The following is a 71,732-nucleotide window of genomic DNA, read 5'->3' as shown; positions in this document are numbered from 1 at the left end:
TACAGATTAATTTCATTTTCAGAGCAAAAGTTTATAAGGGAACTTGACTTTATTTTCCTGAGTGAGTGAGGTAAGTATCTGTCATAGTCATTCTAGACACTATGTTTACTAAGTTACAAAAATGAGGTTGTTCCAGAATAACCCTATTAAAAAATACTTAGATTTGTTACATGAGATACTGGTCTTTGGTTATAGACATGATACAATACCAATGAGCCCCAGAGAGGCATTCTATGTGACTTCATAGTCACAAAACCTGTGATTCAAGAAAATCAGTGGGAACTCAAGATTATTGACAAAGAGTTGAGTCAGTAAGGTCAATGGAAAGTCCACTGAGCAACTGCTTATAGGATCAGACATTGCCTTTCAATAACAGATTGATTTCTAAACTCTTCTGGATTTACAAAGAGCTACATGGTAAAGCAAAAACAAAACAAAACACAAACCAAAACAAACCAGAACAACCCCCCACCTCAAGATTCTTTTCATGAAACCACAGAAAAAGATACATCTGTGAAGAGTGAATCTGATGATATACACTGTGATTTGAAAAATATTTCCTATGGGCCATAGATTTTCCTATCCTGTTTCAACTAAGTACTTAAAACATATGCTGATATCTCACTAGTTTAGCTTTCAGGCTCTTAAGAGGGTTCTCAATTTGAAGCATGTTCGTTCCCAATTTTCATTCTGTGCCAATAAGGAAGAATTAATATATGTATGAGACAATACAGTAGCTGTGTTATATACTAGAATTTCACTTGGAGTAGTAAAGGGTCATTTGCAATTATTTCAGACAGGATTATCTTATTCTATGCATTGGTTATGGGCAGTGGGAATACACAGTCTTCCTCTCCTACTGTAAAAATGAATATTACTTTGTTTTCTTCAGAGTATCTACTGTAATTTAAATAGCTCCATGGATTTAGAAAATTAAAGGATAAAACAATGGATATATTTAAAGGTCACAAACGTCTCTGGCGTGTTTTGTGAGAAGAGGAATGCCCTATGTCTTTTTAAGATATTTTCCTATAAGGCATTTGCATTGAAACATGTTTCTTAAGTAGTGTTTTATTTATTTATAGGCAAACTCTCGTCCCCGTGTACCTGTAAGTGCCCCTATTTAAGTAAATAGCAGGACAGTTATAATTCAGCTACCACAGATCACAGGTGTCTTCCCCAGTGTTACTGTGGGACTGAATAGGCTGCCATTATCTAAGACAGCTGGTAATTAAAAAACAAGGTCTTATTCAAGAATGATTTCCTCTTGCACAAAGACACCTATCAATGTGGCAAATATGGTTGAAGAAGAATATTTAGGCTCTTAATTCAAAGTGCTAAATTCACAGGCAGCTATTAAATCATAGATAAAGACCTCCCCAAGAAGGAGCTTGTGAGAAGCAGATCAAATAGACCACACTAATCAAATAAGACCACACTAAATATTTAATGGCATCTAAGATTACTAACTTTGACAAGGCAATGCTCATACCTTGTTTGTTCATTTGGCTACTTGAATCTGACTTCAGTTACTCGGTATTTTTTATTTTAAGTGACTTTTTTTCCTATTACTGCTTTCAATGTTTTTGTTTTCTCTGTAGCTAGAAGAGCAATCTGAGTTCCACAGACCACCACCCAATCACTCCCAAAACTGCTTTTGTTATTTAGCCCTGGCATTCCGGCAGCTCCTGAGCCATTATGACTGGGTAGGAAAATCAAGTTAGAAAATCCAATGTATGTGTTCTGTTTAATTAAATTAACTGTACAGTTGAATAAAACCCCATAAAATAAAATTTATAGATAAATACAATTAAAAGAAAATCACAATGACTTATTTGTCAAAATACATTATCTCCAGAATAACATGATATCATGCATACAAATCTATCTACTTGATAGTTATATTTCACCCATGTGACTGATATGAAGAAATCATCCTTGAAACAACATAATGCTCTGATGCCAAAGAAGAAAACCCTTGACAAGCTGTAGATGACAAGGTATTCTTTCTCTATCACACAGTTGTACCAAGCTGGTGTATCTCATTCAGCATAATATTTTTTATTATATTAAATATGTTTAAGTGAAAACACTGTCTTTGCTTTTAAAGAAAAAATTCCACACTTCTAAAATATGTGAGTGGATAATAAAGTTATTGAGCCTTGTGTTATTTTAGATAATTCAGAAACTAAAGTGCAGTTGTCAATCTCTGTTGAACTCTGCTATGCCTATATAGTTACATAAAAGAGCAGTTGTTTGGAAAGAGTTAACTCAAACAGTCCAAAACAGAGGAAAACAGCAAATAATTCACCACAAAAGGTATCTACACTTTGCTCCCTAGTCCTTTATACTGTTTACCACTTCCTATATTCCCTTGGAGTTCTGCAAAGACACACAAAAAAATACACAATCCCCTAGAGATTTAAGAGAAAATCAACAAATGCAGGAGTGCTGAGACCACAGCTCAAGAATAAAGAAAAGCAACATCATAAGATCTGATACCTGCACATGGTGGTTGTCATGACACTGTTTCAAAGACCACACGTACTTGAAAAGATTAGATGGTGGGGCATTCCCAAATCATATATCAGGCATTGAATGTCAGTGCTTTTGGTGGGTGGCAAGCAACATCCGCTACTGGAGGTGCAATACCACAGGACTCCTACCTTTCATCAATTAAAAGGGAAGATGGAAGATGAAGGGACCTCGTTTATCAAGCAAAGAAGAATCCTCAGGAATGGTTGTTTCTTCTGTTCCAGCCCTTGAAGATAACAGTCTGGAGGAGTTATGCCTCCCCAGAGGTGCTATCAGCAACTGCTCGATCTTCTTCTGCTTTTGGGAAGTTCTCAAAATATGGGAAGGAGAGCAATTCTGATACAAGGCATTTGAAATAGATATGACTGTCTCTCTGAGGCATGAAACTGGAGAGATCAGTTTCCCACGAATGAAGATAAAGACTCTGGTTTGAGCTGATTTAGATGTAAATGCAGTGAAATCTAGAAGTGTTGCCCATGTCAGGTTTAGCAGTGTTATTTTTTTTTAAAGGCTACATGCTTGAGCCATGCTCTCACCCAAGCAACACTGACCTACAAAACCAGCTGAGTCAGAAAATTGAGGCTCCTGTCAGAAAATTAATAGAAGGTTTTGTAAATCTGGAGCATCATCTTTCCATCTAATCCAAATTTGAACCTAAGTATTTCCATTTGACTTAGACCCTGCATATTCTCCATAAATTTTCACCACATGCAAAATTTGCATTCATTGAATAGGTTTCTTTGCAGCATAAGCACTGACTGTGACCAACCGAAGCAGTGACTGCATTCCTATCAGACATGAGAAGATAATTGCATGCCATTCATGTACAGAGAAATGCTTAGGAAATGATTATAAAAGTGAGATATCAGTCTTTTTTTTTTTTTTTTTTTTCTTTCCCCAATTTCTTATCCTGGCATCACTGTTGAGAAAAGTTTTGTGTGCATCCTATGACAAAGCAATGAAATGCACTCTAGTGAGACAGCCCCTGCTTCACAGCTATCTCTATAGCTGTTGCTTGGCAGCATTTTCAGAGGGTGAGAGGTTACCACACTTATCACCTGCTGTATCCAGCCTTCTCTTTCCCTTTGTTTCCTCAAATAACCCTGCTGTCATTAAAAACTCCATCTCTGTGACAAGCTTGACAAGGGAACTTTGTCTTGTCTTCCGTCACACAGGGTCAAGGCCAACCAGTTGCCCTTGCTTGTTTCATTCAAAGAATTCATGTCCTTTTAGTAGAAACACTGTTAGGACCTTTTAAAGCTTTGTTAGTCTTTGTTGAATTAGTTATTGTCTTGCCTCTCGAGTCTTTTGTTCCAAAGATGGCTGAAGAATTATTGTGATGTCTAGCTTGTTGCCTGTCACATCCATCACCCATTGATCAAGTCTTTGCCAGAAGAATGCGGTAAATAGCTAAGATTCCTTCATGATAGCTCAATGAAGAATGGATGTTCAAACTTCAAACTGGTTTATAGAAGACAAACATTTAAATGACCTGTCTGTCTTGATCTTTAACTGGATCATCTGTTTCTCGTTCCAATTAAATTCTAATACACTACTTAACCTTCCCACAAAAGAAGTCCATAGAAGGATTTATGAGAGGGGACAGTCTGGTTCTTTGGTAAGTCACAGAGTTGCCAGACCGTATCAGTCATCTCCAGGCAAGGCCCACTCACGATACCTACAGACATTTCTATCTGCACCCTCAGATCCCTACTTCCCATTTCTATCTCTTTCCTACCCTGCTAACTCAGTGAAACAGGGCAAAGACTAGTTTAGCTGGAGAAGTAAAGAAGGATCAGTTTGGTTGGATTATCTGAGAAAGAGAGGCTCGGTACAAGTAAGATATCATATGAGCACTAGGGAAGATGGAAAGAGCAAGAAGAAATACATCTTGAACACTTCCCAATAGCTTTTTTTAACATATTAATTATTTTTCTGCTCCAATCACAATGTCACTGGGGAAAAATATATCTGTATATAGCCTAACACACAGCGGTCCTCCTCTGACCCTGCTGCCACAACATAATCAATAGGAAGGAATTATTCTCTTTGCTATATGTTTCTTGAACATATCTCCTAGTTTGCCTCCTTCAGCATCTGCAAAACCAGTTTCAATTGGAGTGGCTCTGGTCATGCTAAGGAACACAAGGAGCCAGTCAGGACCATTTCAGCATACACCAGCTACCCCTGCAATGACACTCTCCAAGGACTGAGTACTACACCACCATCACTACTATGAGTGCACACCACTAGCTGCCTGTTCCAACAACTGCTGTTATTGCTGCACGCACTGTCGGAAAGGAAAAGGCTTTACTGGTAACAAGTAGCTCTCTGAAGTGGAGCAACCAAAATATTCAGGATGATTATTACCCAGGAGTGGCAGGAGCCCTTTTCATTATCTCTCTCTCAGTGGTCAGTAAAGAAGTGGGAGAATTCAGATTCCGTGTTGTTCTTGTTTATTTGCCAGTTTTAACAGGAAAGACTGATGCTGGTAAACAGGAATTCTTTCTCCTCAGCTAGCCTGACCTTCTACCTCTACTCGCTTCCCACCTACCCTTCCACTGCCCTTGTAATCCAGCCCTGTCAGTCTGTAGGCAACCAGACACATTTCAAGGGGGGGTGGGAGGGGGTGGGGGTGGGAAGGAAGGGAGAGGAAGAAGTGGCTATCCAGCCTCTCCTATGACTTTCAAGATAAGCTTTAAAAAGCATTTCCCCTATACCCACTGTGAACAGTCAAATCATACACTCCTTAGAGCTGTGGCTATTTGCAGGGACAAAGGGAGTTCATTTACATCCTCCCAGGAATTTTCAGTCAATTAACGTCATCTACCATAGCGGCTGACCGACTATGTGGGATCTAAATACGAGAGAAAAAATATCGTTCTAAAACAGTGGCTGCATAGAAGTTGTGAAAAGACCTGTCACCAGCCCACTGGGCACAGGATAGCTGCTGCTGGAACATCTGGATTCAAAAAGGCTGCAGGAAGCCCTTTGGCAACTTTCAGAACTGGATGCTTGAGGTGTCCCTGGAGTAGACACTGCTTGCGGTGGGTTAACAAGTTTTAAGAAAATTTGAGATGGCTCACCAATAATACTAAAGGATGTAAGACAAAAAAAAAAAAATAACTAAACCTTTATCTACTCATGATCTTAAAGCAACCTGAAAAGTCTCAGGAAAGGTACCTGGGTAAGATTTCAGTCAGGTCAGAAAAAACACTGAGACGTAGGTGCAGGTGGGCGTGTATGCTGAACTGGGTTTGCAGCTTAACAAGACCTTTGCAATAGTCTGCAAAGCCAAATTACACTTTCCAGGTTAAGCCACTCATTAAGTTCACCAAGCTCGCAAGTCAACTTAGTCTGTGCTCAAAGGAACATGGAGATCTACGCCTGCGCCCTGAAATCAGGCAGAACACATGCCTTTGGCCCAAGGTGGGAAAAATATGGAGGTCCTAGGTTTTTCTCTGAGACCTCCAGGTCAGGCAGGAGGGAAAGGAAGCTAGGTTACCTGAAATGAAAGGAAATATTTCTGTGAACTCTGGTGAACTGAAACAGCTGAGTCTTACAGGCCTGTAATCCGAGCATCAGCTCAAACTGAAAGGGATCATCAGAATGGAAAGGATTGAGGTAGCCGATTTTTTTATTTTTTTTTTCCCTAAAATCTTTATTAAGAAAAAGCACCTTCTGAAAACTGTGGTAGTTACAGAAGTGCACTGGCCAAAATAACAGATCGAATCGTTGCCAGAGCTGGCAGCAAGCAAAGGTCACTGCTTTTCTGAGTCAAACCACAGTCATCAAGGACTTCATGGAGGATCTTTTACACATCCACTGGAGCTAAGCATATACAACAGGAACATCCAGAAGAATTTGCTGCAGTGGAAGTGAACTGCAATCTATCATCCGTAATTTTTCCTGCATAAAGAGAAATCCAATTGTCTGAAAACATGAGGCAGCTGAAACTGAGTTGATATTTCAATTTAATTCACTTCAGTTCCCCTTATTGACTTCAACAGTATGCAGAACACTATCTTTTATCACTCAAGTGTCACTGTTCTTCATTTTTTTGCATAGTGAATATGGTTATGGCTATTGATGTGCTTATGAAATATGCACTTAGGTTCCTCCACAGTGTGTCTGGCTGTGTGCCTGTGGATATCAAGGATTGTTCTGTGGTGGATGGGTGGGGTTGGGGGAGAGGGGGGGTGTGTAAGGGAGGGGCCAGAGGTGGAAAGACGTAGGCTAATCTTGCAAAAGCAACCTCCACAAGGTCATAGGCCTATTTCCTTGCAGAGTTCACTGCTGTTGCAGAGCCTATAATGTCATTATACTTTTCAAGAAGGGCTCTATTTGTTCCATCTCTTTGGCATATCTTTGCAGAAGTGATTATGAGACATTACAACTCTAAACCATGTGAGAGAAAAGATTATCTAGAGCTCCTGACAAGATGATTGTAGCCTGGAAAATGTCATCCTCCTCACCCTCCATGACAGATGCATTTTTTCCTGAGAAATGAAATCTGAAAATATGAATTGTTATGTGGAGACCAGGCTTTGATTTCTGCCGTGCCCGAGGCCGTGGGGCAGGCCCACAGCTCACGCAGTACATCCCAGTACCTCTGCAGAATGTCTTGCCTGGCTTTAAGTAAAAGACAACACCCACCCCAGTGAACTGTATTTCCTTCTTGCCTGAGCGACACTGCTTGTCCCAAACCTCGGAGATGTTGTGGGTTGCCTGGCTTTTTTTCTCCTTTCATTTCCTTGCTCTTCTCCTCAGTCAGCTCCGATTTGGAACAAGGAGAAGGGCACTCACAAGGATGCCAGCCATCCTCACTCCCATCATCTGTTCCTTTTGCACCTTTCAGTTTTACCACTAGATGGAAGCCTTGACCTCCGGAGTCACTCCGCTCGCTCTCTGATCATTCCATCGCACAGCCCATCTTCTTGGTGAGCTGTTTATCTATACCGAGTCAGATATTTAAGTAAGAATTCGATGGGCCCAAGCATTTCTGTAGCTCGCGGATTCATATACGTGGAAAGCATAAAGCCGCAGAAATGTCCCGGGTGTGGTGGCATTCTCAGAGAAAACTGTAGAGGCGAGTGGGGCTATGTAAACCTTTACTACCGATACGGGACTAGACTGGATAGGCCATGGACAAGCAAAGGGGAGAGAACAGGATCACTGCTTCCCACCAGCCTCAGGACAGGGTGTAGTCAGGGGTGGTGTATAGAGCTGGGGTTGCAAAGCCTGCTGAAGGCTATTCCCTTCAGCAGCACCGAGCTCCCCGGCGCAGTACTGAGGTCCTAGGACAACACAAACAGTGGCTATATATACCTGGAGTTTCCTACCGGTTGGTTGCGAGTACCACATGAATGAAGAGTGAGCTTTCAGTTGTTACTATAAGAAATTACTCACTAAATACTTCCTATGAAAGAATATTTTTTTCTCTCTTATTCCTGAGCAGCTCAGTGTGAATTTTTATGTTCAGAATTCAAGGGGTTTAGGATGTACAGCTCTCATGAGACCATTCTTTGACTGAGGAAGTAGCTCTCAGTAATGGGATATGAATTGCTGAATACTCATGATTATGAACTGAGAATTTGCTTTTGAAGAAAGCTCATGTTGCCTGTTAGCCAACATCAATAAGATCAATGGGAGATATTTCTGCTCCCGAGTGCCAAGTCAGATGCTGAGAACTCTACTGTTTTAACAGACAGCAAATTCATTTCAGTACTTACACAAAGCAAACAGGAAATACAGTTTGCAGAAATTTGCTTGGAAACTTGGAAGGCTATTTCTGAAACGAGTTTCTATTTCTCATGCATCATTAGTCATTACTTTTATAAGCCTATAGAAAGCTCCAGGGGCAAAGGGGTGAAGTTACCTGTTTCTTTCTCTTCAATTATTTTTATAATAGAAGTGCAAACATCTGATGCAATCTTGCTGTTTATCCCTGCGATTGTTCGCACACACAGTATAATCATAACACCTGTTATTTCTGTAGTGCTACTAAACTACAGAACAGTTCAGTTTAGATGGTGTGCATGTCAACCAGTGGCATGTGAGGCTACATCTGTGCAGGTACATCAGGTAGCGAAAGGTCACAGCTCTGGCTCTGAGGGCAACAGACATAGCATGGATTACGTCTACCTAAATAAATTCTCTTTTTCCCCCAGAATATCTGGCTTTATCCTTAAGGCCGGCTGGAAAGATTGTGCAGCTGCCCAAATTGTGGTGGGCAGTCTGATGGAGCAGGGCTACAAGCCAAAACTGCTGAAAAACCTGTAGCCAGTGTGGACAAAAGCAGGCTAGTCATGGACCTGTTTCACCTGCCAGTATAGACATAGGTCTTGAAGTCTAGGCCCTGAGCTGGTATAGATAATTCAGAGGATTTACACACATTCACTCTAGTCAAGGACTAGCACAGATTAGTATGGGTGAGGAAAAGAAACTTATATGGATTTGTTTTCATCATAACATACCCGGGAATTTCACATTTCCATTTGCAAATTAATTTTGTGTAACAGAGACAACAAAATCAACCCTCTCATGGACTTCACAGGCAGCTCTTTTCTCTTGGGCTCTGCTTGGGGTTAGGATTGTGCTGTCATTACTCTAGACATCATTAATCCCTTCTGTTCATATGAGCCAATCTGTTTTCTAGTCCTGTTTGGTTTCATTGGATGTCTTCTTTGTGGATTGGGGCAGTAAGGGGAAGATGTACCATCTTTGTGAAGCAATTGCATTTTAACAAGCAGTACTGTGGCTTAGTACAAGAAGGATAATGCCTTATGTGTATGAGCTAGTCCACACCACATACATGTTCTCTCAGTGGGCCAAACTACTTAAAGTCTAAATGTAGTATGTCTGAACTTCAAAAGGACACAGTCAAAAAATTACTTTCCCTAGAAAATTGCTTGTTGGCTGTAGCCACAAATAACACTGGGGATTATTGTAATTGAAAGGGATGGAAAATCTTGGGCTCGGGCACGGTTTCTTTGTGTACACATTCCTCTTCATTCCTTGTGGAGTGTACAGCATGGCATGGTCCTCCACCAGCTGGAGTTTCTGGCTGAGTCCACCTCAACTTCAGCGTTACAGGACGATAGCCTGAACTAATAACATTCAGCTTGTATACATATTTATATGGTGACAAGGAAGGGAAGAAGTTATAACTGGATGCCAAACAAAAACAAAAACAAAAACAAAAACAAAAACAAAAACAAAACAAAAACAAAAACAAAAACAAAAACAAAAACAAAAACAAAAACAAAAACAAAAACCAACCCACAAAAAAACAAACCAAAGCATCAACTGGCAGGAATCATGAGTGGCTGCACTATTTGAAAATACTTTTAATTAATTTCTGAAACCAAATACACTTTGGGTTGCCAGCATTCCTTTAAAAAGTGTCATTTACTGTGAAAGTCATTCGGAGAAAAGAACCAAAACTCTCGCTGATAGTGGTATCAGCACGGAATGAAGGACGATGTCACTGTATTCCATCACTGCCTTCTGTGGTAGGGCTTGTGTTTATTGAATGGAAAACTGTAAATAATAAATGTGTGATAAGCTTCTATAAATAGCACCTTTTTGTTATACTAATAATTTTCAGTTTTCTGTGATTTGCAGATGCCTCAGATTTTGCAAGCAGAAAATGCACATACACAGAGTGGACTCTGCTGCATGGGAAGAGGTGAAAATGCCAGTCTGATGACTAAAACTTGAATTAATAATTAATTTCAGTTTTATTTTAATCTATAGTTATAACACAGTCATGTGAACATTAATTTTATGGGCCGAACTGCTTAAATTTTTTCTTCCATTAATAAGCCAGCTGCCGCCTAGACATGCACCAAATTCAGTAGATCCACAATCTGTTCCTTAATCTAATTACTAATAAAGGTGTCCACAAAGAACTTTCTTGGATTGCTCAGCTTTACAAAGCTCAACGTAGCTCCACCGTTCAGAAATAGAAGTCAAAGGCTGAACTGGTTCCAGTGCCTGATACAATTAGGTTGATGGCATGAAGCCACTGGAGCGTGGGGATGCAGGCAGACTGCTCTGTGCCCAGGAGTCAGAGCCGTGGTCATATTTGCCCTCGCTGCCAAAGAGAAGAGAACGGCGGTGACAACAGTGGCTAGAAGGATCTTTCTAGAGATAAAAACTGTCAGGCTCTCCTTGCATTCCCACACCCGCAGGCAGCTGTCCTACAAAGTACTCCCACTTCGTAGAAATCTCACGTCAGTTTTTTCAGGCACGGACAGAGAACTTTTCACAAAAAAACCCTGAACAGCTTGGTCTAATGAAAGACGTGAACTGCTGTGCTCCTCAGGTCGGAGTCTTTCCTTACGTAGGCATGAGAACATAAGGAGAGATCAGAAGGAGGTCTCTGTGCAAGTGAGAACCCATCTCAAATGATTTGCACACCACTGGAAAAGTCCCTAACTGGTTAAACTTTTTGCAGCAGGTTCCTAAGTATAGAAGGTTTCTCCCCGTTTCCTTTCTGCTCCTCACATCCATTTTTGTGGAGTTTTTTCTTAGCTTCTATCAGCCTGCTTCCAAGCTATGTTTTAATTCAGCTGTAACAAAGTCAGTACTGGAAAGAGCAGCATATTGTCCTCCTTGACCATTGTTCTAGCTATAAAAAGCCTTACCTCACTCACCCTTCAAGTTGTGATCAAGATCAAAGATGCCAAGTTTGATGTCACATCTATGCACTTCTCCCACAACTGTTTCTCTTCTACAGAGATGTAGATACAGGCAATTTCCACCTTGAACTATACCCTCTGTCATGTGGACTTGCCTATGGATTATATAGAAATTATTACTAAGTATTACTGAGAAAGACCTCAGTTTATATAGACATGAAGCCTACTTCCATTATGGCAGTCACATTTCAGATATTTATAGACTGGTTCTAGCTTTTTATTTTCTCAAAAAAAAAAAAAAAAAAAAGATTGCTCTCAGTCATAATCATGTTCTTGTTTAATGTGGAAAAGGAGGTGACCAGGAAGGACTGGAGAACACAGAGCAGATCAGGTAGAACACTCTCATTAGTGAGATGAATGATCACCGTGCAACCACTCATGCCAGGGTCAGACTCTGGTTTCTCCCCGGCCCTGAGGGCCACCTTAGCCAGGATGCTAGGGATGTGTTATGCTTCCATAAGCCTGATAAAATCTCAGTCAGAGCCTTAAAGGAGCTAGAGATGCCTGGAGAGAACCCCTTAAAATGAACCAGAAGTGCTGTGGAGGTGAAAGGAAGGTATCTGGGTGTGACACCGCTCAGGTCCCAAAGCCGTCTGTGTTCCCTTGGCACTGCAACCCCATTTGAAGACCCTTGCCTCAGATGCACCGTTATGTGAATTCAGTCAGCCTGATTTGGGACTTGAACTGGTAAGCCTGCATGGCTTGGGAGTGTCCCCACCAGCTGGGGTGTCTCAGCACGGTGCTCCGTTCCCAGATAGAGACATCCCTTTTGACATCTTCCCTCCGCAGAGATGGACGGGGAGACGTCAGGCAGGGACCTCTGCCAGCACCACAGGAGTGGAGGTCGCAGTAATTGCGGAGTGGGAAAGGAAGAGCTAGATAGTTTTTTAGCACACAGGCCCAAGCTTCCACCAAGTGATAAAAGCTAGAGTGGATTTCTAATCCTCTACAATCAGTCCCTTTCTTCTCTTGCCTATGTGTAGCTTCAAAGCAGTGGAAAAAGAAGTCTGTCATTTAAAGAGAGATATTCTTACAAAAGAGCTCTTGAGCTGCTGAAGACTCTTACTGTAACTTGAGTGCCTCCAGGAGTCCTGAGGCATACAACTTCTAGAGATTTTATTGTAAAATGGAATTCGGATAAACACCAGTAGCACCTCATCACTCAACATCTGCCTCCCTTGCGGCTGCTTTCTATCTGCCCTGGCCAGCTGGAAATGATCGGTGACCCATAAAAATCAATAAAAGATCACACAATAAAAGTATACATACAACTCCCCATCCCAACAAGCTGCTTGTATGGTCATTGTCGCCTAGATCTTAATTATGTGAATTTTCTGGTTCAGGGCACAAAATCCGCCTCGCAGGTATGTACACGGGCTATCGCTTTCACTAACTCTAAGCAGTGAAATTAGGTGTTTAAGATACCGTCTACTTGCAAAAAAGTGTGCTGTCTAGTACTTGGAAGGGAACAAATTCCTCTAGAGGTAACTCAGAGGACCTATTTCTGTTCACTGACTTTGAAGGGAGTCCAGAAAGATAAGTTTCCCAGCCTGGCTGTCTAAACTTCAGCAGTTGGACCGCTCGCCCGTGAGTCTTCTCCAAGAACCTCTGCTGCGTGGGAGCGAAGGACATCTCCCAGAGCACAGTCCCAGGCCTTCAACACTGCGTTCCCAGTGCTGTGCAGGGCAGCAGACAGGCAGCCCGGGGTCAAGGACCTTATTGCGACAGCCGTGGTGATACCCCACCCCCTGTCCCCTAGGCAGGGCACTCAAAATCAGGGCAACTTCTTTCCGTGCAAGGGCTTTTTGCTACCCTTTGATGCAGAGGAGTGAGGAGCGGTCCTCATACGTTTCTTAACTTAATGGAAAATGAAATGAAAGCCAAGTTGTAATTGAGGAACGCCCTAAAATTAGTTCAGAAAACAGTGTGATGAGTATCATGGAAAGGTTTCCTCTTATAACCAGATCTGTACAAAGAGTCAGAAAAGCAAATAGCAATGTCTCTCTGTTACAGACTAATTAAATATTCCGCTACTGAGGATGCTGTTGAAGTTAAGCTTGCACTTGGCAAATAAAGGGATCAAATCAGCAGTAGGATTCGTAGCCTTTTAGATATACTCACACACGCAAAACAACAAAGACAACGCTCTTACAGCACTTCATATCTCCGTAGCACTGTGTAAACGTTACCTAGCCATAAACCTCAGCAAACCCCGATATCTTCCCAATGTCCCAGCAAGACCAAGCTTTAACCAGGCACCTGCTCTGTGGGAAGGTTGGCTTCCCTATGTGTCCAGCCTTTTGCCTCCCCTACAAGGTGGCTAGATACGGCTGTGGTCTTCTGTCACTCACCCTAGAAGAGAAACTTACAGCAGATAAATCACTATATAGTTACTGGACTGTAAACCACTGCTATTTTTGCTGGCTGTTGAAATGATCCAGAGCCCGCACTCAGTTCTCTGAGCCATCTAATCCCCTTTCCACAGGCATTGCAAAATCAGTCACAAGCTATACCATAAGCTTCCACTATTATCACCCATTAAAATTCTTCCTTACTTACAGAATGTTTAAACATGTGTTATTATATCACGGCTGATATAATCATGGCTGACAATGTGGGTGGGGAGGTGAATGAGGCTTTTTTGGTCCATTTACTTCTTCCAGTGTCCAAAAGCTTTGCCAAAAATACAAGAAAGGAAGCAATCACTCAAACAATCCAATAAACATTTTCTTCATGTGGGTGATCTCACAATACAGCAACCACAGTAACTATAATAGTTGCTAAAAGAAACTTTTCTACCCCAGATAAATGATCTTATCCCACAAGAAATATTTGTCTAGCAGAAATAGTATGCTAAGACAGTTACATTAACTGTAGTTTATTGGTTAATATTATAAAGCTCCTTCAAGAATGAGGAATTTGGAGGCATCTGTCTATATAGGAGAATACTATCACAAACCTGGACACGGTTTCCCTGCCGCCCATGTGTAGGCTTCTTCTTTAACAATGAAGAGAGATGCCACGCAATGTGAATCACCCTGAGGGTGCCTGCCCTTCTCCATTGACTACGGAAGGCAGATGACTAGGTCGGCTAAGCTCCTCACCTAACAGTGCTCAGAAGAGTGCCCAAGATTAGGCAAAATTCATTCTGTCCGATACCTGTTGGGTATGGCCACTGGTCCCCTGGGATCTGAAATGGAGCTGCACACAGGGCTTCACTCAACGAACTGCTCCCTGCTTTCATGCATCGACAATCTCCGTTCTCTTTCAAGTCTTCTTTCAGACAAATAATTTCCTTTAAACTCGTTCCCAAGTGGAGACTTTTCCTCTATCCTGTGCTTGAACTCCGGGCTGGTGACTAATGCTTCTGGCTTTTTTTACTTAGCACTACTAAGTTCTCTGGGCAAAAAAATCTGTTTCTCTCACATGTTCAGCACAGACCTGTGTAGAGTGAGAGTGGAAGGAAGAGATGACATAGCCCTTGCTTATAACAGTACAGATTTGCCTGTACTCCTGCACTGTCTTATACTAAATATTCTCCAAATGTCAGCTGACTGTCTGAGGACAACAGGCAGGTGATGGAACTCGTAGTAAGAGGCATTTTCACTGTGGTTTCCTGAGAGCACCAGGATTTTTGAGGAAGATGAAAAATGCAGTAGGGATAAGCTAAAAGAGGTCATGCTGTTGCAGTTAAAAAAAAAAAAAAAAAAAAAAAAAAAAGAAACTTCTAAAAAAGTAATCTCCTTAGGCCCACAAACCAAAAAGAAAGGGCAGAACATGATAATTTATATGAAAACTGGAACAAAATAGAGAGATGGTGTAACCTTGGATGGGATAAGAGGATCCTCTGCTTTTCTGTTAATCTTTCCAACCCTTTCTTACATGCTTGAGAGCTTCCTTATCCTCTGCAACTAACATTTGAACTAATGGCTTGTATTCAGAGCAATAAAAGAGATGTAAATTTTGAAGAATGATGAACATCTGCATTGCCCATAGACAGCACGCGCTGAACATCTCGTCAGTTTTATGTGGGAACCTAAATACAGATGTAGGTACTTTAAATGGATAGGCTTGCAAGTATTGCCTAAATGTGGGATGAGATTTTGTTTGATAAATCCCAGGTGAATAAACTTGGCATTTTTATCATTGTCCATGAACAGAAATTCAGGAGTAGCTATGGGACCAACCTCTGGGCAAGCAGAAGTAACTCGTTAAATTTTTCACGCTCTTTGAGCAAAGACAAGTGCTTAAAATCATGTATTTTGCTTCTTCCATTGACAGCCTCGGAATAAAATTTTTACAAGTTTTTTGACCTTTTTTGGTTTTCTCTTAAGTTTTTCTTAAGGATTTTTGTGCCTCGTATCTATAGCATTATTGTGGAAAATAGCTGAAAAGGCACTATTTGTGAGATCAGTCCTGCAAACACAGAATATTGTCCATCGTGCATATTCCAAAAAAACTATGTGGTTCCATGAAATAATAGGGCATACTAAGTAGTCCCAGAAATGCCAATAAGGGTGTAAAGGATGTTTACAATCCAAATGTAATTCAACATTTTTACATAGTAGTGCTATTGGCTGAACAGATAAAAATAATGAATAGGGTTGCCTTAGAGTTAAGATTGACACTGTATTTCCAGACAATGAACATCACTGTTTCATTGGTTTCATGCATTTCTGGTTTGCCCAGAATCCATAGCTAAACCATTTCATGAAAGTCACACACCATTTCTTTGAGCATAAACAACATTCCTTACTCACAGACAAGAACATGCTGATCAGCTTCCTTGAATAACTACTTAAGGGAGAGATGATGAATTTATTCCCTATTCTCTGTGGAGTGGCATTTTTTTTACACGCTGACGTGCTGTGATGAGCACTTTATGATGCATAGTTGACTGGCTCTAATACCACTCGATCCTTTATAAATTAAGAGGCAAGAGGCTACAGCCTATCATGTAACTCCATTACTGGGATTTGGATTAAGAGTATCTTGCACATGTTATTGTCTTTCTTTTAGCTGCTACATGTTAGGTGCCTTGGGAATAGCTTTTGGAAATCTTTTTCTCTAGTCATCCTTTTACTGCCCATCTGGGCTCTCTGAAACAATCTCTTTGCCAGTGAGCTGCATAAGCCCAAGTCTGGGGGAAAATCCTGCAATCAGCAGAGAAAAAGAGTAAGTTTAGAAAGAACTGTTTCTATTTTATTCCATCTGCACTGCAAAATCTGATCCTGACTACTAGAGTAAATGTTTTTATTTGCATAATTACTTCTAGGTTCCTCTTACAAAGAATTTGCCTGCAATACTATGGCAGTGATTGTTTTCCCAAGAGATCTACTACAAAAAGTATAACAGTGGGTACAACAACAGTTAGGCCTTTTCCTTCCATCTTGAGAGCTGGTGGTTTTTTTAAAGTTTGAACATAGCTTGCTTGCTCCTGCATTCCCCAGGGGTAAGGGGCTTCTGACTGCAGCGCACCCCTCCCGCCCCACGTCACACAGCCCCTGTACACCCAGCAGATTGGCCTTGTGGAATTACATGGGAAGGGTTAAAATTAACGGGGAAGAGGGAAACGAGATTTTAGGCCTCCTCCTCCCCTCTGCCACGACGGGCAAGCCAGGCTGATACCGTCATTCCAGCTGTGGCCCAAGGGAAAAAAGGCAAAGGGCCGGAGAGGATTAGGCCAAATCCGTAGCATGATGGAGAGAAGATACATTTCAATCTTATCATCATGAACAGGACCTTCTTCCTGAAAGGCAAAATGCTTAAATCCAGCTGGGTTTCTTCTTTGTGCTTGTGGGCAGCTAGACTCTGGATTGTGCATCAAATAGATTGGAGCTAGGAGGTGCAATTAGCAGCTTTGAGAGTTGGATGTTGTCTCTTGATATCTTTTCCGTGGTGACTGATATTGTAACCTTTATTCTTCCAGACAGTCTTTATCCCCCCCCATCAAATCAAACCAACATAATCAGAGAGGATATAACCACCCATCTGTGTGCAGGATGATTCCTATAAGTCACTAGAGGCCAGCTACAGGCAGTGGCACTGACAGCCACTAGTGTGGAGGTCTTGGCAGGTTCATCAAGAAGCTTTTGCTACATCAGAAAACTCTGAATGAGACATATCAGAGCTGAGGACAACAACCATTAGACGCTCTGTCACCTACACAGGACAGCTTTCCAGGGGGAATGAAATCAGAATGAAACTGCTGCCAAGACAGTCTTCCTGTTTCATTAAGATTTTTTTTTCCCCATCGCTAGCTACGTGATGCTACTAGAATGCTACTAGAATGTGTAGCATTCACAAAATCAGCCATATATTCTCACAGTCAAACTGTTACCACAAACAGAGGTGGGCTAAGCGTGCCTGTGCTCTGATCCACTTTGCACACTCTAATCATTAGAAGTTTGCCTTGTCCTTACACTTTTCTTAAACATCTGCTTTTGGCTACTGAATGAGACAGAAACTGGGCTAGATGGATCTTGGATATGACCTAGTACAGCTATTCTTATAGTCTCTAATAAAAGAAGATTGCAGAGCAGCCAGGGAATCCAGGAGGCAAAGCTCTTCCCAGGGAAGGTACTCACAACGCTCCAGTGGTGGGCAGCCATCCAAAACACTGAGGTAGATGGGTGGCAATAAACTGCGGAGATAAGCTAAAAAATGAGTTTACAGCAACAAACACTAATGGTCTTAAGCTATTTTATGAACTTCTTGCAAAACGCCAGAGGCAGCTCTTAAACGTCTGAGCTTCTTAAACATCAAAGCTATTTTTTAAAAGTTGATTTATACAAGTCAAAAGAAGTTATGTAATTCTCAGTGAAAACTCGCAGACTACAGAAATAGCATCCAAATTTTTTTCCTAATAATCCTTTCTGGCTAATGGCTTTTTGGGCCAAGCCTCTGCCCTTCATACGTTTATACAGCCCAGTTACCGTTCTGCAATTCTTTCAGTGCAGTTGGAGAAAAGCAGCTGAAGCGAAGTTGAATTTGGGCTGCCATGGCCCTGTCCTCTGTCCCCGGGGAGCCCCGGGTTGCCAGCCCCGCTGTTCTGTCCCTCTCTGTTGTCTCGCTGCCGGCATTTGTGCAAGCAGAAGGCGAGACTCCAGGAAATTAATTGGGCTGAAAGCAAACCACTTCTTTCCTTTGCTGGGCTGGTTTTCAGTCAGATCGGCTCCTTCCAATTCCCCAGGTAGTGTGGAGATGGGGAGGTGGACATGCGTGGTCAGAGACAGGAGGGAAGGGCAGAATTTGCAGCCTCGCTTTAGCCGAGCATTCGCTGCTGAGGAGCTCTGCCGCCAGAAAAAGTACGCGACATCCTGGTCCTGCAGGTCGCTGGGCGATGCGGTCTGCAGGTTTAGCTGAGACCTTTAATGTGATTTGTGAGCTCTCGGAAAAGGCCACCCGGGTACAAATGGATCAAGCAGAAAACTGGGATAGTTTACATTCTTGCAGCGATTTGCCTGCTGTGAGAAAACGCTAAAGAACTGCCTGGCTCTTATGTTGGAGCAGAGCGTTTCTCCTTCTTCTAAGTCTCAGTGGTGTTCTTTCTACAGCTCCTGCACGAGACTGGGTTCACTCTTTATCAGTTTTTAATAGAAACATACATTTAAATCAAGTACGATTTCTCTCTCGCACCTGCCTCTCTCCATGCTGATGATCAGCAATGATACTTCTGAAGGAAAACACTCTTGACTCACAGTTCACTGGCAATCATTGTCTCCTAATTTTCCCAGCACAGGTAGAGATACTGTATAGACAAGGTTGCTCCCGACATGAGAGAAGGGATAATTTAACATTTATTCTCTCATGACAGTAAAAGGAATAGTTATAGCCTCAGTCTAACGAGGGAGGGGAAAGGAAAGCTATACAAAGCCACTGGACACAGGAGCTCCTACACCAGTCAAAGCAAACGGGACTTTAACTTCTCCCCCTACACAAGTAAATCTGTTCTTGTTTACAGATCTCAGAAGTGGAAACAGAATCACATACCTTCCAGCAAAAATTATTTATTTCTGCGATCTACTTCACTGTGTTTGCCACAGCTTAGATTATGCGTAAAACAGGCATTCCTGCTGTTTGCTTGATCAATCAGTTGCTAAAACTCACAACTACAGGATCAAGACTTATAGTAAAAACATTTAAACTTAATAGGACCATCTGATTGTCAATCTTATGATTAAAACTTTATGTCACAGGTAATTCAAAACTGAATTTTTTAAAATGTGGTAGAACAATTAAGAAACATAATCTCCCTTGGAGATCCAACAGTGTTTTAAATGTAGCTGCTTTCCAAGGTAAAATGTTTTACTGTCACAACCAGCTGCAAGGGAAGAAAGCTGAAGACCATTTTCCCCTTCAGAAGATTCTACATGTAAAAGCTGCTATAATATTTACTGCTGCTGCCATAGGGGTTTAATCCTTCCTCTTTGAACACCAGTGGGTACAGGATTGGTCCTTGAAAACATATGCTTCCTCTGCCTTGTAAAGCACACTATTTCATGAAAAACTTTTTTTAATAGTAGTTGCCATGGTAACCAGCATAAGAGTGCTTTTGTGAATACGATGATCATTCACTGAGTATATGTGAAGGGCTCTGGATGCTCACCAGAAGCCAGAACTGTCTCACTGACCTCATAAAAGTGACACCAAGCCTGTTGTCGGCTTTCCTGGCAGACTTGTCACACATGTGGCACCACATGACACTTGAAACCCTTCCACTGTGCCCTAATGGATATGTGCCGATACACTCTTAACACTTCCATCAAGGGAGAAACCCAGCAAACACCTCAGCATCACCTAGCATGCTCTCTGGCTCAAGCACTGCCTCCCCAACTCAACAAATCCACAGAAAACAGCTACATTCTCCATCCATCAGCCAGCACAGATCAGAGTAGCCTCTGGCCAAGTGGACTGAGAGTACCTGGAAATACATTGCAAAATTGTAAGTCTATATCCATCCACTGAGATCTTGAAAGCACCTCTCCAGCCCTGGGGGAGTCCCAGATGGTCTTGTTCGGGTTGTGCTGTCACATTCTCTCTTGCAGGGCACCAAAGGAGAGCTGCAGTGTAACACCAGCAGCTGGTGACCAGAAAAAGGGGAATTCACCTGCATGACCTCCGCATCCATTCACATAACTGTGGTACATAGCCCTTGTACACCGGGCTTTCACATTCAGGGCTGCCCAAACTGGTGCTGAGCTCTTCTAGGTTCCCTTGCACCACTGCGAGCTGGGTCAAGGTTTGGAGCAAAGGCTCCCCTCTTATACTTTATCTAGGATGTCAGTATGGACCAGAGCACTCACAGAGCCTGGGGACCGATTTGGTGCTGCTTGGCACCGAGCCACTGCCCTAAAGTCCAAGCCTGAGTGCTGGTCCTGGCACCTACAGGCAGCAAACCCACCGATTGCATCCACTGAAAAGATCTGGCCGAGTGGGATCATTTGCAGTGTGAGGGCAGGATTAATTCCTTAAAGTCCAAGAGGCAGAGTCACCTCGACTTTACTTCCCTTGAGAAGGGCTTTCCACCACCCAGCTTAGGCAAGCATCCAACCAGATGCTTGGACAGAGATGGGGTGCAGCTCTGCTCCCCCTTGTACTCCCACTGAGTTCTGGGCTTCAGGATGATACAGAAAGGGACTCCAAGTGCTCAGTTTTTTACAGCAGTTGTTACTGAGTGCTAGAAGTTTTCAATAAAAATTTTAATATACTAAAAGTCAAGTAAAAAAGAGCAACTTGCTTATAAAATACATATTTGCTGCAATGTACCATGAACTTTGGTAGGAGGGTTTTCAAATGAAACTTAAAAGAGTGGGACCTGGGAACCAAACTCCCTTAAACTCCACTGAAAATCCTTGCCTCGGTGCTTTGAAGAAAAAGCTCTTTATTGCATAGTTGTATTTTACCTCAAAATTGTAGGATTTTAGGAGGTTAGGTGTCTGGCTTGAGACCTACCACAAATGAAAGTGACCTCATCATAACCCTTAAAAAACCCCAGCAACCCAACAGTCTATGTGAGAAACTGCCACAAATATTTTGGCAACATTTACCAGTCTGAAAGTCAGCCTTTTAGGGCTGACCTAGCATGAAGACTGAACCACATGCCAAGCCATAACTCTCCTCCTTCCAAAACTGCAATTGTCTTTTTTTTTTTTTTTTTTTAATTCACAGCCCAGTGTCTTAAGTCCAGTAGTGAATGTTAGCAAAGTCTTGACCTGCAGAGTGCTAATTTCTACTGGGACCATTAAAGGAGAAAACCTTTTCTATAAATGCCAGATCCTGTAAACTGAGAAGTTCCTCACTGCAACACCTAGAGTGGGATGGAAAGTGCCAGGAATGGAATCCAGAACCCCTTATTAGGGGCAAGATTCTGTCTCCAGAGTCAGGTAGCAGAGGATGGAGACAGCAGGATTATAAGTCCATCTTGAAAAGTTTTATTTGGGACTGAGAAATCCCATCCTTCAGCATCTTTTTCATTTCTTCATCTACAGTACTGAATCCTCTGCTGAGCTAGGTTCTTAAACTAGGTCTGTCTCTCCAAAAAGAACTGCAGCAGCATTTGCTCCCTTTTCTTTTGGAATAGCACAGAAAAAGGGAGAGATCCAAAATGTTCCATGAAAAGAACAGAATTGAGAGCCTTTTTTTCCTAGCAGAGTACCCTTATCACCAGGATTTCAGTTACACGGAAAGGGATGCATTTTTCTCCTCTCTCCTTAACCCTACAGTGAAGCTCTGCCACTGTACAGAAAGAAATATAAGGGAGAAGCTGGAAATAACCCATAAGCCATCCCAGAATTGGTAGGACGTTCACACAGGGCAATGAACAAAACAGCCACTTCTTTTCTCTCACTTCTCAAGAGTCAGACTCGCGCTCTTCTGCTTACGCTCCATCCTCACGGCTGGTGCAGGAAAGATGATACCCCAGCAGGCAGAACTCAGGGAGCAGAAGAGAGATTGAAATTTGAATCCAGGTGTTGATTCACCAGGGCAATCGATGCTTTTGCCTCCTCTTCTGTTTTAGCACACGCACGATCTGATGCGGTTCACCTCTCAGCTTTCCAGCCTTTTCAGCCCAAGGCTGCAGCTGTCGCGCCCCCGCACCACGTTCTCGGATACCAAGACCGTTGTGTAAAGGATGCGGAGAGGGTTCTGCTGCCTGAATCTGCTTCTGCAAGGACAGAGGTTACAGCACCTGCGGTTAGGCGGCGCTTAACTCTGCTGATGCGAGCTAAAATGGTTAACCTTCTGCAACGGGGACGTACAGCGCCAGGCACGCTGAAAGTTTCCTTTTGGAAAGTGGTCACCTCCTAATCAGCCACTGCTAGGCAGGACTTATCCCGATAACACATTTGAACGCAGTCGTCAAAATTTGCTTTGCATCCTTTTTTAAGCACCGATTTTAGAACCGGCCCTAGGAAACTAGAAGCAAGAGAACTTTCTGCACTAATTTCATGTCCTCCGTGTTTGGTTTTGACAGCAGTGCTTCACTTTTTCGGCATCTTTGAAGATGGCTCCTGATACTTTTGTGTCTGAGTTTTTGTGAGAACTGCTATTAAATGCTATGTAATGAAAGGCTTGAAATTGGAGGAAATTTAACCTGGGAATATTTTCACTCCTATCCTTATCTTTAAACCGATATCACAGCCTCATAAGTATAAGAAAATAATTAAAACTTAACTTATTTTTTCAACAAACTCTACAGAGGAGCTAATGTGAAGTACAGGTAACAGAGAAAAACTAAGTAAAGGCCAGGACTTAACACCTCATTCATTAAAATCTCTGAAATACTTGGAATTTAATGCAGAGGAGTCTTCTTTTCACCATAATTATGTGAAAGACCAGAATAAAACAGAGTTAAATGAGGCAAATATATAAATAAGAGAGCCTAGAGTTTGTGGTAGCTTTACTTACTATCTTAATTATATATTTCCTTTGAATGTTTCTTTTTTCCCTCCCTGGGACAGATGGAATAAATTAATCTTAAATGCAGCATAAAATCTATTCCAGATTCTCTCATACGCCAGTGCTTAAACATAACTAACTAGAATAATAAAAGTTGGAGATGGAAAAGATCTATTAGCTGACCACCTAAAGTTTTACATACAGAAATGTATCAATTTAACTAAACCTATTTCTAAATATTCCAGGAGGTTTGGTTACATCTTAAATCCATTCAACAGTGGCTAGAGTCAATTTATTTCCCTTCGAAATCACACTTAAAAGCAAATGGAAGCGACCTGCTTTCAAGCACAGTTGCACTGACTAAATAAATGCGCGTGTCTAAACTAAGAATCGGAGGGACAGCCAGGTCTGTCCCGTCCTGGCAACAGCCTTCCGATACCTCCTGGGGGGGCTCAGGGTCCCCCACGGCCATTGCAGTGGATAGAGAATAAATACTCACCCAAAACAGAGGCACAAGCTGGGAATCGAGATACACCGAATTGTTGTCTCATTTTTATGCCTCTCCAGCCTTGGAGGAATCTCCTAATGACACGCGATGTCTGAAAACACGTGCAGGCCTCTTCCCTGAGTAGGATGATTTAAATATTAGCAAGCTGAGAACCAGCTCATGTCAAGGGTACTTCCACAGACAGGCACAGTGTTTTGGTCCTAGTCCTAAAAGAATTTGTATGCATTTAGCTTTGTGAGTAAATTGGTTTGGATGGCAGTTTACCACTCGCAAATGATAGAAGAGTTTGTTTCCATACGTTTTGAACCACTATGTAGGTGCCTGTACAGAACTGCTCTGTATTGGGCAATTTTTATAGCATTTTCTCCAAACCAGCTTTTAGCAACTTTCTGGGGGAAAGACAGAAGAGGGATTGTAATTAAAGGGGTTTATTCCATACCTAAAGCCTTATGTTTGTGGGAATGTTTATGTGAAATCCTCCGCATAAACTGGAAAATCATTTATCTGCCTTCAAAATGACACGCATGCCAATACGGCCAAATATTCGAAACAGATTAAAGGCCAATTTTCCAGTACAGTCATTTTTTTTCCTTACTCTTGAGGAGTAGTCGTGGCTGAAAGTTTCTTCCAAAGATCACTGGAGACACACCGTGGCCTGACCTCCTGTGACGCCCAGAGGCCGCAGGAGCGCGCACGACACGAGCCCAGCGCCTCTCCAGGGGAGAGCAGCGGGAATTCACCAGTTTCATAAGAAGCATTTCTGGGTTTGGTGCCCGCTAACAACACCTTGACGGCTCTTCCCAAAATTTCCTCTTTTCCTTTGATTTCACAATGGCCCTACCCACATCCAGATTATTTTGGAGAACCAGGGCCAACCGCTATCAGAGACAACAGTGGCATGAACTCTGCCCAGCATGAGCCTATTAAACGATGTTAATTGTTACTGTTAACTTGTCCTCTTATATACAGCTTGATGGACACCGGCGAGCATGAATGTGTCTTGAAATGAAGGACACCAATGCCCTGAAATGTAGACATAGATAACAATGTACCAGTCACAAACTAAACCAGTTTAGAACTTCTTATGCTAGTGTAAGGTTGTCTTGTAGAGTATATTTTTATATTCTGGTCCAAATATTGCGATTTTCCCTATTTTTCTTCTTTCTTGTAAGGCACAAATCATAAAAGGTAAAAGAAAATAATTTAATTTGTTTGTTTCTTTGTTTGTTTATCCCGATCACTTTCTGTATGTGGCCATCTCCTACAGCTGATAGAAATCTGGTAGTTGTTACAGATTTTCGCAGAGACTGTTCCAATTCATCAAAGCTGACATTGTCCACAAAACATCCATGGAAGAGGTTTCCCAGTTCTGAGGTACATTCTTTTTTTTTTTTTTTTTTTTTAATTGTCCCACAATATCTAGATTGTGGGGAACACAAAACACCCCTCCCTCAGGTTTGTGCTTGAACCTCATTCGGAAGAGACAAGAGGCTGGAAGAGTTGGGGGGTTCAGCCTGGAGAAGAGAAGGCTCTGGGGAGCCCTTCGAGCGGCCTCCCAGGGCTTAAAGGGGGGACAGGGAAGGGGGGGGGGGGATTCTTTATCAGGGGGTGTAGGGATATGATGAGGGGTGATGGTTTTAAACTGAAAGAGGGGAGATTTAGATCAGATATGAGGAAGAAATCCTTTAATGTGCGGGGGGTGAGGTGCTGGCCCAGGGTGCCCAGAGCAGCTGTGGGTGCCCCCTCCCTGGAAGGGTTCAAGGCCAGGTTGGACGGGGCTGGGAGCCCCCTGGGCTGGGGGAAGGGGGCCCTGCCCGGGGCAGGGGGGTCAGAACTAGATGGTCTGTAAATTCCCTTCCAACCCAAACCGTTCTGTGATTCCACGAGTGCTGGTCTCTCAGCCTGAAGACACGAGCTAACAAATCAGTTCTCCCTTCTCTTGTAATCTGCTACAGCCTGAATGGCAAGTGGATTGAGGGAAGCATGATTTTTTTTTTTTTTTTTTTTTCTTTTGGCTGAGATCTTGGTTCACACCTACATGCAGGTGCAGGAATATTTGTATTTCTGTAAGTGGCTGGAGAAACAGAGAGATGTCCACCTCCAAATACAAAACAGGCAGGCAGGCATGATATGCACAGACGACAGGAGCTGACCCACAGCTTTTCCCTGCACTCTCATGTTATTCAATACAACTGCCCCACTACCAGCAGGGTTTCCTACATCAGCATTTCTTTGCAGGCAGCGTTCAAAATGTTCCTTTTGCCTCACATCAGTTTTTGTCATCATAACAGAAATTCTCACAGGGTTGAAAAACCATCCCCTGGCCACTTCTGTGTGTGATTTCAATATGATTGCATTTGATGTAATGAGCAAGTGCCAGGCAGCGCTGAGGGAGAGTGGAGAAAGCTCAGCACAGCGCAAGACTTCGAATAAAAGGCTGGGACAGCGGATCCCCCCGAAATGAGATGGCTAGTGAGCCGTCCGTCCGACAAGCCCTCTTAACTCTCACTGGCTACGGGGCGCCGCACCTTTTAAGCCCTTCTTCCAGCTGCAAAAACAAAACCCGATACGCTGGAGGTGCTGAAGGAGTTCCGAAAATACGAGCACCCAAGCGCGGCGGCCTGGCGGCAGGCGTGGAGGGAAGGTTCTCTCTGCGGGGACGTGGGGGGGTTTGGGGGGGGGGGGGGGGGGGGGGACAGGCGGGTCCTCGGCCCCCCCCCCCCCCCCCGAGGGGGCTCCCCCCGGAGCAAGGGGGCGGCGGGGGAGGGGAAGGGGGGCTCGGCGCCCGCCGTGGGTTGGGGGGGGGCCGGGCCGGAGGATGGGCTCCGACGCGGGGGGGGGGGGGGGGGGGGGGGGGCGGTGGCCGCTGCCTCTCGCCCACGGAGGGAGAGGCAGAGGCGGAGGCAGGTCTGGGGGAGCCGCCGCTCCCCCCACCTCCGCGGGTGGGCGGGGGGGGGCGTGCGTGGGAGCCCCGCTGCCGCCATGGAGAAGCAGCCCGGCGGCGAGGACGACTGCGTGGACTCGGGAGCCGAGACGGGCGGGTGAGTGGCGGGGGGATGGATCTTCCCTTCTCTCCCCCCCCCCCCATCCCCATCCCCCCGGGCCGCGGCGGGGCCTTTGGAAGGGGGGGTGGGTTTGGGGTCCCCCCCCCGGGCCGGCGGGCTGTGCACTTGTTGCCGGCGCGTCCCGGGCAGCGGCGTGGCGTGGGGTCGCGGGTGAAGCTCCGTGTCCCGGGCACAGCCACCCCCCCCACCCCCCCTCCCCTCCGACGGGGGGGACGGCACCCCGCTCAGAGCGGGGTTCCCTTTCCTCCTCCCACACCGGGGCTGGGGGTCCTGCGTGATCCCCCGGGGAAGCGGGGAGCGCTCCCGCCGCGGGGCACCGCCGTGCTTGGGAAGCCCGGGGGGAGTTTACCCCTCTCCTTCGGTTGGAGTAGGGGAAAGCTCCCCACCATCCTCCTCCTACACGTGGGGAGGAAGATACTAAGGGATCGTGGGCTTCAAGTTTGAGCTCCAAAGCACGTTGGGCTGCCTCAGCAGAGGGACCCGGCACGGAGCTTTTTGGGCTGCAGGCACATCGGTCCACACCGTCCCTGTACCCCGGGGTAAATTGTGTCGAGGATAGTCTGGAAGCATCTCCAGACACCTCTTCTGCCCTTGGGGCAGTGACACCCGGACAACATCGGGCAGACAGAGCCGACTTCTCAGAAGGGACCGTCAGAGAGCCACCCACAAAAACGGGGTAGATTTGCAGGCACCCTGAAATTGGGTTGCTGTCACGATGCTCGTCGTGCTGACCGGGTGAAGGGCTCTCAACTTTGCTGGTGGTTGTCCGAACTTTAAGTGTGATATCAGAGTCGAGGAGAAGGACTGTTTTCTGCCTTCGTGAGCCCGCTGCCAGAGGTGTGCTGTGTTGATTTGTTGGCTGGCTTCTGCTAAGATCGTGGAGCTGCAAGGGGGATCCTTGGGATCCCCCCACTCAGCTCCCACCCGCAGCCGGTCTCTGTGGGAGAGGGAGGGAGGTGCTCTCCAGCCCATCCTACATACTGCTGCCCTATCACCTCAAGAGCAACAGGGAGCCTTGGCTCCTTCTCTGGCTCCAGAAGGACAAAAGGAGGTTGTCCACTCCTTGTTAACACTGTTCTCTCGTAGGTCTTCATTCTCCTCCCTCCTTGCTTTCCGGATTGTTTTTCTCCCAGCTCCCTATCTGGTGTATCTCCTTTGGTCTCTCTCTAGTCTGACTGTTGCAAAACTGTAAAGCTAATTCTTCTTTGCAAAGTGGTGTCAGGTGCACAGCATCAAAACTGAAGTAGCAGTACTACAAATATTTTTCAAAAGGTGGAAATGGAATATGGTAATCTTTTTCCTATATCCAGCTATTAATTCAAATCAATTTTTGGATCTCTTCTGTGGTCTGCGAATTAAGGACTTTTTCCATTACTTTGTATTGTGGTTATACCTAATGGTGAAGGCTTTAAAATATTTTGTGTGACATGAGCTTAAAAAAAAAAAAATCCAGGCCTCTTTTCCAGATACTGGAACAACAGGGTTTTAGTTCATCTTTGGGGAATGTGGGTAAAAGAAAGACAAAATAATCAGTGGATTCATGTCTGGTTCAAAGCTCAAAAAATCCTGGATGGGTCAAGTCACTCAGATTTTGCTGTTTATCTGGAATAGAAAACCTGGGTTTCCTTGGGAGAGGGACTTGGAAGGATTTGACCCAGCTGGTGACATTAGCCTTTAGACCTCAGTGACCAGCCTGACAGCCACTCGTGTCTGGTGTTGATGAGGTGCTAATGCTGATGATTTGATGAAGCATCCCTGTCCCGGGCTTGACACTGGAAAGTGTAGGTTAGCGGAAGAGTCTGCCTGAGAATTTAAACAATGACATATGGCAATTAATAACCGCAGTGCTTTGCACTGAAGTTTATTTTGAAAAGGGATGGGTCTCTGCATTTCAATTATTATTTTTAGTTCTGTTTAGCAGCTATTTTAGTCTGATAAACATGTTGCGTATGTCTCTTTCACAATGTTTATATTTCAGTTTTCTCACCAAACCAACTGTTCACAGCACTTGCTTTTCCTTCTCACCAGAGGATCTACTTCTTGCTTTGTCTCAGTCCCACCATAGGTATTGCTGAGTTGAGATGCCTTCCTTTCTCTCCAATTACTCAATGGTAAAAAAAAAAAAAAAAAAATAAATTAACTACTTTGAAGTTCACCCATCATCCTCTTAAAGTATAAGGAGAGACAACTCTCGGAGTAATTCAGTAACAGTTTTACATCAAGTGGTTCCTTTCTGTCGCTCAGGGAACAATAGTGGATAGTGACTGTAGGAAACGCAGGCGCTGCAAGCCCTTGTCACCTTGATGGTTGCGTGTACTGATGTGTGAGCTCTTACACGGAGCCTGTGCCGCTGAAGCTGCTTAGAGCAGCCGACCAGCCGGGTACATCACGCACTCGGCGGGGCATGTGTCCCGTAAGGTTTTGCTACAGCTTCCAGCCACAAGAGCCAGCAAAACTCTGTGCCACCAGCAAGGTCAGTTATACTTTGAAGCCTTCGTTTTCCTAACCCGTTGGGAAATATGTCCCTCTTACTGCATTTGCCTTGGTAAATAGGTTTGGCAAAGAAGCTGCTGAACAAAAATAGTGTATTTTGAGTTCCTGAATCCAATAAGAATGGATTGAGCTGGTGTTGTCAAGTACCTAAATAAAGGGAGTAGAACATATAATCCAATTAGTATATATTGGCTACTTATTAATGAGATTGGAAAGAGTTTGACCATCCTTGGTCTGGAAGACTTTGCCTGTACAAATTCTGTCTTCTTGGGAAATGCATTTTTGGGCTTTTTAGTATGAAAACCTTATTTCATCTGCTAGTGAAATCTTTTAGCCCAGAAGTATGGGAGACAGAGATCTTTCTCTGGCAATAATTTTTGTAGTGGATTTGTTCTATAAAACCTGGCATTTTAGGAAGAAAAAAATGACCTTTCTTTGGTCTTTGATTAGAAAACAAACAGATGGAAAAACAAGCTGAAGAAAAAAATGGAGCGGAGGAGAAATATGTATGTTTAAAGAACCGTAGAGAAATTGTCAAGAAAAACAAAACAAAACCAAAAAAAGCTAGAAATATTAATACGAAGTTACTTAAGATGAGCTGTAGAAATGTTCATTTTCAAATTTTCTTGATTTTACAAGCCATGTAAACGCTGTTATTTCAATATCCTTATTCTGAATAGCAGAGCAAAGGGTTTGGGGGCCAAAACGCTCAAAGTGACAAGCTAAGACAATTTCAGAAGTTGTTAGGCAGGTAGTTTTGAAGCAATGAGACAGATTCTTGCTACCACTGATGCATGCAATGGGCAAAGCATCAGCTGAATTCATTGTATTCAGGACTGATATCCCGAGGGACTATAGTGAATATGGAAAACAAGTGGTTTCTCGGACCTAAAGTCTTAATTTTTTTATTCCTAAACTTTGGTTGTGCTAGTTGTGTTCAAGGATTACTTCTATAGGAATGCTCTCTCCTGTGTATCAGGTGTATGTGCCCTAACTGAGCATAACACCTCAGTGAGAAAGCTGGCATTAATGAAGATTTCAATAGATGTGACAATTCCCAGCAGAACTTCACTTGCTCCCTAAACCAGCTGTAAGGGCCCATGTCTTAAAGGGTTCACACTTTAATCATTAACTTACTAATAGTATCAAAGTTTGCCTAAACCCTTAGTTTTCTCCTTCCTCACTTAGGAGACATTTAAAGTTTTGACAAGTTATAACTTTTAACTTAAATAATTTATATTTTCAACTTTTCCACTTATATTTCAAATAATTTATGAATCTTTTTAGAGGAAGTGGGGAGACATTACTGAAGTACAAGTTTTTTTTTTTTTTTTTCTGTATAATAACTTTAAAACCTAAATATTGACAATGCAAACTGAATTAATTAGTAGTTAATTGCTGAGTATTTGATAAATTTTGGGAACTAGGAAAATTATACTGTTTCTTTGGTAGCAGGCAAATGCGAAGGAACAGTTCAGCAATATAGAGAGAAATCCATTGCGAAACAGAGAGACAAAAGATGTTTGAAGCTTAGGACACGGTACCATGCAGCAGCTGTTTTTAACCCATATTCAGCAAAATCTGTTACTGTTTGGTTACAGTTATTATTCAGAGGGGTTGTTCCCTCCTTTACATTATCTCCTGTGGTTCTGTCCCTCAAGATAATTTTGTAGAATTATGTCAATTTTTCGACTGTGCTATACTTGTTTGGTGGTTTTCCTTGTGACTCTCACTAGCTGCATGTGTGATACCGGCAAAATCACAAATTATTTGAGCCTCTGTTAACTTATCTGTTAAGCAGATAATAAAATCCTTTCTTTATGTGTTGCAGTTCTGTCAAATGTGTGAGGCTCTAAAGCAGAAAACAAAATTGATAGTAGAAGATGAGACAGCATAAAAAAAAGAGGGTGTGCCCCACTTAAAGGTAAAAGTATTAAGAGTATTGTGATTTGTGTGTGTCCTCAGTCAGAAGGGGATTGCTTAAATTATCAAATGAACAGTTGGATGGTTTATTGGGGTGAGAGCTTGCTTTCATGTCACATGTTTCTAGTGTAAAGGGATTCAACACTTATGACTTTGTCATCTGTATGGTAATCCTTTGATATGACATGTCAGTCTCTTGTCACATATTTCATCCATCTATGGGAAAGTCTCAGGAATACAAATCACTGCTGCTAAAACCTATTTTAAGGCCTATTTTTACCTGGGGGTTTCTTTTTTTTTTTTTTTTTTTTCTTCTTTATTTTTTTGCTGCTGAGACTTTCACTTCCTATATATCCATCATTCCAGCTGCGTCAAGGTAGACAACTTGTCTCTGATTTAACATTCAAATAACATGAAGTTGAGCTGTTTGTCACCAATTGGGGTTGAGGCACCGTTTCTAACCAGATTTACTCGCGGCTCGGTTGAACCTCAGGGCGGGCAGACCTGTGAGCACACGGCACCGGGTCTAGGCACCGAAAAGGGGGTTGAAATAGAGTTTAAATCCCACGGTGGTGGCCAGGAGGTCTGCGCTGCCACCCGTGATAGCTGGGTCCCAGCGGGCAGCGAGGTTCACCTCGGCTAACAGTAGCTGGGCGGGGGTTAGGCGTTTGGTATGAATTGGGCTTGTTTCTGGTGTTAGCTAAGAGCGCCAGGACCTCGGGAGGGTGGCTCAGCCCCCGGCTGCGGGCGTGTGGGTACGTGCCACCCGAGTCCCGATGCGTCCCCTCGGGGAGCGCTCTGCAAACGCGTGGCGAGCAGGGTGTGCGCTAAAGCACAGCATGGCCCTGCCTCATCAGACGCTTTTCAGAAGATTACAAACAGCCTTTCCTCCTTAGATGATGATGATGATGATGTCTCTCACATGGGGCCTCAAACACTGCTGTTAGCAATAAGCTCCTGTGTGGAGCAGTTAGAGCTGAGGGATGGGAATCCGTCGTCTGACTTCATCACTCCACTAGAAATCCGGAGCAAGGCGTTTTGAGACAAGTGACTCGGCGTTACTCCACCGCAGTCATCTTGATTACAGAAGTAGAAGTACGGCTGAAGGTAATGGATTTGCTCTGAACTGATACTAGTGAAGCAGATTGTAATCTGACCCACAGGAATTTGGTGAGAAGAAACCCAAGGCGGAGCTACAAAGCTAAATCTTCTGACTCATGCATTGTGCTTGAACCGCTATAAAACCCTCCCGTGTGGCCCATGGAGCATTTTCTGGGGGAGGGAAGGCAAAGAAACTGTTAAATACAGCTCTTAATATGAAGCAGTGAAATCTGAAGCAACTCTCGATAGAGAAGGCAGGGGGAAATGTGAATCCAGCAGGTGCTGTTCCATCAGTCCTAGGCAAGCGAAGGATGCAGAAGAGCTAATAAACATTCCACAATTCCGGGTGAGGGGTGGGGATTAAGTAGCCCTGGCAATGGAGACCTCGGACGTATCATGGTGCGGTATTGTGTTAGAACAGCTTGAGAGATGTGTGTTTGTTTTACACAGCAGACTGCCTCGTGGAGATGCTGCCTGGCTCGGAAGCCCTAGTTACAGCCGTGGCAGTGCGTTCGACAGCATGGGGGGGAGTGTCCCTGAGCACCGGGGAAGAGTTGTCCCTGTTGTTGAATACTTAAGCTGGTTGATGGCATCGGTTTGGATGGAGCCATCTCGCTCTCTCCCATGTGATCCTCGGGTGTGTTTTACTGTGGGCCAAGGACTTGTTTTACCACATTCCCACGGCCCCGGGGACCGTTCCCCGCAGACCACTTGGCAGTCTGGTTTGGAAGGCAAGAATTTTTAACGGTACAGGTGCAAGGCTGTTTCATGGCAGGTTGGCCTCGGTCCCAGACAATTCTCTTGAGCCTGGTTGTTTGCTGCTGTAGGTGTCACTGCTGTAGCTGTGTTAGCGTGGTGCTGGGCCACGGCTGAGCAGCATTGCCAAAGTAACCCAAGCGCGACGCTGGTTTAGCTCCATCGCTTGTGTGACTCAGAGACGTAACGCAGCTGTGCTTCCTACCCAAAGAAACAGGCTTAGTCTGGTTTTATATACAGTACTCAGTAACTGCAAGTTGTGCTAGCCGCTACTTACTGGTTTTCAGTGGGCTATTTCCCTTCCTTGCGTATTTTGAGGCTCTGTGTCACTAATCAGCAAGGAGTAGTGCATGCCGATCTCAGAGGGTTGCTCGGGATCTTTTGTGCTCCTGAAGGCCTTATGCTGTGATAATGCACATGGTCCATCAGTGGTGCTAATGGGAACCGAGGTCCCACGTTTATCTCAAGCCTCTACATTCCTGTTTTAATGTCTCTTGACATCTCCACAGATCCTCTTTGCTGGTGGGCTGACCAGTGAGTACAAACCCTTTGACGACTGATGCGTCTCTCGACTGAGCGATGAGCCCTCCTTTTCGGTACCTCCCACTGCTTCAATACCCTTTTTGATCATTTTTTCCTCATTATGTGCCTATAAAGGGAACAGTCATCCATTTGTTCAGTTTCTGTCCTGAATGTCTGTTTCCTTTTATTTATCATGTAATATCTATCAGAGGAAATAGCTTGCTGCAAGACCATGTAATTGGCCTGGAACCTCTGAGCCCAGTATGGCCCCAGTCTGTCACCATTAAAGCACAGGAGTGCTTTACTCTTGAGTTATCCTGATGGGAAAATCCTCTTCCAAGGGAACAGAGAGAAGCCAATACTCAGGATGTTTAAAACAGGGATAGAAAGAATGGGAAGGAACAGAGTTGCTCGATGTCCAGAGAATCTACATGGCCCAGGAGATATTTGTTTCAGTACTTAATTTTTCTAATGCACAGTCTTGTCAAAGGGTATGTTCATTGTGTATACCAGTCTAAACAGTTTAAAAGACTTCTAGAAACTTCAGAATTTAGTATCCTAAATAGCTGACTATCAGGAGAAAAAAAAATATTTTGTAAGCCACTTCACAGTACATGTCATGAATCTAAATGGTTCGTGCTCATGTTTTGAAAATATTAAGGCTTTTACTAACACTGTTGTTTTTGTTCTTAAGGACTAGATTCAAGACAAAGAAATTCTAAGAAAGGAGTCAGAGGGAGGACAAAAGGTGATTTAGGTTGGCCCTGAGAGCACGTAGAGAGGCTCACGTTCATCCCATTTGCTTTTGTGCGTGTAGCCAAGGGTCCTACATTAGGATTGTGGTTTCTGTAGGCTTCATCTCGAGCCAACAGCTAGGGAGAGACACACTTCAGGCTTCTCTTTTTATTGACTATAGAGGAAGCTTAGGGAGGGTACAGTCCTCATTTCAGCATCTGAGGTTGACATAAGCCTTTGAGCTTAATTACCCTTTTTTTTTGTTTTTTAATTTTATGTCAGTTATGCAACAAACATGAATTAAGTATTATCTTGAACCGTATTAGAATTATAAAAAACCCCCAATACAATTCTAAAGCCTATTAAAATGTGTCTGTGCAATTAGTCTCCAAGCACGCTGTTGTCTCCTCCTTTCTCACTCCCCATCTTTTTATTTTTCCTCTTGTCTCATTTTTCATGTCCTGCCTGTACGTAGACTGCCATTTCCTTGGTTCAGGACTCATTAATTCTCCACGTCCTATAATGTGCCTGCAGCACTTTGGGGTAATAAAATAACAGTGTGAAGTAATAGAAAGCTGCTTCCACTTGCAGCAAACAAAAGGCAAAATGTTGTCTCGTTTCTATCCGAAATACGAGCAGTGCAGATTCATGTTGAATTAGCCACCAACTGCTGAACACAGATATATTGTGGGACAGCCCCGGGCTGTTTTCAAACAGAAGTGCAGACGAAATGAATCCTTGCCTGGGATGCTTGGAGGCAGCTGGATGTATATCGCTTGCCTCTGGGCTTGCGAATGGTGACGTGTTAGACAGTTTTCGCACCCTTCCAGATACACGTGGTGCCAAATGATACCGACGTGACTCGCTGCTAAAAATCCCAGGCAGCTTTCTGGCCCGCACAGCACTTCGTAGCCCAGCCCCTGGGATCTCTTCCCTTTGGCCCAGCTGTAGGAGGAAGGAGGTCTGCTCGTGTCGTTACTGCCTCTGCCTTTCCCGGCTACACGAGGGTCCTGGGCAGGTTGACTGAGGGATAATGTTTTATTCATGGAGGGGGTGCTGTGTAGCAGGTATGAACGGGGCAGCTGAGATTTTTAAGATCTTTAAAGATTTTTAAGATTTTAACTAATGACCTAATCTTGTAGCCTCTGCCACAAAGATGTTTCCCTGCTCCCTGGTGTTATCCAAGTTGCTGGCGGTGCTGGGGTTAGTAAAGGAGAGAGAGTGAGAGCTGAAAGCCCCCACCAGCAAGTCTCTCCCCTGCATTGCACAGACCTTTTTCAAAAGCTACCATAACCTCAGGGTACTGGATGGTGTCGGTGGATTTTTTTTTCATGAGCGTGGTGAAAAATCCAGACTGTATCATCTTTCACTGATCCAGCAGCATTGGCAAGAAGAGTTGGGGGTAGTTCCTCATGGCCTTTCTCACCTAAACCAGCAATCTTTGCGTCTGAGTGCTAAGCATGGGGCTATGAAATTTGGGGATGACACTGTCCTTCTGCAGGGTTATGTCCATATAAAAATCAAAGCAGCCACTATATTTATGTGGGGTTGATGTCCTTTATTTCCTTGGATGCCTGAAAGCCTGGAGTAGGAAGGTATCCTGAGAATGTGCCTAGATGGTATCTATTTCCAAACAAATATCGTAGGAGTCAAGGCTCATGTTTGGTTTTTTTTTAAATTTAAAATAATATTGGAAACTTGTTGCAATTATTTATATAAAACAAGCATTTGGGTTTGGATCGAAGAACTGTGTTACTGCTCCCGAACAATTGGCCTGTTGTGTTCAGGGCACTGCAAGACATATGTGCAAGATGTTCATTGTGGCAGAGAGCTCTGGTGAGTGGGGTCTGGTTTGGGGACCCAGTGACTGTGAACTCCAAAACCAAATACCCAGAAGCCATAGGTAGGGCCTCAGAAGTGGAAATTGAATATTTTTTTTTAAATATCCAGTGATGGCATATTTTTTTTTTTTTTTTGCCTTGGTATTTCTGAATCCTTAGGGCATAAATGGACCATGTTTTAATTAGCCCAGAGTGGGGTTTTCAGGAGTTTGGGGTTCTATGAAGCTACAAAATTAATTGCACCGTTGATGAAAAAACTGCTCTGACTTTTTCGCAGGTAATCCAGTATGTACTGAAGCAGAACCGATGGGTGTATGGTTTTACTGAGAGATGTCTTGAAGAGAGAAAGGGTTCCCTAAAGCAAAAAGCTTTGTCATCTAAATGTTTATATTTTGGTACTCATTTTTGTGTCTTCCCTGCCAGCTGTGATCAAAGAACAATAAAAATTCTGGTATTTGAATAGAGTTCTCTTAAAAAGCGAGAAAAATCTGCAAAGCAGCATTTAGAGGACATAAGGTGAGGAAGATGCGGAGCAGAGTCAAAATCCAGTAGACTTCTGCTCCGAGCCTGTGTCTGAAGCAGTCTATTTTTAACTTACAGAGAGCCTTCTGAGCTTTAATTTCTACACCTAAAGTTAGGTAGCATGAATTGTCCCTAGGTAAAACCATAGTTCCTTTACTCTACACAGGTGTTTTCAAAATTCATGTGAAATGCCAGTTTTTCTGAGGCCGTGTTCAAAACCTGTTCCAATTATCTTAGCACAAAAGTAATGCTAACTGGGTGTTAAGCTATTTCAATACGCAATGTGAGGTACATTTTTCATTATTTCTTTTAGTTTTAATGTGGTCTAACTAAAATCTTTGTCTTGCAGGTCTGAGTACAGCCGTATGTCCTCTACCAGCAGTGAGTATGACTGAGAATTTTTTTGAAATATGTTCTCATATTTCCTTTTTTCTCATTGCTAATATTTATTAACATCAACCTAGTGTTATGATGGAGTTCACTTTGACACAGTAAAGCCCCCGTTCCTTCTCTTCTTGGATCCATGTCTAGAAACAATATAGAAAATTAAACTGATTGGATGTTTACAAGTGATGTGTAAAGTCATAAATACTGGACCTCACAAGAATGCAAGATGAAATGAGAAAAAAATCTGTAGACACAGTGTGGCCGGTGCAAATGAGTCCTCCAGCCAAATGAGCTTGAAATTATGAATGTCATTAGTGTTGGGGGATGCAGGAATAAGTGAATGCTCATTGTAAACTGATGCTAAGGAAGCACTGAGAGCAAATTCTGCAAAGCAAAGATGATAGATGCTCTAGTAAGTGTAAGTCTTTCTTCACGTTTATGATAGCCGGTTGAATTTCAGGTTATCCAACTGATAAAAGAGGAATGCTGATCTCTGGATTATTTTTTCCTTCTTTTTCAGCAATGCAAAATAGCAATTTTTTTAAGGAACAAGGACTGCTTTTTCAGTCCCCTAACTACCCACTCCAGTCATTTTTAGTTGTAGGACACACTGTATCCACAGCACTCTGAGATGCAATAGTGCTTATTCGTGCGGAGTCACTGGTCTCTCTCTCTTGTCAAAGTGCAAGGTGATGCCTGTCTCCCTGATTCACACGTAGACGTGGGTCCCGTCTGTGCCAAGCAAGCAGATCAAAAACTCGCAGATGACAAACTGTGTTTTATAATCTGGATCTTTAAGCACCATGAAAATCAGAGGGGAAGAAAGCTGTCAGTTTTTTCTCATTCACACTTTCTGGCTGAAGCGTGGAGAGGGTTATTTTCCATCTCTCATGGTCTTCAGCAGAGGGCTTTTATTGATTTCAACAAGAGCTGGATCAGACAGTGTTCGTAATGTCTGGCTCCTGATCTGATGTGACTAGCAGGGAGCTTGCTGTCTTTCCTCCATCTGCTCAGTGTGTGTGTGTCTGAGAGAGAGAGAATTTAGTGCAGCTTTTTCCTCAATTCTGTTGTTTAAATAGATTTCTGGATTCCTGCTCTCAGAAATAATTTTTGAACTGATTGGGAGGCAAAATCCAGGCAATCAACTTTTCTGTGATAGAAAAAAACATACTGAATTGGGCTGGTTACACCAGCTGTGTGCCCCACCACCCCCTAGCTCACAATTTTGGGTGATGGCTTGGGGAATATGTTGCCAGCTTTCTCTGCTTTTCGAGTGGTAACTCACAATTTTTTTTGCCTGGTAGGAGTGCTTATTTGGCAGATAAATTCAGAAGACAAGGTATAGGCAAAGTATTTCTCATCTAAAATTTTGGTTTTGATCCCTTACCAACTTTGCATGACTGCTACACATTTTGCAAATACAGGTGACAAATTACATTTGTAAGTCTTTTTTTTTATTATTAAATGAGCTGTTTGTGAGGGCAGTTTTTGGTTGTGTGGCAGCTGCAGTGTGTCATGTTAACTGTGGTCACCTCAGTGTCTTGCTGACCACGGCTGCCCAGAATATGTGAGGGTTACAGATGTATTTCAACACCAGTAATTTGTCAGTACAAGGAGATATTTTCATTCCAGCAAAGACACAAAAGTTCAGGAGACAGGACAGTATCCTTCTTTCTCTTTTCTGCTCCCGAGGAAGATTATATTGATACAGTTTCACTGGTAGCAGTATTTAACTTTGCCTTTTGTGGGGTTTGTGTGGTCTGTTTGGTCAGACAGTGGAAAAGTAACAAAACCAGCTACTTAAAAGAGTTTCAGTAAAATAGAAATGCTTTCATGTCAGAAGCTGGCAGTCAGGGAGTGCATAATGCATTTGAAGAAAAGATTAATGGGGATGAGATATTAGGGAAAAAAAAAAAAAAAGTTGATTTGGCCATTTTAATTTCTTTGGGGAAAAGATCTGGCAAGTGGTATCATTCATAGTACAGAAAGCACTCTAATCAATGATGCTGTTAGGCCCTAACATAGTACAAAGCTGTTACAAATTAAAAAGCAAAGAATCTCCATTACCTACAGCTACTTTGCCTGAAGCTCCTGTTCTAATGAAGTGGAGTTTATCTAAACCAGAAGGATTACAGGCTGATTTGGTTTTATGGGGGTCTTATTTGGTGGTAGCAATGAGGCTCCAGTTTCAGTGTTTAATAAATGAACAGCCTTCTGAATTTCTGAATGAGCTCCACCCGACAACGGTTTTCCACAGATGTGCCAAGAAGAGGATAAGAAAGATTTAGGAGGTGAATTAACTACAGCTGCCTCTGTCACTGGCTGCAGCGACAGCAGCTGAACAAGCTGCAGGACTTTGCACCAACGCAAAAGCACATAGGAACCCTGAACCCCCCCAAGTCAGAAGTAAAGTCTCATCGGCTGCTGTATGGCAGGGGAAGGATTTCTGCACATGCACTATTTCTGGTACTTTTTTTCCCCAAGCATATGGCAGCAGTTATTGTGGATGACGTGCTACTTCAGCAGGTCAAAGTCCTGCCTGCTGGGTTGGTTGGATCCTGGGTCTTCTGCAGCATCTCAATTCTCTTCTTCTTTGCCCTTGTGCCCCAGCTTTGGGTAACCCAACAAAGGCGTTTTACTAGCAGCATTCATCTAACATTTGTGGGTTTGCACAGCAAGTACTTTGGGAAAGAGTACCGGAGTTTGCAGGGTGTGCTTATTCCTGCAAAAAAAAATTAAAAATGCAGCAGTTATCTGCCGTGTGGGCTCTGGCTGTCGTCAGGGTGGCTGTGTGCCACTGTGTGCCTTTTTTTACTGAGCAGAGGAAATAGGCCATGCAAACCTGTCTGCTGGATGCTGGGTTTTGAGATATTGCAGCTTTGAAAGGTTCAGCAGTGTGATTTCAAGGAAGAGAAATGCTAAATTAATTTTGACTTTCTTTTTTTTTTTTTTTCCACCCCCCCCGGATTCTGGTGTGTTTAGCCACTTTTCCCTTTGTTCTTTAGCAGGAGGTGTGCTTTGTCTTATTAGGAAGTTTTGCCCATTGGTGTGCTCATCATTAATCTAGGGAATGCATTAAGCTTCTTTTTGCTCATATTTCCAATTACCTTTTCAATTACAGTTTTCAGTTACCATTAGGGATCCCTAACCATATACAGAAGGGAATTGTGCTCGTCACTTTACACACACAGAAGAGACCAAAGTACATAATGCCAAAATATAAAGACCATGGGTGGCATATGGATAGCGATAGTTGAAATCACAATGAAATAATTAATTAGTGTTGGTCAGCACAATAAGCAACAGTCTCTGCCTGTCAACATTTTAATTAATTTCAAATTGCTTTGAGCTACGTGTTTTAGGGATGGTTTTTGATGAGGGAGGGGGTGTTTTCATGCAGGCTGCTTATTTCCTCCTCTGCATAATGTTTGCATTTATGATAATGGCTCTTCAGAAAGACTCAAACCAGAAGTGGAAATTTTGAAGCAAGACTTTTGTGATTTGTGACATTTGAAATATTCTATACCTAGTCTGCTCTGGAGCTAATTTAACCAGGTTGTCTTAGAAATAACTGTGGAATTGAGTGATTTTTTTTTTTTTTTTTTTTTTTCCCTTTTCCCCTGACATTTTTCAGCAAGGCAATCAGCAGGGAGCTGCCTGGATACACATTTGTACTGTTCCAGCTAAGTCGATAAATGAAACATAAAACTGGCCCTATGGGATAGGATGCAAGTTTGTGGCAGATTTTAGAGCATTTGAGATAATAAACCCCCATAGCATGCAGTGGTTCATGTTGTGCTTCTCAATGAGGCAAAGGGCTTGTCACTCACCTGCTTTGCAGTTGGAAAGCTGGTAATTTGCCTTCCTCTGCCCCACTGTCTTTCATTTAGCAGCTGGGAAATTACTTGAGTCCTTCTGGGTTGTTTTCAGGTTGTTTGTATTCTTCCACGGTAAACCTGAGAGCTGGGTTATTAAAATTTCATTTCCGTGTTGCACATACTTCCTAACCCATGGAATTTCACCCACTTTCTGGTTCTAAAAATTAAGCACAGGGCAGTTTCTTTTGGCAGATTTACAAATATGTGGGTTACTGACCGTGTTTCTTTTTCATAATTTTTTTTTTTTCTGTTTGGTATTCTGTTCCTATGCTAGTATAAATTCAGATATTTGTTTTGGGATTTGGTCAATGTTTTCTCGGTGTCATCTGCATCGGCTCCCTGGGCTCGTTTTGGACTCTATTTTCTCTACAAGTGGCAAGAATCCTCGTGCAAAACTTGCAGTTTTTACGGAGGGCTGGTAAGGGCAAGGTTTCTTATTCTTGAGTCCAGGGGCAGGGTGAGGTGCTAAGGCTACTTCCACGTACCAGCTGAAATAGGCTGCCCTAAAGGCACTTTGAGTGGTAGATTTTATTTCTTGAGAGGTATTTGCTCTCTATGCTGGATCCGGCCATGGGTAATGGGAAATCACCAGCGCTACAGCACCCACTGTTTATGAAAAGCCCCTTGAGACCCTGTGTTTGTGTGTGCACCCTGAACTAGCCCGAGACCACATGCCCTAATTGATTGATGTCCTTCGTCTGTCAGATTTATTCCCAGTCTTTTTTAGACACCTAGCAATTATTAGTGAAGACAGTTAGGATGAGTTAGTGGCATGTAGTCAAGTGGCAATATTCAAATAAGAAAAAAAAAAAAAAATGGTTGCCCAAAAGATAATGCTGTCCTGAACTGGAGGGAAAATCTTTGTTTTCCTGAAGCTGCGATACCTTTCTTTGCTGATTCAGTGCTGTGTTTATCTGCTCTCATTTTGAGTGTGTTTACTTTGAGGCCAGCTGTGAAGTGAGAGCCTCATTAGAAGTAGAAATGGCGTATTTGCATGCACTGTCATTTTGAGGACCCATCAGAAGCTACTCGGGTGCCGCTGTAGTCCATCAGGAGGTTGGGGGGGTCAGTGTTCGGCCACGTGTCCATCCAGACTCGGAGCTTGCCAAGGCAGTTACGTGGCAGATTTCACACCACTTCCATTCCAGCTGTGTGTAACACTATGCTGCCTCTCTCTTCTGCTCTTTCTGGGTTGCCTTTTACCGTCTTTTCTTTTGTTTTTTACCCCCACCACCATGGCATCTGCTTCTTGATGTTACCTGGCAAGGATCTTCCTCTTCCCTCTCTGAGTTACTAGATTGTAAGCATTGTTGGAAGGAAACGTGAAGAGGAAAATGTATCCCTGAAAAAAAGAGAGAGTCAAATCCAGCCTGAGCACTACATCCTTTATAGAGGAGAGCGAAGTCAGTGTCTCCAGAAGTTGTTCCATTTCTAATTCTTTAGAATTTTGGTTGCCAAACACTCCAGAGATGGAGGGATTGAATCTGTCAAAATGGGTACTAATGGAGCTTTTGACAAAAAAAAAAAACAAAAACAAAAACAACCAAAAGATGTAGCCTTTCTGGTTGCAGAGATCATGGGAGCTACGGGAGAGTAAGGATCTATAATATTATGTAGGTGCATAATGTGTATGTGCCTTTTAACAACAGCGTGTGGAGAAATGGTTTCCTGTTACTTGTGTATCATTTCAAAATCTGGCTGCCTTCACTTGACTGATAAAGGTGATGAAAATTAACTGGGAGCAGGAAGGGGACTGGGTGTGATTTGGACTTTTAAAAATCTGTCACAAAACTAAAATTTCATAATATAGTTGCCTACTTTAACTTAGGTTAGTTCAATCTGGTTCTGATGCAGGCACTGCTGGACTGAGTATCTTCTGTTTCTCCAAACAGTGTAACTTAATAAGTGTAAGGATATAATTACATTTTTTTACTGCAATATGAAGATATATTGTAGTATGTTGTTTCTTATTTCCATAGAGAAATGAGATGCTTCTACAATGGCTGGCAATGCAATGTATTAAATACAATTGTAAAAACAATTTACAGTGGGCTTGCCAGCATCATGCTGCATTTCCAGAAGGTGTTATTATAAAAGGAAGACTAATTAAGGTATGAGGGAAAATGGTAGAGGAAATTGGACCCAAATCATGTAGAGCTCTTAGCCTGCAGCATCTGTCAGTGTTACAAATTCAGGTGTTTTATATAGTAGTGAAATCTGTGTCGGCTCCTGTGGAAAATATAGCAAGCATCTTCTGCATATCTTGCCTGGCCTGTGTTATGCTACTGGGGGTAAAGAGCGATGCTGTTTCTCACTGTGGCTGTGTGAAGAAGGAAAATGTCATTGCTACATGCTGCCTAGCAGTTTTTGGCTGTGCAAAACAAATTTATGTAGCTGCTTGTCATCAAATTCCACCGCGATGAAGGAGCAAATGCTTGCATATAGGATAGAAAAATATAGTTCTGAACCACAGAAAGTTGAGGTTGGAAGGCACCTCTGGAGATTGTCTAGTCCCAGTTCTCTGCTGAAAGCAAGGAGAGAGCAGTGAGAATGGGTTGCTCAGGGCAATGTTTCATCGTGTTTTGAATATCCCCACAGCCTCTCTGGGCAACCTCTTCCAGCGAGTGACCACCCTCACAGTAAAAAATGTTTTTCTTATGTTTAAACAGAATTTCCTGTATTTCCACTTGAATCATCAGCCCAGAGCAACATCAGCAGGTCCTGTTGCTCTCCAGTCCCTAATTTTCCCTCTCAGTTGCATATTTTTTTAAACTTCTTCCTGTTTTGCTGTGGTATTTGATCACACAGCACCAGCCCCACCAGCATCCCAGTCTCATTCACAAGCACCCACAGATGATGCATCCTGATTTTCAGGAGCTGCAAATGGACCCTTGACTATGTCAGGAACGGCACGGAGTTACCATGAAATGATGCTGGAGATGTTGACACTGAGTTAACATTGTTATCTGCGCTTTTATCTTTCAAGAAGTTGAGGTTGGGATGCTGTTCTAGTAGGGAGATAGCATGCTGAGGTTGATCTTAGAAGCATAAGGAGTAGAGAGGAAACGTGTCCTTAAAGACATGACTAAAGATGGCCAGTGGCCAGAAAGAGAAGATAAAAAATAAATGAGGAGCAGTCATGTGTAAAGACACGCACAAAACAAATCTGTAACTCTGCTTGAAATCAAATCTAGATTTGTTTTTTTTTGCATGCCAAGTGCATGGCATTAGCCACAAGCATGCCCTTCCCCTTGTAAAGACTGAAGTTCCTGTTTAAATGTATTTAGCTTGGAGAAATCCATATATCTCTTTGTTAAAATTAGAGTTTCACTCTTTGGGATCATTTAACATGCACCAAGCAGTGTCCCACAGTTAAATTACTTCTCACTGACTTGGTACTAGCATGGGATTTCTTTATTGAGGGGTTATAAGTGTACTTTGAACAGTTACTGGACCAGAGCTATCAAAACTCAGGTTTTGTTGTTTTGTATATAGTTCACTGACCACATCCAGTCAGGTTTTTCTCCTGTCATATAGATACAGCTGATAAAAACTGGACTAGTTATTAAAAATAACAATAATTCATGTATGAAAGACAATCTGAATGTTTTTCTTGCACCTTTTTAAAGCACACATAATCATAATGAAAGCCACATAAGCAAATATTCCCCCTTTCTCATTACCGTCATGGTTCAGAAGCATCGGAAATCTTTGATAGAGACTGAGCTATTGGGTGACACACAATTCTAGTAAAAATTTATGGAAAAGATTTCAAAGAAAGTTAAATTGGGTTATTAGGTGATGTGGGTTAAATTTCCCTCTGTGGAAGTGTTACTGCTGCTGTCCCAGAAAACCACAAGGAGCTAGACAGCCATTTAATGGGTCTTTTACCCTGAGCAATGGGCTGCAGGAGAGATCTTGGCATTCCAAGTTCAGCTGGTACAGTGATGAGAATGATCTGGAAATTGTTGAGACGTCTGTCTGAATTGTTAAAGCCCAAAGAGGGTAGTTAAAAAAAATTAAATCTGTCCCATGGCAACTCCTGACTCAGAGGCACTAATTGTGTGTGGTGGAACAGAAAAGCCATCTGACTCACCGAGTCAAAGGACGGAACAGTTGTGAAGGCTGAAGCTATTAAGGCAGTTTCTACTAAATGCATGCTGTTTTGACAATGCCAACAAGTTAGGTTCCTCATTTTGTGACTGCGGTACATTATCATAGTGTGTTTTCTTTAATTTGGACTTTTAAAAATAAATAACTAAAATTTATTTATGCGAGCTCAGTGGGGAACTGGAACATTTGATAATTGGTGTGTGCCACATCCTAGAGCAGTAGATGCCCACTGCCTGCTTCATTTTTGCTGGCACCACATATTTGCTGATTAACAGGCCAGGAAAAAAAAATCTTGTATCTGTAATTTCTAAAAGGTTTGTGAAACGTTTACCAGGTGACTCCTGGCTGCCACTATATGGGATGAGGATGAAGCACCACCACCAAAGCCTGCTTTCTAGTACTGCTTCCCCTTTCCATCAGCTGGTATGGGGCAGGTCTTTTGAACCACTCACTGCTGTCAAATGAAAGGATTATGAGACTCAAACCAGTTTTCCACTATTGTCAAGTCCAAATGGCTCCTTTGCTGGGATGCTAATATTGTTGATTGTCTACAGAGACACAGACGTGGCAATGCTTGACCATGCTTCAGGGTTTGATCCCATAATTTCTTTAGATGCTTTGTGTAGATGCTTTGTTGTGGCTCCTGCCTTCCCTCTGGCTGGATTTCCATACCACCTCTTTGTGATACCACGAAGGTTTGTGCAAAAGTAAACTCATTAAAAGAAGAGGCCTGCCTGAAAATTAACATTTTTTAGCCAGATCAGGTCTCTGACTACCACCAGAAGGCACAATCCTGATTACACTTTGCATGAGGACTCCTTTTCAGTTTGTTCAGTTAGCCGTTTCAACTTGCACCTAGTCCTGACACATAGGAAGTACTGGAAACACTTAGCTGGGAATAGTTGGGAAAAAGTGCCAGCAGTGAAGCCTTAAATTGTCTTAAGCCCATCATAAAGTCACACTCTCAGTTAACTAGAGTACATTGTGTGAGGTAGGGAGCTCATTGTTGGACCAACTTTGTTAGCTGCTCAAGTGTACGGTGTTTCTTGTTTGTTTTTTTTTTTTTTTTTAAGGCAGTGTTCTTTCTGCCCTTTTATAAAAACCATATTTTTGAGAATCTCAGCTTTACATAGGAGTTGAATATTAAAAAAAAAATACAACGCTTGCAATCAAAGGACTTTGAACAGTATGGGGTTGGATGCAATTTGAATGCTGGCATACATTGTACGGCTTTCGATTTATTGGTGATTGCTGATGGGAGTTTTACTGAATTACTACCCATTTCAGCTCTGGACAGAATCTGATATTAATAGCAAAGATCAGTGCCTGGGTTCTTGCCAAATACAATGATCTGTATCTTTCTTTGGGAAAACTGTATGATTGGGAAGGGCATGCATCTTTGCCAAGGTTAACTCTTCTAAAGTAGAAATCTGCAGCCGTTTGGAACACTGCTCTCTGTGTTTCAATTTCAGGCCCTCCTCCCTTCCCAACCCCCCCTAAAAAAGTGAGATGACTTTTAAAAGTCCACATACAATATCAAATAACAACAAAGCAAATTCATGTAGTAGTTGAACATTAATAATTAATGCCCTTTCCCTGTGTTTCTCCGCTGGACTCAATTTAGCAGCAATATAGGCTGTTACCTAAAGTCCCACGTTTTACCCAGATGGCCCAGGCTCATTCGTGCCAGTAACGTCACCAAACTCACTGGGGCAAATCCTGCGAGCAGCAGCTCACCACTGTGCTTCAGTTCCCCACTCGGGGATTTCTGATTATTGTGTCTTCGTGTGTGTTTCTGAAAGACACAGAACGACAATTGTCAGCTGGTTTCCACAGGTCAGAAATACTTTTCAGGGTATCAAAAAAAATTTTCCATACTCTTTTCCTTATGTTACCCATACTCTTATGGGTATGGAGTCTCCTGTGAGAATTAGTCTCTGTGTCATGAAGCCATTTGAGCCCCTAGATAGAAAAATAGAGGTAGACTGTGGCTTTTGAGTGAAGATAGTGAAGTCGGAAGATGCCAAGTCGTGTGAATCTGCTTTGTGTCACGGACACGTGTGCAGACTGAGACACCAAGACAGCTCTTGAATTGTGGTGAACTGTGTGGGAAGGAAGAGGGGAAATGACACCAGTTGGCATCCAGGAGAATATCCCTGGAGATAAACGAGTACACTACCGTTTTGGGGTTCTTGTTTTTCAGCAAGTTAGTACCTAAATCCGTGGTTGAGGAGAGTATTGAAGTAAGATTTCAGTGCTCTCCAGAGGATAAGTAGATGATAAGGATTTTTTTTTTTTTTTAATTGCAATTCTGACTTTTTCTAACACTGCTGTTGCCAATGTAACATATGGTGTCAGCAGGATATTTTGGGGCGGGGGGAGAACACCGGGATGCAAGAGCACCATGCAGCACGAGTGTAAACTGCTCACGGAGAAGACCACAGCATTGGCAGAAAAATCCTTATGTTGAGGGGGTGTTTGTGAGGAATTGCCAAGAAGTTTGCTTGCTTGTAACCATGGTGTGAAAGCACCCACTGTGGGTTCCTACAGTTTGGCTGCGTGAAGATCCCACACACCTTCTTCTGAGAGTTGGCGGTCTTTTTTTGCTGGGTGATGAAGCACAGCTCTGCTTTGACATGCCTACATAGAACACGCCGACACAGCAAGGAGAAGGCTGCAGTGTCAGGGACATGGGATTACGCAGCCAGAAGCACATCGCACTTCTGTCCCTTTCTTTTTAACCCGTTTCTGAAGAGAAACATGATGTGAACCTGTGCCTTCGTTCTTCACAGAGACACGAACTTCCCCCATTGTTTCATTGGAAGTGGATGAAGGGCAGTGGGATAAACTTTTGTCTCCATGGAGAAAAAAAAAAGCTGTAATGTGAGTTCTCCTAACCTACAGCTGGACAGTGAGCCCACAGGCAGCACACACGTACCTTTATACCAAGCGTGAACCGCCTCTTGGCTGCCAGGTAGTCAGGGGATGAGAAAGCTGCGGTACGGTGAACGAGGAGATGAGGGAAACGGGGACTGAGAGTGTATCTGTGACCTAAGGAGTCCCTGACACTTCGCCTTGTTACAGGCAGTCGGCAGCCTGACTAACGGAGCCAAAGAAGTTGGGTTTGCACAACGTAATGGAAGACATGACAGTCACATAGTTCAAGAGCATTGCTTCCATAATGCTCATCACAGAAGCATTTCTTGTTTGTTGACAAAGTGGTACGGCAAGTTAAGGTACGTCGGACAAGAATGATCTTCAAGAGAAGCAGGTAGGCCCACAAACTTTCCCCCCAGTTTTAGTTGCGTAGCTGAGGCACCCAAGATGGATGTGGAGTTACTTGGTTCCCACTACACCTGTGGACAGTGGAGGGTGATGGGCCTTATCTGAGGTTTGATTCTGTCTCTCACCATGGACTAAAAAGAGCCCAGGACGGCCAACCTCCCATCTGTCAGGTACCTGACCTTCCATGGGATGACTCTGGGCCAAAATGATTGTGTTTTCTGTTAAAAAAGATGGGGGTCATGTGGTTCTGGAGGCAAGCTGAGTTGGCGATCTTGGCACCATAGACCATATGACTGCAAACAGGAGAGCAAGTGTTGGGGTGCAGCTGCATGAACCACCAAAGATGTGTAGCTATGCAAGTACCCAGGCCAACAGAAGGGAGTGTCCTGGTTTCGGCTGGGATAGAGTTAATTTTGTCTTCTTCATAGCTAGAATAGTGCTGTGTTTTGGATTCAGTGTGGGATTTGGTATGAGGATAACATTGGTAATACACTGATGTTTTCAGCTGTTGCAAAGAAATCAAGGACTTCCCAACTTCCCATGTCCTGCCAGTGCGCAGGTACACAGGAGGCTGGAAGGGAGCACAGCCAGAGCATCGGACCCAAACTGAAATATCCTATATCACGTAACGTCATACTCGGTATATAGAGGACGGTCATCTGGGAAGGGCCAGGGGTGGGGGGGTGTCTCTCTCACTTCTGGGATTGTCGTTTCGGGATCTTGGCTTCTCCAGGATCACTGACCAGGAACGGGCTGGGTACCAGTTGACAGGTGGTGAGCAATTGCATTGTGCATTACCCATTTGTATTTTCTATTATTGTTACTATTGTTTTATTTTTTTTCAATTATTAAACTGTTTTTTTAATCTCAACCTACGAGCCTCCCTACTTTTACCCCTCCAATTCTCTCCCCCGTTCCCCGGGCAGGAGAGGGTGAGTGGCTGCATGGTGTTTGGTTGCTGGCCGGATTTAAACCATGACAAGGAGTGGGCAGGAGTGCATGGAGAGATGGAGGATGTGAGATGGAATGAGATAGCCCCTTTCAACAGCAGCTTAAGCTGATCATGAAAAGTTGCCTTTAGGCAGGTGGGGGAAATGTAGCTGGTAGGGGAGGGATGAGAATTCCCTGGGGGCTGCGGCACAGTGGGGAGCTTCAGCAATTGCTGCACCAGCTAGCAGCAAAGGTACCGCATGATGAGATCTGCCATCGCCTTTGCTTGATGATGCAGGTCCTCTGTGAGCATGAAGTATCACTTTTTGATAAGATTCATTCCCGCAGGGCTGGCTGCATGCGGTACACCAAGGGCACTGACACCTCGTAAGACTGTTCATATTAATGTACCAGAGAAAGCTTTTTATCTCCATCAGACAGAAAATAGGCTTAGTTTTCCAGCTTTATTTTTGCTCAAAACATTTTTTTTTTTTTCTTTTCAGTTTTACAGCAACTGGATAGCATCCCAGAGAGCCTATATCATGTGTCCATCTGGAGGAGCAGACTGACCATTTTGCCATGCTTGTCAGTATTCTGGTCTGCTGTGCATTGCCCATACCATCTTAGTACTCATGGAGGAGCGAGTGTCCTGGCACCGTTACCTCCATCAGAGAGCATTCAACTGCAGCTCCGCAGGAAAGTGCTGCTCTGATGGCAGTGTGACAGAGGTTTCTCCTCTTGTCACTGTGCTGTGCAGAATATCCCCTTTCCTATTCCTTCTGAGCATCCTTCATGAGTTTGAGGTGGTTTGCAAAGCAGGGCGCGCCGAGAAGCACATTATCCTGCAGCCCTGCATTTGTCAGATGCTATTAAACAGCAGGGAAAGGGAATGGAGGAGCTGGTGACTCTGTCACATCCTGCTTGTTCGAAAGATTATTGATGCTGCATAATTCATCAAAGCGTGAGCTAGCAGTGGGTTCTGCTGCCAGAGGTGTCCAGTGACTGCTCCTGCTGCAGCTGCCCGTAAAGCGATGCTCCTTGTTTATGAAACAGCCTCTGCCGGTGTCTGCCCATCAGCCTTTCAGTTACTACACCTGAAACGGTCAGTCTTGCCTTGGATTCAAATAAAATGTGAAGGTCCCGTTCGGTGAGAAATGCTACCATTTTGACATTTCTTTGTGTTTTGGAATAGGATTGAAATAGGGAAATATTGACATTTTCTGTGCAACAGAAATCCCAGGAAGTTTCAATTAGAAAATATTGTGGTGCTTTTTTTCTGACACTATTTATACAGTGATTATTTTTTTTTTTTACACGCCCACAGTTGAGATATTTTGATCTATTAACAATGAACAAAGTACGCTGATCTATAATGTTCAGTTTGGGATTATTCCATTATTTCCTGATAGCAGTTATTTCGTGCTAATGAAGTACTGCTTGATGGCAGTTGCAGTTCGGAAGTTTGCGCATTCACTCTGACCCTCTCCCATTGCCTGATTTACATCTCCTGTCGTCCATCGTGCAATTTGGTCAGAATGAAATGTGAAATCGTGCTGCCTGATGTAGTGATAAGGGCATCTAGTCTGTACGGTGTAAGAGAGGTTCAGGTGTTGGTTCCCATGAAGCAGCGTGCCACAGAAAGAAAATGGAAGTTTGTTTTCCAGTGCTCAGGTTCTCAATACAACATTGTGGGTCAGCTAAAAAAAATACTTAAGTATTTATAAGTTGAATACTTCCTCTGAGTTTCCTGGATAGAAGATTGGAAATGTAGGTGGCTAGAAAATTGAAAATATCTGCCAGTTTTGAAGTGCACTTTCCCATTCACAAACTGGGGCCGGGATCCGGTCTGCCTAAAATCTCTTTGCCATAGACTCCACCCTAGCTCACATACTTACCAGGTTTGCCTAACCCTGTAGGTAACTCTTCATTAAATATCTCCTGGTGAGTCTGAGAGGTCTTTAGGTTTGTATCTTGATTCACCAGCACAGGGTTAGGAGAGGCATTTCAGGGATGCAGGTGCTTCTCTCCTTCCTGAGCTCTGATACGGGCTGGTTTTAGGCAGTCAGTGGATTTCCATCCAAGTCCACCGGAGAAGCCTGGAAAATCAGATGTCACCAAGACTGCTGAAATTAAAAAGTGGTTGAAGCACTTACCCAAGACAGAGCCGGTCTTTGTGCAGGGCAGCTCCAGGGGGAATGCAGCCTGCGCCTCTTAAAAGAGGGACCAGACTGCCAGGTCACGGCCACATAATGCAGGAACCGTTCTGCTGGAGCTAGGTGTGTAAATGAAAATGCAAACTGCTGGGGCCGAAAAGCAAATATGAGAGAGAGACTCCTCTAACCTAGGGTTATTCGGGTGGCACGGGAGAAAACTCTGCTCATTTCTTCTAGGGACATTTTGCACAAGAGCGTGCTTTCATGTGAAAGGCATACCTACTCCAGGGAGAAGGAGTTGTCGCTCCTAGTTCCCTGTGCCTGTAGATGAGCTTAGCTGCTCCCCAGCTGCTAGGGTTGCTGACCTGAGGTTACACCGGCTTGTGCCTGCTTCGGGCCAGGAGCCCTGCCTTGCTGGCCAGCTGCAGCAAGGATGGTGCTACCAGGTACCCCACTTTTATGTCTTTACGGTGCCTCTCAGGGGTGGTGGCTGCCCCACGCCCCCTCCATCCCAAGGCAGCAGAGCTATATGAAAATCCATATATGCATAAGCAGAACCATTGCTTCCCACTTCCCCCGTGGGTGTCTGTGTCACTAGATTGCCGCTGTTGTCATAGCTGTCCTGCTAGGCACCTCTGGCCGGGGCAGCTCTAGATGTCAAGAGGGTTGTTGTCTGCAGGCACCGCTGTTCCCTACAGTGGGAGGGGGGAGGAAAGGAATTAGGAAGGCAAGATCATCCTCCTCGGGTTTTTGAGAGGCGGCAGCCTCTCTCCACGCAATAAGGAGGGGATGCAGGCAAGCAGGCTAGACAGACCTGTCCTGTCTGTCCCCGCGACAAGGCAGTTTGAATTTCAGTGAAGTTGTACCAAAACGAGACAGCTGGCACAGACAGACTTGACAGCACCCACTGTTTTCTGTCAGATTGTCTTTCTGATTAAAGGATCCTGGTTTCTGGGCAGATGAAGGAGGGGAGGAAGAACCACGGGGCAAGACAGCCATTCGGCTTTGCAGGACTTTCTTTCTTCTCTGCTCAGCAATATTGCCTCAGCAACAAATAGAAATAATATATGGAGACGGACCCATCCAAAGCTCAGTCATAAAATATCAGGCTACCTTCAGCTCCCAGCTTTAGGACATCAAGTGTGACAGCCCTGCGGCGTTTTGGGCTGACTGCTTTAACCTCTCATGGGTGGTTAATGCTACCTAACAGGAGTAAAAAGTTTAGAATTGTAAAACACTCTCTCAATCCCGGTAATAATTATCTCTTAGCAATGTTAGTGCTTTACCAACTCAAAGAGAACTAATCCCTTCTGTCGTAGAAAAGAAAAAAATGTAATAGCTGTGAGAACTGTGGAGCTTATTTTCAAATAGATGCCTCAGCATTTTGATATTTTCTGTGGGATTAACTAGTAGCACAGAAGGCTAATATATATGCAGAGCTTTCATTTGCTTCTGTGACAATTTGCCGGGGGCAAATTGAACTGTGTCATGAGAAATGGTGTTGTTTCCCCCTCTTCCTTGTCAGTTGAAGCAAAAAGACTTGTTAGTAGCATAGAAACAATTTGCAATTTATCATCAGTTCAGGGGAAGTTTCTCTTAGCTCCTTGCCTCATATTTCTGTTTTTCTTATGTTTCTCTATTTCTTACCAAAACAGAAAGGCTTGCCATTTTATAAGCACAGAAGCCACATAACAAAAGGTGTAAAAGTGTTGCAGTAAAAACATCTTTGCTAATGTAAAACAGATACTGAAGCTCTTTCTGTACTGATTTGTTATACTCCTCCCCTCCACCCCCACCCCCCCCGCTTCAGCGTAGTTGCTCATAGCTCGAAAAAAGATCATTTGCTCTGCTGTATGTATAACCCTAGCTCCTAACGATGGCTTTGTGCCGTGCTTTGGTGGTCTGCTGAGCCTGGCTCTGCGAGCATCTGGCGCTGATGGGCACAGGCAGCGATGGCTGCTGCAGAATACTAATGCTGGGGCTGGCTCCCACAAGGCTCCACTTTTGAAAAATGCTTGAGCCATTCAGTGTCCGTGCACCATGCTGAGCAACAGGAGGGCAGAAAAGCCATGCTCGGGGATTTTTTTTTTTTTTTTTTTTTTCAATGCGGAGCAAGAAGCCGACAGGAGCGATGGCTCTTTGCTTCACATTGTTGTGCCCAGGCTTCTTTCAGAGCTGCAGTCATTTATATGCATAAATATCAAGGCTGTCACTTGTTGCAGGCTTTGATAGCATTTGTGTAACAAAGAAAACGGAGGGAGAGAAGAGCTGAACATCTTCTGTTCCAGTCTTAGAAAATGAATGACTGCGTAGCTATGGTGATTACTTTCTGGTTTTATTAGATCACTGTCCTCTGCAATTTGTTTTCCTTCCTGTCCTGCTGTCCCGTGTAAGGGACCACGAGAGGACCTGCCCCCACACCCCCTTTGTCTTTCTCACACTGTGACTATCCACAGGGGATATCTCAAAGAATTACCTACCAATGACAATTGCCACAGCAAAGCTTCTTGCCCTATACTGACACAGATACTTCTTTTGTCTCAAAATTTTTTTCTTCCGTTGACCGTCTGACAAAGTCACTCCACATCACCCATTTCACGCAGAGATACGAGAATTCTACTGTAATTCCATTTTTGATTATTTACTTGATTATTCTATATCCCCCCTATGCAAAACGCATGCTTGCTGTTTGGTCTGCAGTAGCGTATCTTTCTGCAGATTCTAAATTGAAGCTGATGGTATGCTTACCAGTCATCTCTGGAAAGCTATGCAGTTGCAACTAGCTTTTCTCTGGGTCTCGCAGCTAGTCTGTATTGAAAGACAACTAAAAGACCGTACTTGTATAATACTGCTTTTCCATTAAAGCAGTTGCTAAAGTATCACAGGAATGTTATTCTGATGCCAGGAGGGAGGAGGGAGAGGTTCGTGCTGATTGCCAATAGGAGGGGAAACAGCCTGTGAGACAATCCCCCTATTAAATGTGGTCTGCACAATGAAAAGCTTGGGAAGCCTTTCTAAGGCTTCACACATCCAGGCTTGGTGCCCGGGCTCAGGGTCTCGGCCATGGAGGTGGTTTCAGAACACCACACAGGGGGAACTCTTTCAGCAACAATATCCTGATTACCTGCATAATTTATTAAACTGCCTGGATCTCCGTTCACATGCATCTTTATTGGCATGCAACTCTAGCAAGAACAGAAGTGACAATTTCTTCCTTGCCCTCCAACCAGCCCTGTCAAAGAGGTAACAGCAGATAGAGCCCCTGTGAACATTCCCAAGGCTAACTAGAGGTTTCTTTTTTCACCTGAGTAAGTGTAATTTTTTGTGCTTCCTGCTTTACCAGTCTTCCCTAATCTTATAAAAACCTTTAAGCAGTAGTATTATAGTCTTGATGGTCTGAAGATATAAACGGTGCAGGATTTGTAGCGACAAGTAATATCTTTTCCTGAAGAAGGAGTTGTGTGCCTGAAGGCCTGTCTGTTGGTTTGGTTTTTTTTTTTTTTTTTTTCCCAGCTGTATCAGTTGGTCTAATAAAAGATATTACCTCTCCCTACAAACTTTGCCTTACTTATTAAAACAGTTGCCTCCAGGACACAGAACACTCTTAACTGGGTGGAAAACTCCAACGTCAAGGTGATAGAGTGGAGTTCGGTGGTGTGATTTCCATGCCCCGAGCCAACTGGCACAAATTAAAACAAGGTGGGATAAACACTGTCCACCCTGATCATTCTGCACATCATTAGTGTCCCTTTCACTCCTACTCTGTGTCAGTACTTTCCTCTTTCCTACCTCTCAGCTGTATGGGGCAACTCTTTTTCTAACACAGAAACGCACATTAGGTAACGTCTTTTGGATGCTACCTCAGTAGAAACAGCAGCGCTTATGATAGGCTTGATGGAACTTCTCCATCTTGTAATTATTTTCTTGCTTGCTATATCTCTGTACCTTATTTTTAGTTTACTGCAGGTAAGCTTGAGAGAGATGAAGGCAAAGCCCGGTGTGTCACTGAGTAGATTGTTTCTCCTTTAAGCATCACCTAAGTGTTGACAACTTGGTTACAAGGCTTAAAAGATATTTTTCTTTCTGTGCTCTCAGGTGAACTTTCTCTGGAAGGTATACAAGACCCATTCCTTGTTAGTGTACATATTATCACAGACCCAGGTGAATCCAAGACTCTTCAGCAAGCCGTCGATAAGCTTCTAGCCTGGATCCATCCAGACCTCCAGCTGTTTCGAGTCTCAGAAAGACGAGCGCCCAAGAAGCGCAGGAGGCCGGGTAAGGCTGGTGTTTCTCAGCCAGCCCTTGCCATCGTTCTGTTTCTGCAGGAGGAATATGGAGAGGAACCGATCCTGCAGCTCCACGAAACCTTTCAGCGGCCACCTTGGCAGTTCCACCACACAGAGCGAGTGCACGGGAAGTTCCTCCCTTACTTGCCGTGCAGCCAGGACTTTTACACTTTGGCTCCGGAGACTCCTCTGTGGGCCATTCGCCCCGTGCACTACGGGAAAGAAATTATCCGCTTCACTATATACTGCAGGAGTGAAAACTTTGTTGACATTTTGAAATTGTACGAGTTAATACTGAAAAGACCAGTATGTCAGAAAAAAGTGGACTTCTGTGTTTTTCCTGTCTATTCTAACCTGGAAATAGACATTCAGTTTTCTTTAAAAAAACTTCCGAAGGGCCAGGTGCCAATGCCAACAGAGTCAGCGGTGCTGGAGTTCAGAGTAAAAGATGTAGGGCAGCTTGTGCCTCTCTTGCCCAACCCTTGCAGCCCCATCAGTGAAGACAGGTGGCAGACAGAAGACCACGATGGAAATAGGATCCTTTTGCAGGTAAGTTCAATATGCAGGGAAACAGAAGCACATTTATTGGTTTTGTGCAGGAAAGCTTAACCTCCAGTGGCAGCCAGAAAAGGAGGATTTTTTTTTTTTATTTTATTATTTTTTTTTTTCTCTATCCTAGGAGAAAGAACCAGGACAGTACTGCTAAAGCAAGAACTTGAAACCCTTTGCTGTGTGTTTAACTAATCAGGAAAGAAGTGGATGATACTGTCCAGATATCAGTCAACCTCAGTTTATGCAAAGAATGATGTGAGATGAGGTAGCTGTTTATAAGAATGTGGAGAGAAGGAATTATGAGCCCAGGTGGAGAAATGATGGCTGATGGGTGTAGTTTTATAAGAAATACAGGCACAGAACTGACAGGGGTTTATAAAATAGCTCTCAGTTATGAGATTTTTATGGAAGACAGGCAGAATTCCTGGTGGTACTCATTATTTTCTAGCATCACCGGGTGACAAACTGCATCTCTCTTTTGCATGGTGATTATCAGGACGGGGAGAGAGGTGGTGAAGGGAAAGAAACGCACCCTGAAGAGCAGCCAACCTGAGAGAGACATTCCCACAGACTCTCTTTGTGAACCAAACTCAAGAGTTTGTAACCAGGTCTTGAAAGAGAGTTTACTTGTTAGGACGTCGGTAGGCACTGTATCTGGGCAATGTGTCAGCATGCTCTGCGCCACACCCGGGGGAGATAAAGGGGATAACGAGCAGCAAGTTTTTAATAGCTGCCTGCCCTGCAGAGGGGGGATCTCTGGCAATCCAGAGCCGGGTTAATGTGCATTCCTGCATTGCAAAGGTATTTATTGCTGCTAAGCGTTCGAACCAAGGAGCACAGAGCCTCACCTTGGGAAGACTGTTGTTCAGATTTTGGAGAAGGGCACTTTTTTTTTTTTTTTTTTTTTTTTAGAGTGAATTGCATTCATGAAGCTTGTCGCGCTGTCTAACCGTGTTTCTGTGGAAGAGGCATTGTGGGTGCCATCATTCCACTGCACAGACCTCCCGGGGTGCAGAGAGGTGTGTACCCCCCCTTGCAGCACGGTGCCCCTGGGTTTGTAGCTCCCGGGCTTCGAAATCCAGGGTACACGGGTCATCTGTGCTCTGGCGAGTCACATCCAGGTGGTGGTGAAACCTTTCAGTGCCGCTTTGGAGGTGCCACCCACCGAGACACCCAATGCCAGAGCTGAACAGCACGCACGCAGGGCTCAGGAGGCAGTTCAGCTTCCCTGCCAACACCGTCACCAGTTTGTCAGGGTCGCTGCTGGCACTGCAGGGGTATCTGTGTTAGCCTGAGATAACTTGCAAACTTAAGCTTACAAGAGCCATCAGTTAATTTACACAGCTGCCAGACTCACCTACATCCCCTTTTCCCCGTTCTCTTTCAGGAGGTTTCTGCTGTGGGATGTAACTTTGTTTTATGGGATCTTGCACTGCTTTCACGTAAATTGAAGGGAAGGGTAAAAAAAAAAAAATGCAAGAACTACAAAGCTTATAAATAAGGCTTTTGATTTCAAAACAGCAAATTTTCAAAAATAACAGGTGCTAGGCAGCACAGAGGTAAAGCGAGACTTGCCAAACAGCAGACTGAGGCAAAACCTGCAAGGAAAATCAGAATAAGATTTTAGCTGTATACACCAAAAGAGAAGAACAGAAGTCTGCTAAGCATGGCCTCCAAGTGCAATTAATTTTCATTTGTGTTTTCAGTGAGGATGATGATGCTGAACAGGAGAGCAAAATGGCAAATGGGAATGAAGTTACAGAAATGGAAATGATCTCATTGGAAGTGTGGTGAAGGCAAATACGTTTAATAGATGCAAAATTAGGGGAAAACAAAGACTTTGGATCTAACGCGATTGTAAAGTCATGAAGACTAGGTCCTGGTATACAGGTTTTAAATAAGTCTGTATGATCAGAAGCACGCTCGGAAAATATACCAGAAGGTAAATGACAGGAATGGGAAAGGGCTGTTTCACTAAATGAATCTTCTGGCACCGGAACAAAAATCTGACCATAAATAGATTGAAGTTGGCGGCTGTACATATTGATGGCCAGCTACATGACTGCCACCCAGCAGGTGAAATCAGGTTAATATCCTAATTCAAGACAGAATGGTAAATTAAGGAAAAGGGATTATGTAGTGGAACATGGGTTATAGGAAACAATGGATTTGGTTGTCCATGGACTCCCTATATTACTTTAACGCGTTCTGAGTTCAGAACAATTATAGTATTTACCTTTAAAAGTAACAGGACTACTTTTTGACTTCTCAGGGAGCGCTGCTATTAGCAATCTTATCAATGCCACAGCACTGTTAATAACTTTCACTTCTTCCCAAACAATATGAAGTCCAATGATGACCTCCTAGTATTTTTCAGCCTGCATATCAGTTGGTACTTAGCAATCACCAGAATACTTTTATTTACTTCATGTGGATACTGCACGTTTTTACAGATTAAAATTGCCAGTTATACCCAAAATGGTAGATTTACATTCCTGTTAATGTTTAGTGTTTGAAATTTGAATATACCTCCGTGATTAGGCTAACAAGATGTGAACTCTCTGTTTCTTGGTGTGCTTACAGGGACTTGAATACTTGCCAGCCAGATTGATCTGCGTTCTTAACCCATTTTACAAATGCAGTTACCAAGGGGCTTAGATAAAGTCAGGGCGAGAGAAAATAGAGTTATTAATGGGCAGGGTACATCTGTTTAATACCACAGAACCTGTTCCTTCATTTGAGAGAAAGCCCTTCAAAATTATTTTGTCCCAGTAGCTTTTCCACACTGGCAAGGTAACTCCATGGGTGCAGCCATATACCAGCTGAAGCAAAGGGTAAGCTTCAGTTGGCTCTAGCCAATGTAGAGCAAGTCTTAAGAGAATGTTTGCATCCTGTGGAAAGACTCCCACACTACTTCACTAGTGCTATGCCCAGAAGCTGGAGCTCTGGCGAGCTCTTGTCAGAGCAGTGGGAAGAATATGTAAATAATGTAGCTGAGAATACCCTATATACCGGTGTACTGAATGTACTGCCAGTTTTATAGGTCTTGTCCAAATTCCTGGCTGCCTCTGGGCATAATCTGCACAGACAGCTGAAGTGCTCATGAACTTGCACCCTGGCAGTGCAGCGTGGGTGGCAGCAAAGGTTAATAACTGATGGGGCTGGCTTGGCCATGCATGTTTGGGAAGCAGGGACAGTGAGCAGAGAGGAGAAAATGCACAGATGGCTTCTTTAAATTACGAGAATGTCTTTGGGCAGGGTAGGGAAGGTAAAATAACATATTGGCACAATTCCGTGACTACTCTGCATGAGGAGGGGCATGCAGACATACTTGGGAGGAAGGTGGGCAACAACAAATGAGTATCTCACCAAGCTAGTGGCTCAGTGCTTAAGCAGAAGACCTACTGCCATTTTACTTGCCAATGAGTACCTGAGCCACCCAGAAGAGGTGTCTTGGCAGATTAAACTCAGGACCTACAGGAGGGCTGTGCCCTCCTGGAATGCCAGGCAGGCATCCTAGGAGCTACCAGAATGGACCAAACAGGTTCAGGCACCTGATTCATCCTCTAATAACCAATTTCTTGCAGAAATCCCAGCCCCTCCACCATTTTCACCACCAAGAAGCAAACAACATTGCCAGAAAGCCAAGACATACAAATTCCAAGAAAGATGTGGTTACCAGTCTATACTAATCCAGCCTGAAACAAGATAGTCAGATCTGGCATTGTAAAGCTTTTTTTATGCCAATTACTGTGCTAATGAAGATATACTGGTTTTTGGGGTGGCTATTTTCTGCCTAGTGTTGCTTTATAGAGCATCCCTGAAATAACAGTGCAAATATTAACTGATCACAGCTTTTACTTAGCGGGATTTTTTTTAGCTGATTTACTGAGTTAATCAGCCAATGTTTTTCTGACCTATAGCAGGCAACTGTAATCATGAGTTCAGAAGTGGTATAATCACATTTAGGGAACACAGTTTATTACCTGAAGCTTTGGTTCTGAGAAAAAAGATTGCTTGTGGACCCAACCATTAAGAATTATTAACCTGCTGCTGTGCTGTCTGTAAGCTCGAGGTCTCTGCTACCTTGGAGATTTCTCCATCTCTTGATGCACAAAATGAGTACTCTATGAGCAGGCAGTAGTCATCCCATAATGGTTTCACGAGGTCCGCTGCAGTCATTTATGTACAACATCAGTATGTTACTGTTGAATATGTCCTTGGAGTTGCCAGACGTCAGTCTGGGGGTGCAGATGTCTGCCAGCTGCATGCATAAAGGCATTCTGTGCTAGGCATTTGCAGTGCAAAACGCATGAAGAATGGAAGCAGCATGAAGGTTACATGCCTACACAGACATCAGCAATTACTCTATACAGGAAAAAGAATCAAAAGCTTATAGCTGAAAACCTCTTTGTTAATTCAGTGTATTATATACAGGTATCTGTGAGACTCATGAACTCATCTCCTCATCGCCTTTTATCTGGGGCCACAAGAAGAACAAAAGTGCCTTTATTTCCCTCAGCTCATTTAAAACATCTATGCATCTGCATGAGAAGTGTAGTTGTCAAACCTCACAGTCAAGGTAGCTGAACGCAGAAATCAGAGAGGGAGAGATTTTTCCATGATGCAGAACCAATCCAGCATGTTTTAGGGAATAGAGACAGCACCTTCTTGCAGAGTGCTGGAGACTGGCCGTAACTGAAGCAAGGAGCTGGGACAAGAGGACTCAGACAACGCAGAAAATACCCTCTTAGGTGTATGGGCAGCAAGGGTGGGTATTACTGAGCTGCTGAGGTCAAAATAATTACAAGATTTGAGGTCAGGGCAAAGCTTTTTCTTTTCCTCTCCCAGCCCTAACAGAGACTAAAAGAAACATTTTACTCTCCTCTGCAGCACAAGGAATAGTATGCTTCTCAAGCTGATCTTGGCCAAGGAGAGGCGTATCTTGGAGGCTCAGGGTCCACTTCTGTTTCCTTGGAGAGCCTTAGGACACAGATCGGTGTGATCACAGTCGCCTTTACTTCAGCTGACCCACCAAACCCTTCCAGACCTCGCCTGGCTCTGCATTCCTCTCTCCAACACAAAGCAGTGTTCCTTCTCCTTCCCTTAGTTTCCAGTTTGGGTGTCTTGATGGTCATCCAGCACTCATATAATCTTGCTAAAACAGGTAAATACTCTAGGAGCATTAGCCAATCTGCTACCATTTTAGGGGCCCTGAGCTTTGTGGCACCTCTATCCTACGCCCGTGCCCGAAGCATGCAGCAGTTTAGTCCACTGAAAACTGAAATGCTTTTGTCTGCCTAAAGCGTCAGCAGACTCAGTAAAGAAATGGCTTAATGATTTGTAAAATGATGAACACAAGGTCAGACTGGATGATATAATGTACTCCTGTAGTCTTAAATGCAGTTAAATCATCTTGTTCCCTACTCAAAACATTACCAACTACAAACCCTGGGAAATAAAGGAAAGAAAACGCAGTCCCACTACTGCAGCCTTGAGTCACTACAGTTAAGTACAAGTGGAAGAGAGAAAGGTCAGGAGGTAGAATGGAAAGACAAAAACAGGCAAAGAGAGGTCACTTGCAGAGAGCAGTTTGGTCTGCAAGGAAGAAAATAGAAGGGAGAAAAGAGCTTCAAGCTTGCTTGAATTAATAGTGGAGATAAAGCAGATCTGAACACGAAGAGGAAGAAAGACAAGAAAAGCATCGAGGACAAGCACGGCTGTATACAGGGCACCTGTACAAAAATTATTTTTAGTTTCTGTTGAAACTGGTGAAACGGACAGACTTTTGAAGAAAAAAAATGTACTCAGTTAAGGGAGATGCCTTAAGACGACCTAATTAATCTGTAAATCTAATACTAGCCTCTTGTTTTTAAAATCTTCTGCTCTGTTTCTCCTTTCCTTTTAGTGCTATAGATGTTTGATTATTCTTAGCACTAATGATTGGTTTTGGGGGGGGACACAGCAAATCAGTGGCTAACTCAAGGAGGAGGAGATTTTTAACTTGTTTTTCTTCATCCTAAGGTACTTTCTCTGTCTTTTCTGTTAGTGCAGTTATGTTTCATGGCATAGTAAGATCTTTGATGACTACACACCCAACAAAAACTTGACAGTGAATATATTTAACATTACAAGGCACCCACCTGTTCTAGTTTTGTAAACACAGTACATGCCACTTTTCAAATAGTTTGATTCAATTTTAAATCAAATTTGTGCATTTTGCCTTTTGATATGCTGCCCTTCTGAATACATTTTGCCTTTCAAGGAGGATTTATTACGGTGATACTGAGGACTAACCTTTGCCCCTTTTTCTTGTGTTGATTTTTTTTTTTTTTTTTTTTTCCCGGATCAATCCCACTGGTTTTAATACAATTAAACAAACACCGTTGCACTCCTGTTGAGCAAGGCAGGCAAAATCTGGGCTCAGGGTGGTGCTGTCATTGCCGTGCTGGCTGTTTGGCTGGGTTCTGACCTCAGCAGAGCCTTGCTGGCAGCGCTTAATACAGATAATGCATAATGAGATGACTATCTGCTTTCTTAAAAAGCAGATAACTTAAAATAGACTGCAGGAGCACTCACAGACTTTTTGTGTCGGGTATAAGCAGCCCAAGTGAAGCTGAAAGTGCATTTCTGCAAGGTTCGCCCTAAGTTGTTTTGTGGCGTTCCCGGATATTCGTCATGAAATTCTTCTGCAGCCCATTGTAACACAGAAAGACTCTAAATCCCTCCAGGCTTCACAAAGATTTGTGCAGAGATTATAAATGAGCAGCAGATTAGCGCCAGATGAAAAAATCTGTTCTGTTAGAGAGCTACTCTGTTTGCTCAATGGCTGGGTTTGTTGCGCGTCTTTGTGGCGAGGTCTGACAAATCTCTCTCTCTGTATTCGGAATTTCGGTCAAAACCAATGTGTCGGTTTGGATCGAGTCTTTGTCCTCTCAGATGGCTGATCCCCTCTCCGGCATCTCTGCCGTGCTTGTGGCTGCTTGGCTGTACCAGGCAGGGCTCTGGCGGGCTCCAGCGAGGGAACAGGCAACGCAGAAAGCAAGCTGTGAGGAGGCTGGAGGTAACAACTTAAAAAAGAAAATAATTCAGAAAATTAAAGCAGATGCAAGTGTTCCCAAAGCCAATGGCAGAATTGAGGAGAGGGGAGAAGGCTCTTCTGCTGAAAAGAGTGGCTGCGCGTGCATCACACTGCTCTCGAGGTACAAAAATAGGTCCTGCTGTTTTCAGCATCCCATGGCACAAAGGGCAGTGGGAGAGCAGCATCTCCCACCTGCTTGTTGTGGTTTCTCCCGGGAATTTCCAGCTCACACCTGGAAATCGAGTTCGAGCCTTGCGGGACTGTCAGGCGCCGCGAGGTTAAAACGAAGAGCCGCGATCGCAGGGACGCGCAGGCTGCGTGCGGCTCTCCTCGTGCCGTGCCAGGGTGGTACAAGGGAGCACAGTCAGTGGCCTTGGCGCAGGCATAGGAGCTAGTTTTGCCTGAATTTTAATCCCGGCTAAATCACTGGATCCACCCTGTGATCCCTGACAAGATACAGAAGGCAGATGTAGAAAAGTCTTATCAGTCCATGTAATCCAGTTCTCTGCAATATAGGATTAGCCTGTATCTTTAGTCACTAGTATTTCATGAGATGGAGCTTCTGATGCTCTACCTGTAACACAGCTGTGCAGTCCGATATTCTCAGTCAGGAAAGTCTTCAGTTATGTTGCTTTAAGATGAAAGTATTAAAAAAATCTCCCCCCCCTATTATTCCCCCTTTCTGCCCATATAATGAGGAGCAGCATTGGGAAATAGGTCTTCTAAATCACAACACATCTAAACTAAAAAGGATTGAGGCAAACAGTTCCTCCTGTGAGCAGGGCTGTTCAGAAATAAGCTGTGTTGGTGATGTCTCTTGGCCTGCCCTGCAGGCAGCCATCCCAAGGGCAGGCTGTACTTGTCCCCTGCTCCTCAGTGATCCACCATTACCTCCTGGAATAACAGCAAATGACTTGTATAAAATGAAATGCTCTTATTTGTCCATAGGAACATTTAAAAAGCTAGGAAAAAAAACGTTTGAAATTACAAAACCCTAAAACCAATGTCTTACCTAAAGCAGATTTTTCTTGTTAGTGTAAGCATGTTCCAGTCAGGCCACGTTCTTCATGTTACTCGGCTGCATGGAGCAGGTTGTCCCTTCCAGGTGCTTCCACTTAGAAGTGCATTCCTCCTTTCCTTTGAGTCTCTACTTTTTATCTGCATTTTCGCTAGAAAGTTCCTACGTGAGACCCTGCCAGGGGTTCTAGAAGGCGTGTTTCATCTCAGCCTCATCCATTTATCCTGCCGTCGCCCTCTGCTCCACACTCTCATAGGTGATGCCTAGGGTAAGCATCCTTCTGAGTACTGGTAATTTGCTTGCACCTGTAGTTACTGTGTTGCATATCTACTCTCCAAAATTAACACAAGCTGATTTAAACTGGAGGGTTCGTGAGTATTGGAGAGAGCTCAGTACAGTTACTCTTGTGTCTGTGTTTTATTCCCAAAATGCTTAAGCTCTTACCTGTATTAATAAATGAAAAGTGCCCAGGCACATTCCTAGGCACTGAAATCCCTGACAACAGCTGTGCATCATGGACTCAACCACCATGCTTGGTGAATTGACCTCTGAGAGGTAAGAGAAGTGTGCTGGAGGTGCTTCTGTTGGGTCACCAGGCGTGGCAGTTGAGTCCATGTACTGCATCTGCTATCAGAGCTGCTGAACAGGAAAAAAAAATAGTAGCTTTGATTAATGCAAACAAAATAAAACGAGCAAGGTTTTCTTGGACAAACCCATCAAAAGAAGTCAACGATTTGCTTGTGTACTTTCAGCATGTCATATTGTTATTGCTGGGTTATCCAGAAATGTCTTCAGTTAAGAAACAGCTGGTATTTTCTTCGTGGACACAAGCCTTTTATCTTGCTGAGTGATTTTTTTAAACAAATTAGCTCACGTATTGCACATGTAAAATAATGATGCATGTGGAGGTCTAAAGTGATTTCTGGTTAATGTTTTGTTGGCAATTTGACTCATCTTATTTTACTCTTTCGTACTCAATTTCTTATCAGTTAATGAAATTGCTACACTACCGTGGTTAATTTCCCCATTAACTAATTTAATTCTTTATGGTATTAAGGAAAACATCTTATTGTATTATACAGAAATAGGTTATGAATTAACGTACCTCATTACGGATACATTGGTGTATATATATGTATATATATATTCATTTACAACGCCTAAGTGAATGCCTATGGTTTAGTTGTCCTATAAATTACCCCTAGCTAGGCAATCAGGAATGAGCAAAACATTTTTTTGCAGATGTGAAAATCCTTTTTTTGCCTGTAAAATCACTGCAGTAAAACCCAGAAGATGGCTGTGACAGATCTGGGTCACTAAGACAATCTGATGCGCACTAGCAAGATGTCAGAAGCAGTAGTGTATGGTGTTCTTTTAGAGACAAGGGATACGAAGGACCTCCTCGGTTGCCTGGTTTCATCCCTTTCTGTCATGTCATATAATCTCTTTGGTAAAATGATCAAGTTTCGTTTTACCCGTTACTCACTTCGGAAGACTCTTCTTCTTCTGTTGTGATCAGAAACCCTGTATTAGTTTGTGATTCTGGTTTTTCAATTGGTAGTTCATCTAATTTTATTTTTTTTCCTTGTGGCTGCATATTTTTCAGTGAGTTTTTTCTTTTTCACATGGGGATGATTTGAGTCGTGCACGGCATTCTGGATAAGGCCTTAACAATGCTGTCCACAGTGCGTTAATACTTTTTGAACTCACTTGACACTGTCCAGAATCATGTTTGTCACTGCCTTGTCATTTTAACAGTGTACAGTGACCAAGATATCTGGTTCTCTCTCTGTTGTTTCCAGCTGATAAGTCCCACAGCTGACACTATTGTTTATTCTCAAGGGTGTGATCTTGCACTTGGTCCCATTAGTTCCCATCCCTTTTGAGACAGAAATCTAGAATTTTGTATGATGTGAGAAATTCCAGAAATATTTTAAATTAAACTTTGTAAAATGCAAACTTCTAAACGCCTTACCGAGGTAAGTGTGATGATGGAAAACCTTATGATCGCTCAGACACGTGGCCTCAGTTCAGTTGCCCACACAGCAGTGTCTGATGCCATAGGGTGGCCACCTGGCCTCCAGCTGCTTCTTGAGGAGGACATTGGCTCCCCATTTGTCACAGCTGCTGTCCCCACGCAAATGCTCGAGTATCTGGCAGGTAGACAACCTGAATCCTGCCCTCAGGATGAGATTCAGATCCCAATTCGGACCATAACCGTCAGATTAGGCTTCTAGTCTAGGTGTCTACGAGCAAATTAGATGCTTAAATCTGTGCTTAAAATCATTAAGAGCTAGTTAATAGGGCAAGTGGGCTCTAGAGCACATTGCTCAGCTAACCAGGCAGGAAAGAGAAAATGTGAAGGAGTTGAAAGAAGTGATAAATTCCCATTGAGATGACAGAGTATGAGATTGCTTGCTAAGGGCTTTTTGATGTTTCAGAGGGAAAACTAAAAACATTTACACCACAGTAAGGAAGAAATGAGAAATAATAATGATGTTAACATACATTTCCCGTTTCTTCATTTTTGTTCTTCAGCTGTCTGCTAAGGCAGTAATGTTGGAAGACAGAATATGAATGAATCTGAACAAGTCAATAGGAAGTAAGAATTCTGAGCTAGTGTAATTCAGCCTGCAAGGCAGGGCTTCTCTACCGTTTATTCTTGTTGTCTTCAAGGCTTCTTATGTAAATATTTGGGATTTTGGCAGGGTGCTTTCTCTTTGTTATTGAAGTGAAATATTTGCTGCAAGCATACTGAATGAAGTCTGCTTCATAATTATTTGCAGTAACAACTCAGCAACGGAGGCTTGTGGTTGTAAGACTGCCAATTCTGTATTAATGTGATTTTCTTTTCTCCCTCTCCTGGCTGCAGCAAACACGCAGTTGGTGTAGGAAGTCTGCAAAGCAGAACAAGCAACCATATCCATCTGTGCCAACAGACTCCTGCTTCACCACCCTGCCAGCCTTTCTTCCCCAGAGCCACCAACCTGTCCCTGAACAACCCAAAGAAATGGGTCAAAACGAGGTATTTCACGCAAACGGCCTCGGTCATTATCTTGGTTTCTCCCAGCAGGACTTGAGACACAGTGATCGAGGAGGCTTCACACGCCGATCCAGCAGTGCCTCCAGTATTTCACGGCCGTTTCAACGGAGCAAGTCTCTGTTCTGCTTGCCCACAGTGAACTCCTCCTCAGCCGCAGAGACTTTTCGTTTCAGTGAACCGTTTCAGTTTTTAAATACTGGGTCACCTGCGACCAGATTGAAAACATGGAGATGCAGCCCCAGGCTTAACGTTGACGACTTGGAGGGTGCCCAGGAGACTGATGTAGACACGGGGATGAAGCTGTCCTCCTCAGACCTGTCGGTGGTCTCTGCGTACTCTGCCCTTAGTGGGTTTTGCAGTGACTTGGAAGCCTCTCTTCCCCCACAGAGACAAACTGACAGTAAGGCTAAGCAGGTGGCCACCAGCAGAAGGCCTGCATCAGCCATGTGCAATACCTTTGAGTCAGCTCCTGGTTCACTGCCTTCTCTTTCTGAATGGTCTTCCAGCTCATTCGTGTCAGCATCTCTCTCCAAGCAGCCCAATCAGTCCTCAAGAGCAGCTCCCTGTTCTCTGGATGGTCATGGTAGTGCTTGCCCAGCTTCACCAGCTAACAAAGAAGAATTTTACATCTGAGGTTTCTCTGTCTTACACCTTCAAGGGCAAACGTGTTCTGCTTGTGAATGACAGCAGCGGGCCCACCTTGAGCTTGCAGAGGGTTCCTTGCTGAGGAGAGGTGATACGGCAGAGCACGATAAATATTTGAAGAAAGCACTTGGATCCTTCAGGGATGGGTGCCCTCAACCGGTGTACGGTAAAGCAGTCTGAGGTTGTGCCCTGGACCTTCCTGTTGGAGGAGATGATCAGCACAGGGTCTTGTGTGTGGCAGTGCAACATGAATGGTTTCTATGACTGACCCTTGGACTGGTGCTGAAGGAGATACCAGAAGAGGCAAATGATAATCCAGTTTTCTTTGGCAGAAAATGAAGAGTAATTTGTGACACTAAACTTCTTGAACTTCCCTGAGAAATTCCCTTGAATCGGGAAAGATAGGAGGAGAAAGGGGTCTTCCTTCCCTTTCACAAGTTCCAAAAGCAGGTCTAAGCACAGCAGGTCCCAGTATCACATCTCCAGTAGAGTCAGGCAAGACGTTTCCTGGGAGGACATACACGGTTCCTTCTAACCTCTGAGAACTGGCAGTGCTGGGGCGGGGAGAAGCTTCTCTCCATCCCCGGGGAAGAGGCAGCTCTGCTGTGTCTCTCACTTTGACAGCCCAGGATGCACAAAGTGCCAAAAGGGAAACCTTACAGAACATTTTCAACCCATCCCCTCCAAAGAGCCCCTCCGTTCCGGTTGGAAGGGAGCCGCGCGGCCTGTTGTCTGAAGGGCTTGTTTAAACACAAATAAACAACGTTTGCTACTTCTAACTCAGGCGGTGCAGAGCTTACCTTTCTGCAGTAGAAAACAAGGAAGACAACCCAGCATTTTTATATATTGCCAGACCACTGGTCCCAAATACATGGCAGCTCCCTATTTTTTTAAGGAGTTGTTATTTTCCTGTTAAAAATAATATATGCAGAAACTTACTCTTCCCATTTCCAGTGCAAGCATACTTCTTTCTGAGTAAAACACATTTCTTCTCAAATACCTCGCTCCAAAGGGAGAACAAGTTACATTTTACTGGCTTTTCAAGTGGTGTTTTTAAAATACACATTCTTGGTAACCCGTTTTGCTCCAATTCGTTTGGTATTTAAAAAAAAAAAAAAAAAAAAAGAAAAGTAAGTAAAAAGCTGCTAATATGACAGCTAAGTACCTTCACTAGGATTTAAGTTGTATATACAGATTGCATCATGCACGTTCTGGGAAGTTACATTTTTGACAGAGAAATGGTGCTTATTGCAGCTGTGGTCCAGCCAGTGAGAAAATGACCATGTTAAAAGGTGTATGTATAATGCTGTATGTAACCTATATACAGGCACAGACACTGAAGACCTGCCATGATGGCATTGTGGTGGATGGAATAAAAACACATTTGTGGAGACAAATGTTAGCTATATTACCAGGTAGTTTTACTCAGAAGAATTGCTGCTTTGGGGAAAAAAAAAAAAAAAAAAGAAAAAAGAAAAAAAGAAAAAAAAAAAGCACAGTCCCCTGGCCCATGTAAGTAAATGCACAGTTTGTACAAACGATCCTGAAAGAAAGCCTGGAGGGAATTGAGTACAGCTTTGTAGGGGAGGAGGGGGAATTCCATTAAACCTGCACCCCCCAAGCCAGAAGAGGCCAGGGGGCTAGTCAGGAGTCAGGATGCTACTTCTCAAGGTGTTTTCCTTTTTCTCTCATTTTCTCCACACAGGGAAAAAGGCATCAGGCTGAGGTCCAAGTCTCCTCTTTGTGAGATGCTATCATGGCACGTACCAGAGGTAGACCTTGTCTTTTGTGTTAAACACAACGGATAAATAGGACAATCTATTCAAGCTCTAGGAGCACAGGAGATCAGCAGCCTCCTCCTGCCTTCCAAACTGTTTAGGCTTTCTGCAGTTTTGGGTAAACTGTTCTCATAAGAAACGTCTGGGACCAGAAATAGCACCAATGAAGGATTTGTCGTGGTGTGCATGTGTTTACCTGCTCTGTACTCCTTCAGAGTCCCCAGAGTCTCCCCTCTGACTTTTGTGGCCTTTGAATCAAAACCCCTCTGAACACAGCAGAACTAATTTATCCAAAGTCGTGCTCTGTGTTATTGTTTGTACCCTGTCAAAACACATGTAAAACTCACATGTAAAACACTGTGAGGTCAGGCCAGCAGTTTTATCCCTCAGCTTGCAATTCAGCGTACAAGCGGCGATGCCTAGGACAGTCAGGTTTGAGTTTATGATTAATTATTTTCTGTCATATTCATGGTAGTACAAAAATAAATTAAGAAAAAGCACTGTATATTTATAGGACAGCCATTTTATCAACACTATCCACTTCCAGATATGACAACCAACAGGATAAATTTGGTTCAAATCTGTTAAAAATTTTAGTATTCATTATTTGAAACAGGGGAGAAAAAAAAAAAAAAAAAAAAAAAAAAGAAGCGTTTTCACAATATTTTAATAAGATAGATAGTATTTGATCTGAACATGAAATTAAAAACTGATTTGAGCTGATGTGTCTGTCTGATCCTGGAGTCACGCCAACTTCCAGCCTCCTGACAAAAGCTGCCTGGGGTTTTTAACGCCGAGGAGGCTTTGAAATATCTTTCCACCCAGGGTATGCCTCTGCAAGGAGGAGCTCAGCACATCTGGGGGCCGTCTCCTGGCGCGGCAGGGAGCGCTGGTGCTGGAGGTCTAAGAAAAGCACAAGGTAGCTCACGTGCGGCATTAACGGGCAGCTCTGCAAACATCCCAGCTCCAGGTTTTGCCGTGCTAATCCGAATGGGAAGAAAGCCAAATGAGCTTCCACGGACTCTGAATTTCTGCTGTCTTCACTGGTTCTGTTTGCAAGTATTTCTGTTCTGTTTACTGATACTTAACTTGAAATGAAAGTTTTCATTGTTTACATTCATGGTGCTTGTAACCAAAATTTGGAATAACGGAGTGTCCTACTGTCAGGAAAAACAGACATAATAGTGTACTTTGTCTACAGTAATGCAAGCCAAGTATTTGAAGAGTGTTTAACTGAAGGTAGGCTTAATTATTTCTCTTCCCATTATTTAAGAAGGTACTGATCTCTTCAGAGAGTTGAATATTCACAAGTTGTGTGGCATTTACTTATATATTGTATTGTTTTGGTTAAATTATGAACAATGTCATTTAAGAACTGCAGGTTTTCCCTAAACTTTCCCTCTCAATGCCTGAAATGCATTGCTTCTGTGAAATAAAATAGTGATGAAAAGTCATTCGTGCTCACCCTTCTGCATGTTCATTTATGAAGTATTGCAGACTCACTAACTATTTTAACTAGACTTCAAAATAAATGCAGTGACACGAGCTCTCCGGCACTTGGCAGTGCATGATGGTGGGATAATTACAAAATAAACATAACAAAAATATTTTTATGTTGGACTCGGCTTTGCCTCTGCCGACCAGAGTTTTTGATTCTCACTGTGTTGTTGTAAATCATTTGCTCCAGTAAAGCTGAATGGTAAAATAGGAGTTGTGACACCTATTAGGAAGCCTGCATGCTTAAATCCCATCTTGCTTTGTTTCATGTACGTTGGTCTTCATAATAGTGCTTCCCTATTGTTTCCATCAGTGTGTGGTGTTATCTATTATACATTTTTTTTATTGCCCTCGTGGGATGTGTCTGCATGTCAACATTACATTGTATAAGCGAAGCTACATAGGCTTGGATTTATTTAGGTTTTATGGTTTAGCAAAGTGGGGTTTATATATATATTTATATGGCAGTTATACAGTCA

The 71,732-nt window shown here is 43.4% G+C and overlaps 1 protein-coding gene across 3 annotated transcripts; it reads left to right on the top strand.

Moving 5' to 3' along the window:
• The first annotated feature begins 26,579 nt into the window (after positions 1–26,579).
• Positions 26,580–71,210, top strand: FAM124A (family with sequence similarity 124 member A). 3 transcript variants are annotated; one of them, XM_042806233.1, is made up of 5 exons: positions 26,583–26,690; positions 33,497–33,583; positions 36,957–36,988; positions 55,449–56,188; positions 67,163–71,210. In XM_042806233.1, exons 2-5 carry the CDS (start codon positions 33,567–33,569, stop codon positions 67,964–67,966), a joined length of 1,593 nt encoding a protein of 530 aa, XP_042662167.1. In that variant the 5' UTR covers positions 26,583–26,690; positions 33,497–33,566; the 3' UTR covers positions 67,967–71,210. The 3 variants fall into 3 exon arrangements, with proteins under 3 accessions (XP_042662166.1, XP_042662167.1, XP_042662168.1); XM_042806232.1 differs by lacking the exon at positions 33,497–33,583 and having other exon boundaries at positions 26,580–26,690; XM_042806234.1 differs by lacking the exons at positions 26,583–26,690; positions 33,497–33,583 and adding an exon at positions 31,044–31,131.
• The last annotated feature ends 522 nt before the right edge of the window (positions 71,211–71,732 follow it).

Source organism: Tyto alba, unplaced genomic scaffold (assembly GCF_018691265.1).
Source record: "Tyto alba isolate M040663 unplaced genomic scaffold, T.alba_DEE_v4.0 Super-Scaffold_45, whole genome shotgun sequence".
Taxonomy (NCBI): domain Eukaryota; kingdom Metazoa; phylum Chordata; class Aves; order Strigiformes; family Tytonidae; genus Tyto; species Tyto alba.
The sequence above is the reverse complement of the archived record's forward strand: the minus strand, read 5'-3'. Positions and strand labels throughout refer to the sequence as shown.

Excerpts from the sequence above, each read along its gene's own strand:
- FAM124A (XM_042806232.1), top strand. The coding sequence starts at position 26,632 with ATGGAGAAGCAGCCCGGCGGCGAGGACGACTGCGTGGACTCGGGAGCC. Across the intron at positions 26,691-36,956 it reads TCGGGAGCCGAGACGGGCGG|GTCTGAGTACAGCCGTATGT; the intron begins GTGAGTGGCGGG and ends TTTGTCTTGCAG. Across the intron at positions 36,989-55,448 it reads CCGTATGTCCTCTACCAGCA|GTGAACTTTCTCTGGAAGGT; the intron begins GTGAGTATGACT and ends CTGTGCTCTCAG.